The following is a 70,631-nucleotide window of genomic DNA, read 5'->3' on the forward strand; positions in this document are numbered from 1 at the left end:
TGCCCAGTGTGGAGCCCAACACAGGGCTTGAACTCACGACCTTGAGATGAAGACCTGAGCTGAGATCAAGAGTTAGATGCTTAACTGACTGAGCCCCACAGGCACCCCTGAATTTTAATTTTAAAACAAGAAGGTACTGCATACCTGGCTGGCTCAGTCCATAGAGCATATGACTCTTGATCTCTGGGTTATGAGTTCAAGCCCCACATTGGGCATGGAGCCTACTTAAAAAAAAAAAAATGAAACAAGAAGGTGCTAAATTTCTCCTTTTGAATTAGGAAAAAATTAAAAGATGGCTAAATGCCACATCGTTCTTTTGGACACAAAGAGAGCCAGAGAGGCTTAGTTGGGCAACTGCCCACTGAAGCAAACAACTCAAGATGCAAACACCTATTTCCAATTTTCCTTTTTTTTTTTTTAACCATTATGTGTATTACTTTTATAATCGGGAAAAAATAAGTCTGTAATGGACAAAAAAATCATTGAAAAAAATCATTGCTCCTCAGTGTCTGAAGTGTGTGAAGAAGGATGTGGTCTCATACTCTATTGGCAGGAGTGTAAACTTGTATAACCTTTTCAGAAGACAATTTGGTAGTTTCCATCAATGTTTCAAATGTTCTTGCTTGATCAAACAATTCTGCTTTAAGAAAATTATCATATAGATACACTCACACATGCACACAAAAGCACATATATAAAGTTTTATTAATTGCAGCAATGTTCACATAAGTAAAAAATTGGAAATGACCCAAGAGTCCATCAATAGAATATAGTTTAATTTATAATGTATCCCAACTATGAAAAACTATGCTTGGGTTTTTAAAATTATATGAACTGATTTGGAAAGACGTCCAAGAATATTATTAAGAGAATATGGCATGTTCCAGAACAGTTGTAAAAACATATGTTATAATTCCATTTTTATAAAGTAATATAAAAATGGTAGAAAAATCGGAAAGAATACACATCATACTGTTAACAATAGCCATCTCTGATTCAGGTCTGTGTGAGATTGCAGGAGATGTTTGCTTTCTAAAATACACATTTTTGTACTCTTGAGGTTTTGTTTTGTTTTGTTTTTTTTATTGATTTTTGAAACCAGGGGGTGAGGGTGGGGGTGCAAATCTTAAGGGTGGGTTTCCTCATAGTATAAAAAATTGAGTATCTCTAGTACCTGGTTTAGCCTCCTGCCCCCCTCCCCCGTCAAAGTCAAGGCAGACTGCACTTCCCTACGAATTTCTTAAGAGCTTCAGTTTATTCACATGGCTTTCCTTCCTGATCTCTGGGCTCCTTGGACCCTGAATCAGGACCAAAACCCTTTGATTACAGGCTCTTGATCGTTTATCAGCTGACTGTGCCAACAAGGTGTGAACGTCCTGGCCTCAGTGCTGAATGCTCAGAAGGAAATGCAGCCGACCCTGACACTGTGAAGGGAAACGATGCCCGCTTTAGATTCCTGATCAGGGCAAGAGAAACTGGCACCCTGTCCCCACCCATGGAGGGAGACTCAGAGAAGGAGCTCATGACCTGGGCACCAGCTCTTAGCTGCCTTGGCCAGTGAGGACTGACAGCACTCTGTCCCTGCTGGACAGCTCCCACCTTATCCGCTGCCTGGCATGCCCCACCTTCTCTGAGGGCTTTTGCAGGGGACCTAAAAGGCTCAGAGAAGCTTCCCATTAAGCCTGGAGTTTAGACTTCGCATTACTCAGGTCAATTGTCAAAAGGTAAGTACAGCTCACGATGGCTACAGTGTCCCTTCCCCACAGGGGACAATCCCAAATCCTCATGTAAAGCCTTCCCTAACCTATCCTCTGGTTTCTGTCACTCCTTATCCACATTTCTGTTAATCCTCAGTTCCCGAGGAAGACAAACGTGCCCCAGGCCATTGTGCCAGGACAACAAAACCATGTAGAACTCCCATGCGGTGTCCCCAGAGTGGATGCAGTTGTGCCTGTCTGGACAGCTAAAAGCTGAAGGGAAATGCCATTCATACCTGGAAAAGAAATCCCACATGCCCTGCTTACCTGCTGCCCCCCCTCCCAAGCTCCTTAGTCTTGGGCTGAGTCAGGGGTGGGGGTGGGGTGTTCCCAGGACACCTTAAGCAGGTATTCGATGCATGCTTCTTCCGGTGAAGGATAGGTATCCTGGGCACCCCTGGAGTTTCTGATTCCACCCATCTGAGGTGGAGCATGAGAATGTGCATTTCTAACAGGTCACCAGGTCATGCTGGTGCTGCCTTCCGGTCAGGCAGGGGACCACACTTGGGAATCGCTGGGTTTGAAGATGGGGGAGAGTCAGGAAGGCCAGTTAGGAAGCTGTGTTAGGACCAGAGCCTGAAGCAGAGCGGGCTAGCTGGGGCGAAAGGGAAGCTGCAGAGCTGAGGGGCATCGGGGAGGGTAGGGCCACCGGGAAGGGAGCCCAGCTGGCTGCAGAGCAGGAGGGAGAGGGAGGGGTCTAGACTGACTTGGGGTTTCTAGCCTGAAGGAACAAAGGAAAAACTCTGAGGTAGGGAACCCAGGAGGCACAGTAGTGTTGAGGGGAGGAAACCAGGGTTCAGGTTGGGAGGGTCATCAGGGTGGGAATGTCCAAAAGGCCCTTGGAAATTTCAATCTGGATCAGGCATCAGGTGTAAGGACTGTGGGAATGAGCTGAGAGTGTTTGCCACAGAGCTGGTGGTTGATAGTGTGGGAAATGAAACAGCTGCCCAGAGAGAGTAGATGAATTATGAAGAGAAGAGCAAGAACCACAGGACTGTGGAACATTCTACAAGCTTGTGAGTCTTGTTAGGTGTGTTAAGGCAGCTCCATTGGTCTGTAATTCCCCAAATTTAGGAACTGACAGAGGGAATCCAGTAAGGAGGGGAAAATGGTAGGGGACAGTGAAGTTCCAGAGGTGGCTTAAGGTGTCCAGGTTGACTTGGCCCAGCATTTAGAAGCTTGTCTGAGGGGCAGCAGGTGAGTAGGGCACATGGGATTTCTTTCCCAGCTTTGGATGGCATTTCCCTTCAGCTTTTAGCTGTCCTGGGCTGGTATCAGACAAGGCACAACTGCACCCACTTTGGGGCACAGCATAGTTGTCCCAGACCGACCCTAGGGCGGGGGGGCTGCAGGCAGCAGGGCCTGAGGAGGGAGGTGTGGAGGGAGGAGGCCCACTGCCATTCTTGGTATGGTTCTGTCTCCAGGAGCAGAGCTGCATCTGGCCTCACTCTGGGCAGCTTATAAGGCCTGGTGTGAGTTTTGTTGATGCAAGTGCAGCAAAAAAGGAACAAATCCGCCAGCACCAGGGCTGTTGCCACTGGAGTCCTTTTGCATACATTTTTCAAATGATAATTCACTCTACCCAGCCCCCTTCCCCACCCCCCCCCAGGCCGATTTATTGAAAAAACCACCTTATATGGTAATATTGTTAACACACCGTCAGCTGGCCTTTTTAGGGACTCTGTTTAAAGAAGATCCGCCTCTGGGGTTTTATATTGCTCTGGTATTTATGCGAAAGACACAGCAGCCCTCAGTCACTGGGAGAAGGACCTCTCGTACACTCGGTGAGTACTACACAGCTTCTGCCAGCCCTTCCTTTCTGAGCCTGCCTGGCCCCCTGGGTGCGGGAGGCGCCTCCAGATTGGCCTGGCTTCCGTGACGCCGGCCCAGATCACACGCGAAGGCACTCGGTGGGCAGCGGTGCCTCCAAGCATGCTGCTGCCTTCCAGGAAAAGGCATTTCTGGCCATGGGGCCTCCTGGACAGCCCTTTGATCAGGTGGCAGGCGGGATATAACACCTGTGGTCTCTACTCACCCTGCTCACCTGGGCCAGTGCAGATCAAGACGCTCAGGTCCTTTGTCATGACTCGAATGTCTGAGAGGCTGTTATAGGGGGCAGATACTTTTCGGGGAAAACAGCTTCTTTGCGGGGTTTTTGAATCAAAGCCAACAATGGTCCCAGTGTCTGTGACATGTCTATGTTGGGAATAGGAGTATATTTTCTTCTGTCCCCTTGTGGGTCTCACTGTCCTCTGCTCCATGCTTGGCTGAGATGAATGGAGAATTTTCTCAATCCCTGAAGGCTCCAGGGTCATTGGGGGATGTGGAAATTCAGAACTGGGGGCAGGGCAAGTGTCCTGTGGCATCAAGCAGTTTTTTGAACTGGCATGAACAAATGAAAGAATTTTAGAGCCATCTAATTCATTCTGAAGACACTGAAGCCTAGAGAAGTTAAGTGCTGCCCAAAAGGCTCACAGGCCAACACACACACACACACACACACACACACACACACACACATAATTAAGAGGGAAATGAGACCAAGGGGCTGTTTCCAGGGTCTGCTAACATCTGTTCATGGCTGAGGCAGCTTGGTGTAGTGGTGGAGGCCTTGGAGTCAGACTGCCCAGCTGCCAGAGTTACTGAGTGACCTCAGTTTTCTCACTTGTAAAATGGGAGTACTAGTAATAACATCTACTCAGCAGTGCTGTTATGGGGATTAAATGAGATAATACATTTACAGGGTGCTCAGCTCATCACCGTCAGGGCCCAGCCCTGAGTGCTCAAACTTTAAGAATCACCTGGAGGACTTGTTAAAACATAGATTGTCCTACTCCCCACACCAGACTCTGATTCAGTAGGCCGGAGTGGGGCTGGATAATTTACATTGCTAATAAGTTCCCAGGTAAGGCTGAGGCTGCAGGTCTGGGACCACCCTTTGCGCAAGGAGGCTCTAAGCACTTGCTTTTACTATTTGAACAAGTTTAGATTTTGAGGTTAGCCCTTAGGGTGGAAAAGAGACGGAGCTTCCTCTGGAGGAAATGCATGGGTACGGGAGAAATTGCAATGAGCAGTGGACAGGTCTGGAACAGGTCTGGGACACCAAATGGGCAGTTTGACATCATGACCTTGAGACTAGAGTTCTTTCCTCCTTCCCTTTGCTCGTCCCACCAACAGTTATTGAGTACTTCTATGTGCCAGGCACTGTTCCTGCTCCTCAGGGACAGCGGAGGGGCTTCTGCAATCACTGGGAAAGATGAACAAACAGATAAAGCCCAGGAGGAGCCCTCCAGTTTAGAAGTTATCAGGGAACGCTTCCTGAAGGAACCGTTACCTGAGCTGGATCCTGAAGTAGGACTAGTCTCGGTGTCAGGGAAGCATGGTCTTTGCACTGTTTAAGTGTCTCAATTCCACTGAATTTAGATTTCAAGGTAGGAAGCAGGGAGAGCTAAGGTCAGAGGGGCAGGCAGGGCCGGATTACGAGAACTTCATACACTAAAGGATTAGGCAATGGGGGACCACAGAAGGATGACTCCGAGAGATCCGCCTTGGAAGGGACTGTCCAGGCAGCTACGAGGAGAGTGGCCTGGAACCCGGCGAGAGCGCTGCCGCAGTGCCCTGGGGTTCTGAGCTACCGCCCTGCGGTGGCGCCGAGGTAGAAATAAGAGAGCCTGAGGATTGGTTTGGAGAGGGGTGGGAGGAGTCGGGTGTTGGGCGTGGCCTCCAGGGTGGGCGGTGCGATTCTCTGAGGCGCGATTCCAGGTGGAGGCTGTTGTGGAGGGACGAAATACCGGAAGTGGAGTGAGGTGCCACGGGGTCTGGGGTGCAGACGCCCCGCAGGCAGTTGGTTTTGAGGGTCTGGAGCTTAGGAGATGGGGCCTGGACTGGAGAGGAGCCAGGAGAGCGAGTGAGAGGCCCAGGTAAAAGAGCAGGCCCAGATTCCTAAGGATCAGAAACACTACTAAACAGAAGTCGTTTTTAATTTAATTAATTGTATATCCACCAAGTCAAGATAACATAAAGTTGATAGAGATGCTCCTAGAATTTTCTACCGCAGGAGTGTTTTTCGTTAAATTATTTTCTCTATGAGAAGCTCTCTAATTGCGTGAATATCTGTGTGTATGCGGATTATTATAGGCGGCTGCTTAATGTCATTTGAAGCCCTCACTCCAAAATATTTCTCCAGCTATTGCTGAAGTCTCACCATCTGAGAGGCCTTCCTTTTAGGGCTTAAACTTTGCACTGAGATGAAAATGTCTTTGGAAACTGGCATAAATTCAATAATCCCTTCAATAATCATTGATTGTGAAGTGGATGGTTCAGCTCCTTCCAATATGACAGACTTCATCCTGCGAGCAAGTTCTGATGGAGAAGGGTAAGAGAAATCATAAGGACCATTATTTTTGCAGTCCTTTACAGGAGGGGTTGGCAAACTTTTTCTGAGGAGGGCCAGATAGTAAATATTTTAGGCTCTGCTAGTCTAAAGGTTTCTGTGGCAGGGGCACCTGGGTGGCACAGCAGTTAAGCGTCTGCCTTTGGCTCAGGGCATGATCCCAGCGTTATGGGATCGAGCCCCACATCAGGCTCCTCTGCTATGAGCCTGCTTCTTCCTCTCCCACTCCCCCTGCTTGTGTTCCCTCTCTCGCTGGCTGTCTCTATCTCTGTCGAATAAATAAATAAAATCTTAAAAAAAAATAAATAAAGGTTTCTGTGGCAACTACTCAGGGCTGCCATCATAGGGATAGACGGTATGTACATGAAGGTGTGACTGTGTTCCAATTAAACTTTATTTATAGGCATTGAAATTTGAATTTCATGTAGTTTTCTTGGGCCACAGAATATTATTCTTTGGCTTTTTTTTTTTGCGACCGTTGAAAAATGTCAAGGGGCACCTGACTGGCTCAGTCAGTGGAGCACACGACTCTCGATCTTGGGGTCATGAGTGCGAGCCCCATATTGGGGATAGAGATTACTTAAAAAAATAATAAAAAATTAAGAAAGAAAAAATATCAAAATCGTTCTTAGCTGGTGGGGCACACAAAAACCAGTGTTAGTTTGCCAGCCCCGATTTACAATTTCTAGAGTATTTCCATTTCATTTCCATTATTTCTTTTGCTCCATCATCCCAGGAGATAGATGTTACCCCTTCCATTTTAGAGTTGAGGAAACTGAAGTCCAGAGGCGGAGACAGGGAACTGGGCCATGGGAAGGGGGTGCCCTGAGAGAAGAGACAGGCAAAGAAAGGGGAGCTGGCGGGAACTCTGAAGTCAAATCTTATCTCCGTCAGAGTGGCAGATTGGGGGAGTAACATCTCTGCCCTCATATTTGCCTGAGGGAGGCCAGGGAGATGAGCGAGTGAACAATTTCTTTGCACTCATTATGTCTTTGGGTTTTGGCCACCTAGAGGGGTGGGGGTGGAGTTGTGTCTGTAACTCTATGAAGTCCTCAGTGAAGACCAGATGTAGTACGTGCGGAAAGAGCCGGAACAATTTGATTGACTTTCTCAGAGCAGAAAGTGGTTGTGACCCCAGGAAACCACAGTGACTTTGGCTCTGGTTCAGCCGACACGCTTGATCCTAGCCACAGATTACCCCCAAGCAGCTGAGGAAGGTCTAGAATTTCTCCTGTGGCAGAGACATTCCAGGAGATCCTGGCTCCACGGTAAAGGCCTTCTTCCCAGGCAGTGTGGGGCCCCATGGAGACCCCACTCCAGGCCAGCAGCCCCACCCCTGCCTTCACCTCTGTCACTTCTCATTTGGTCCTGGCTTCAAAAAAGCAGATTTAAATCTACCTAAAGTGCTGCAGAACGGCATTGTTGACTTGACAGCTTTAAGTTGCTTTGTGGTTTGTCTCAGCCGCTGCTCTGCTTGAGAAACAAAGTTCGACACTCTCTTTCTGTGTGTGGGGAACTCAGGGGAAGACAAAAGGGTTCATTGAAAAGCCAGGCAGGCTTGAACTATAAATCACATCAGAGAGAGATGCTGAGGAGACCCTCGAGGGAGATAGTCACAGAGGTGCAGCTTTGCCTCTTGGCCACTTTCTACCATTTGAGGGTGTTTTCCCCTCACGGAGGACCACCTGCTAGAACAGGGAAGCAGAACTGTTTGCCGAGCAGCTTGTGAAGAGAAAGGAAACTGCCCCCGTGTGATTCTCAATCAGGTCCGTGTGAGCGAGCTGTCATGAGACTGGACTGTGCGGACACAAGGATCCCAGGGGCAGAGCAGACCAAGTCTGGGAGGGGGCCACTCAGGTGGTGGGATTGTCACGCAGCATTTATTGAGCACCGACTGTGTGCTAAACACCAAGTTAGGTTCGGGGGCTATAAACATAAATCGCAGACTATACACATAAAACACAGACTTAGTCCTGGCACAGGAGGGGTGCAGAGGCTCAGAGAGAGAAATGAACACAGACCCTTTTGTTTAGGGCTTTTGCTGCCAACAGCTCTAGAGAGACAGAGAGGCAGAAGCAAAAACACCAAACATGGAGAAGTTATGACCGCTTCACTAAGGTGGTGAGGAAGGTGTAAGCTTCAGGCTTTGGAACCTGTCCTGGTTGATGCCAGCCCTGCCTCTTCCTGGCGAAGAGAACTTGGGCCAAGTTCTTCCACTTTTCTGAGACTGGGTTTCCAAATCTGCAAAATAGAAATAAAAATATATTCCCCTGGGGTTTGTGTGTGTGTGTGTGTGTGTGTGTGTGTGTGTGCACGTGTGTGTGTATGAGGATTTAATAATCTATGTGAAGAGCCCCACATTTTTCAAAATTAAAAATCGTTTTTTACCAAAAATGGAAACATGGAATATTCTGTGTTTCACCTAGCAATGCACCTTGCACCTTTTCCATTGCATTAAATATTCTGCTCTCTCCATTGTATGAGGGTTTCTGGCAGTTAGTTTACAAACCAGTTTATTATGCAACAACTTCTTTTGACATGAGATTGTTTCTAATTTTGGTTATTTTAGGCTGTGATAAACCAACTCTTAGCCAAATCTCTGCACTCACCCAGGAATGTTTCCCAAGGATCATTAGGATCCTGGAAGGGCCTTTGTGCAGTCAAAAGATATGCACATTTTTAAGACTTTTGATAAGTTTTTTCGAGTTCCACTTCTGAAGAGTAGTACGGTTTGACACTCGTCAGCCAGGAATGCAAACCCACCTCCCCACACCTTTGCCAGCAAGGGTGGCCCCAAGCACCGGACACAGTATTCCAGCCAGAGGTGAGGTTAGCTTTTATCCTGGTCAACAGAGTACTGCTAACGGTCCACAAGACCCCAGGTTCTGCTCGCAGAGGCTGAGCGAGAGCTATCTCAGTTTGCTTATTTAGACTCACGTGCGGAACCTTGTATTTACCCTCTTCAATTTACTATTATTAGATTCGGTTCATTGTGTCTGTTTCTTGAGGTCTTGGGTTTTGCTTCTTCATGCGGCCTATTTAGTACCACACTCTCTTCCAGCTCTGGAGATTTGATGGGTATGTGCTTCATATTCTCATCCAACGCATTTATAAAAATGTGTGACCAAGGACAAAGAGTGGAGCCCTGAGGCATGTCCTCCAGGTTGATGTTGACCCATTAATTAACACCTTTCAGTGACAGTAACTCAGGCAGCTGTAAATCTGCCTCACTGACTGATTGTTCAGAGCACATGGCTTTGTCAGTAGGGGTACCACAGGAGACCTTGTCCGCTGCCATGATCAAGTTAAGCTCAATGCCTCCCACCTTCTCCTGCATTCCCAGCCCGCAGCGGTGCTGGGAAGAAAAGGGAAGGCTGTCACTCTGCCAACATTTGTTCTTGGTAAACCCTTACTGATTATAAGAAACCACTGCTTCTTTAATAATGCTTTCTTTAACAGGGCCTCCTGGAAACTTGCCTAACTTGCATATCAAGAGTATCCGAGGTTTTAGAAATCTGCTTTCTTTCCCTTTTTGAACATTGGAACAAACTTTGCCCATCTTCAGTCTTCTGACATCCCTTCATCTTCCACCCTTCTGACATGGTAGGAAGTTAGGGATCTTCTCTGCGGTCCAGAAACTGCTACGACCTGCAACAGTACTGTTTTAAGCAGCTAGGTAAAGGTGTTTTCCTTCAATATCCACCTCATCGCAGATCTTGCTTTCCCCTTCCCAATGTTTGTTCTGTTTTTGTTTTTCTGCAAGTCCTTCTCCTCCACATCCATTGATTAATTCACTCATTCATTTTGATGACAATGATTTAAAAGCCCGCCGTGCCAGACATTGTGTTCCCCATCACTGGGAAACAGGACAGACCTAGCTCCAGCCTTTGCAGAGCTGCAAACGAGCCAGGATATGCAGAGTTGAACATTGCTTGTCTGAGTCCAGGGTGCTGTGGGGCAAAGAAGAGGGGCTGCTGACAGACCGGTGGGCCAGAGGTGCCTCATGAAAATGCAGTGTCCATGCAGAGGCGGGGCGGGTAATAGGAGTTAGAGCGGCAAGCAGATGGGGAGAGGGTGCTCCAGACCCTGTGTCTAAAGGTTCAGCAGGCAGAGAAGAGGACACAGTTCAGAGAATGGAAAGGTAAGTCCACATAGGCAGAGTGAGAAGGCCAAGAGGGGGCAAGAGGCAAGATAGCCTGGAGACACAGGCTGGGCCAGACCCTGAGGGGCACTTTGGCCGGAGTCAGAGAGCTGGGACTTGATCCACTTGATATGTTTTTATATTGATGCCATGGGGCATCAACAGGGACAGAGGCAGAGCTGGATTCAGGAATCACAGCAGCCTCTTCCCTAGTGCACCATCTGCTTTGAACATAACAGGGAGCGCTCCCTTTTAGCCTTGAAGTTGTGTTACGAAGCTTCTGCTCAGCCTCAACTTAGGTTTCCTGACCTCGTATTCACAGGCCTGTGGCTCTGTCTCCTCTTTGCTTTGTCCACCTTCAACGTGAGGCCACGGAGGGGCCAGGGTCATAGGTATCTGTAGTACTTGTCTCCTTCCCACCTGTGGTCGAATATTCTGAAGGAAGCTTCCACATGCCTTCCTCCTCAGCAGCCCCCACCTTCTTTCTCTGGATTGCTGAAAGTTGGCCTCCCTGAGCCTTCGGCCAGCACCTTTCCCACGCCCCCCCCCCCGGGGATCCCCAGGCTAGGAGGCTTCTGTTTTCTCTGTGGGGAGAGGCAGGGGCAGTGCTTCCCGGAATCCTCTCTCCTCTCAGGCTGCCTTTCCTCCCTGAGGTGCTTCTACCCTTAAGATTGAACATTTCCCCTGTAACTTCTGTGTCATTTGTCCCTTAATGACATATTATATTGTTGATTTTTATTATAAACTATACATGAATACAGTGTCCTTGGAAAAATATGAAAAACCTCACAGCCATAACCCAGCACCTCCTCTCCCAGGCCCCTGCCTCCTCCAGAGGTAATCAGGGTGATCAGTCGGAGACTTTCTTTTTCAGAACTTTTTGCTATGAGTTTGTGTCCACAAAAAAGAAAATGAGGAAAAATATACAATATTATTTTGTGCTTTAAGAAGAACTCAACGTAGGGGTGTCTGGGTGGCTCAGTGGGTTAAGCGTCTGCCTTCGGCTCAGGTCAGGATCCCAGGGTCGAGTTCCCTGCTCAGTGGGGAGCCTGCCTCTCCCTCTGTCTGCTGCTCCCCACCCACAGCTTGTGCTCTCTCTCTGACAAATAAATAAATACAATCTTAAAAGAAAAAAATAAAAAGAACTCACATAAATTGTTTTATGTTATGCATTCTACTCTGCAACTTGTTTTGTTCACTCAGTAGAGGGGTTTAGAAACCTATCCACCTTAATCCCTATAGATCGGCCTGGCTCTTCTCTTGACTTCAGTGCAGAATCCCATAATTTGGACCTTTGAATAGTTCCAAAGTGTAAGTTTGTGTGTTTTTTGAGTCAGAGTGTCAGTTTCTCTCACCTTTGCCAACACCTATTGAATCTTAACACTACGGTGGGTGAAAATGGTCTTATTTCTCTTGTACTTCCCTGATGACTAGTGAGGCTAACCATCTTGTCATAGAGTTGTGGGGTATTTCTATTTCCTTTTCTGTCAATTAGCTGTTCATACCCCTTGTTTTTCTTTTGAGCTTGTTTACTTCTTTCTTATTGATTTGTAAGTGTTCATGTATATTGTAAATATACAATATATATTGCAGATTTTTTCAACTCCTTTCCTAAATCTCATATCTTTAGAGATTCTCTGTGTTGGATTCAAGCTTCGTAGCCATTTCAGGCCCTTAAGAGACAGGTAGATTCGTTTGCTAGGACTTTCATAACAAAGGACCATAGAGTGGGTGCCTTAAACAACACACATTTATTTTTTCAGAGTTCTGAAGGTTAGAAGTTCAAGTTCAAGGTGTTAGCAGGGTTGGTTTCCTCTGAGGCTTCTCCTTGGCCTGAAGACGGCTGCCCTCTTGCTGTGTTGTCACGTGGTCTCCCTCTGTCCGTGTCTGTGTCCTAATTTCCTGATCCTATAAAGATATCCATCCTGTTAGATTAGTCATATTGAACACCAGTCATGGTAGATGAATGACTTCATTTTACCTTAATTACCTCTCTAAAGACCCTATCACCAAATACAGTCACACTCTGACATACTGGGGGTTAAGACGTCAAAATACGAATTTGGGGAGCGGAGTGTGGGGAACACAATTCAGCCCATGACAACAGGGTAGAGGGAAGAAGTTCACCTGCCAGGGAGTGGGAGTCCGGGTCCATGCCTGTTCCTCGTGGAACTGGGTTCTGGCTGGAGGTGAACTCCAGCTCCCAAACCAAGAATCCTGTCTCCAGCATGATTTTGACAAGTGGCTGACTACTTCTCTCCTCCCCCTGCTCCCAAGGTGCTCCAGCCCCTGGTTCACTTGGCCACACTCACCATGTGTGAAGAGGAGACCACCGCGCTCGTGTGTGACAATGGCTCTGGCCTGTGCAAGGCTGGCTTCGCAGGAGATGATGCTCCCCGGGCTGTCTTCCCCTCTATCGTGGGCCGCCCTCGCCACCAGGTATGTGCTCATCCGGACCCAAGGCTTTCAGCCACTAGGAGAAAGCGCCGCATAGTGGACACTGGACTGAGCTCTGTGTGTGTGTGAGTGTGTGTGTGTGTGTGTGTGCCTGTATTTATGTGTGTGTGAGTTGTATGAGTGTGTGTGTGTTGCAGGTGCGAGACTCTCTTCTGATTAACAGAGGAAGACCTTTGAAACAGCAATATCCAGGACCAAACCCCACACACACCAGGCATGCAGGGATGGTAGTATGTCTGGCTTAAGTCTGTGGGATTGCTAGGTTTGGAAGAAACTTTTTAAAAAATACATGCAAGTAAACAAGACCCTTGCATTTAAGAAATGTATACTCTGTGAGCTAACTTGAGATCATGGGCTAGGATAGAGACAAAAGACTTCACCAGGGGGAGCGCAAAAGGTGGGAGAGATTAAATCTGAGTGGAGGGACCGGGGAAGGAGAGGCTTTGTAGAAAAGGGATAACTGAGGATGCGGAGCTCTGCATATGGGCTGGAGAACAAGAGCCAAGATTGGGAGACAAAAAATGCAAGCAGAGGGTATTTGAGGAGGACAAGCACAAGTGCTGTGTGTGAAGTAAGGGAAGAAGTGTATGAAAGGCCCTGCTCCCTCAGAAAATGATGTCGGAGAGAAAAGAGAGCCAAGCCCACAGGAAAGTCTCCACCATCTCTCCCCGCTGCCCCCACAGTCATGGGTGTCTGCCTCACCCTTATCTCTGTGTCCTGTCTTCGGGGAAGACGGATATCTGTCCTATCTGTATCCTTCTTTAGAGACCCTCCAATTCCTGGATCCCCCTAAGTGGAGCCATCAGCCAACTCACTTCTCCTTCCTTGTCTTTTGCATTGCAGGGTGTCATGGTGGGAATGGGCCAGAAAGACAGCTACGTCGGGGATGAGGCTCAGAGCAAGCGAGGGATCCTAACTCTCAAGTACCCCATTGAGCACGGCATCATCACCAACTGGGACGACATGGAGAAGGTATCAGTGGACCCCCCTTGTAGTAGAATAATGCATCCTCATGACCGTCATCTTCCCTAGGCCTCTGCCCTGCCAACTGCCTCTAAAATGTTTCTTCTGTCCTTCTTTCTTTCCTGTCCATCTGCATGGCTACTCTCCATGGGGCCAACAGCTCTCACTGGATGGTTGCAATGGCTTCCTGATTTCTTTGTCTCCTGCCTCACCATCCAGTGAATTCTCTACACTGCCACAAAGCTTGTCTTTCTGAAAACAGATCATGTCACTCACCTCCTTGGGAATCTTCAGTAGCTCCTCATTAACTGACAGTAGGTCCCTAACTCCCTGTCTGGCATCAGAGGGCCTGTCCCACCCAATGCCCAGCTTCATCCTCTCAGGCAGCTCCCCCCAGCGAAGGGCTCGATGCCACCGCCGCCTCTGCAGGCGCGCGAACGGCTTCTCTCCCTTTCATTTGCCCTGTTGTGACCTCAGGTAGGTGCATTGATGCCAGCTTCTTATGCTGATTCTCTAATGAAAATTCCAAGTAGGACTCTCTAGGGGTTTCTGGAATCTTGTGTGTGTGTGTGTGTGTGTGTGTGTGTGTGTGTGTGTGTGTGTACCCGCGCTCAAGAAAATGCAGAGGTGGGGGACATTTTTTATATAGTAGTTTGTGATCAACAAAATCATGTCTGTGAAATGCTTATAAAGCCCTTCTAATATTCTTTTGATAAATTCTGCTGACATTTGTCTGAGAATCCTTGTTTCTGCAAGGAGTGCCTTTTGAAGTGTAATAGAGTGCTTATCGAACAGACTGAGACCAGAAAAAAAGAATGTTGCTGTGAAATCTGTAATGCACCCTGCTTTTCTCTAAATCCCAGATTCAGTCACTCCGGGTGTGAGATAAATAGACACACCACCATAGCTTTCGTTTCACACTATGGAGTGGCTAAGAGGGCAGACCCCAGAGACAGTGGCAGGGAGATCTGGGAGTGAGTCCTACCTTCTGAGCCTCAGTTTCCTCATTTGTGCAGATAAAAATACTTTTTCATCAGGTTGCTTTGGAAATTGAATTAGGTACCCAGTATAATTCCAAGGCATGCAACATACTACATGCTCAATAAATAGCATATATTATTCATATGGCTCTAACAGTATCTAATTCAAAAACATAATAGACAAAATATTTTAGTATATATGTTAGCAAAGTAATAACAATGTGTGAGCTCTTTATTTTTTAAAATATATTTTATTTATTTATTAGAGAGAGAGAGCATGAGCTGGGGGAGGGTTAAAGGGAGAAGCAGACCACCCACCCCACCAGCATAGCAGAGAGCCAGATGTGGGGCTCCATCCTAAGACCCTGGGATCATGACTAGAGCCGAAGGCAGACACCTGGAATGGGCCACCCAGGTGCCGCATGTGTGAATTCTTTAAAGAAATTCCTAAAAATATATTATGTGCCCGCGGCACCTGGGTGGCTCAGGCAGTTAAGCCTCTCACTCTTGATCTCTACTCAGGTCAGGATCTCAGGTCAGGATCTCAGGGTCATGAGATCGAGCCCCACCTGGGGCTCCAATGTCTCTCTCTCCCCATATGTATATTTATGTATACTCTCTCTAAAAAATGTACATGTATATAGTTATGTATACTACGTGCTTTAAAGAAAAACACAATAGATGAAAGCTGTCAAATCTTCCCAAATTAATTTATAGGCTCATTGCCATTCCAGTAAAAAAACCTCACAGTTTTTAAAATTTTATGTATCTAAGGTGTGACCTGATGACTTGATATACATTTATATGTGTAAGAGCCACAACATTCAAGCTCATTAATGTACCTATCACCTCACATAGTTACTTTTTTTCTTGTACTGAGAACACTTAAGATTTGCCCTCTTAGCAAATTTCAGATACACCATGCTATACATTAAATCGCCAGAATATATTCATCCTGTATAACTGAGACTTTGTACCCCTTGACCAATATCTCCCTAGCTCCCCTTCCCCTTCCCCCATTTTTTAATTCTGCAAAATAATCATAAGGTATGTCTGGAGAAATAAATAAGGCAAAATTTATGAGAGCAAAATGAGTGAGAAAAACTATGAAAGGAGACTTGCCATACCCACATATTAAAATATAGTATAGTTATAAAAATTAAAACAGTTTGGCACCAGCACAAAAGTAAAGAGGAAATACATGATAAACTTTGAACACCAAAGGGAGAAAAGGATTATTCAGTGAATTATTCCAGGACAACTAATGAATTGTTTTAGGGTTGGGGAGTCTTCATTGCCTTTACCTCATACTATTTCACCAAACCCATATCAATTGAATATAAAAGTAAAATATAAAAATTCAAATGGTAAAAAAAAATGCCATATAGTAAGCATGAGCATTCATCAAATTTCTGGTGAAAGAAGTCTTAGAGGAAAAGATGACAAATGTGATTTCTTAAAAATCATAACTTCTAGTATTTGGAAAAAATATCCAAATTTAAAAGACAAAAAACAGGGGCGCCTGGGTGGCACAGCGGTTGAGCGTCTGCCTTCAGCTCAGGGCGTGATCCCGGCGTTATGGGATCGAGCCCCACATCAGGGCTCTTCCACTACAAGCCTGCTTCTTCCTCTCCCACTCCCCCTGCTTGTGTTCCCTCTCTCGGGCTGTCTCTATCTCTGTCGAATAAATGAATAAAATCTTTAAAAAAAAAAAAAAAGACAAAAAACAAATTGCAAAAGAATTCATGGGTGCAATGAAGATTAACGTAAACAGCTAGTGTAAATTGATCGTTAAAAATTTAAAGTCTTCACCAGACAAATAAACAAAGGATATGATTAGATAATTTGCCAAACAGAAATTATAAGAAGTTGCAAATCTGAAAAAACTTAAACTCATTTGCAAGAAATGTAAATTTTCAAAGTTAAACAATGTTTTCCTATCAAATTATTTCGTATATTAAGAGTGAGAGCCCTGAATGCAGGTACAGGTAAAACGGGCTTTCTTATTCTGGAGTAAAGAGTAGCTTAACCTCTTTGTCGATAATGGAAATCAGGAAGTCTTCCAATCGCCATGCTCTTTAGCCTAGTAATTCCACTTTAAAAATTCTTTTCTTTGGAAACGTCCTGAATAGAAAAAAGAAAATGTAACATGCACAAAGATAACTATGACAGGATTATCTATAAAAAAAATCGAAGATACTATCAATAGTAATATGATTAAATACATGATGGTATATGATGAAATGTGTAGGCATTAAAAATAAATGTTCAATTTATTAAACATAAATATTTACTATGGAAAAGGAAAAATTTTAAAAGATTTTATTTATTTGAGAGAGCAAGTGAGAGAGCACGAGCAGGGATGAGGGGGAGAGGAAGAGAGAGAAGCAGACTCCCCACTGAGCAGGGAGCCCAGGACTAGATCCCAGGACCCTGGGATCATGACCTGAGCCGAAGGCAGACACTTAACCCACTGAGCCACCCAGGCACCCTGAAAAAGGAAATTATTTATGTTACACTAACTGAAAAGTGGGAAGAAACAATGAATGTAAAAGTATAAAAATAGCATAATAAGTAAATACAAGCATATGAAATAATAAATGGTGATAGAAATATATTTGAGAATACTTAAAGGTGAAAGATTACTAAGAAGAAAAAGCGAAAATGTCAACTATATATTACCAGGTGATAGAAATGTGGGAGATTTTTACTCCTCTTAAAAATATTTTTCTAATTTTAAAATTATCAATATCTTTAATTTTTAAAGTACTTTATAAGAGTTCTAAAAAGTGAAATGAATGAAGGGCAGGTGTTTGGGCCCAACGTCCAAGATTCTGATTCGTGGGTCTGGCTAGAGCCTGCACTGATGACAGTTGCCCCAGGTGACTCTGGTACAAAGCATCTAGGGCCCACATTTGAACAAATACTGACATCACCCAATGAAGACTAATTGCCATTCACGTCTGCTGTGAAGCTCTCACAGACAGGGCCTCTGCTGGCGCCATCTTCTCTGCCTCCGATGCCCTTCGCAGCTGCCGGACACCTTCCTCTGCCTGCAGGGCCTGCTCAAGTCCCCCACATAATGAACTGCCTCTTCTTGTACTCAAAATGTGGATATGTCTTTGTATGTTTTCTTCTTGGGTGTTTTTCTCCCCTCCAGACTTTGAAACCAAGATGAAGGGGCTGAATCTGATTCATATCTGCCCCCACCACAGTTAGCACCATCCTAGCCCAAAGCCAGGAGCCCCCAAATATATGGGTACAACGGAAACAGATGATTCTCTGCCCCGCCTCTGAGGCAATCAGAGCCGTAGGTCCCTGCCACTTTGCTGAATCCCTCTGAAATAAACTCCTGTTGGGTCGTCTTGGATCACTGGCCACAGTGGGAAGAAATTACTTCCTCTAAAGCAGTGATTCTCAACAGGAGCGATTTTGCCTCCCGGGGGGTGTTTGGCAACGTCTGGAGACATTTTTGCTTGTCGTTGCTGGAGAGGTGCTACTGGTGTCTAGTGGGTGGAGGCCAGGAACGCCAAACATCCTAGAACGCACAGGTCAGCCCCCCTCGTCGAGGAATTATCCAACTGAAAATGTTAAAGTGCTGAGGTTGGGAAACCCTGCTGTAAGGCCCAGCCTGGTCAGTAATGAACAGCGACAGTTCAACCTTCCCTGTCAGGGTCCCAGCAGGACATAGTATACACTCAGCAGGTGTTCTGAAATTAAGAAAGGACTACTTGGAGAGGCGTGAGCAGGGTTATGGGATGTCGAGGCACCCAAGTACTGGAACAGCGGAACAGTCTGACATCCGGAAGCCTGAAGGATGGGGGTGGGGCAGCATCGCTAGAGCTGGAAGAGGGGCCCGACAGGAGCGGGGCTCACAGAGGGCCACGCCATTGCTTGGAGAAACACCCTGACCTCTCTCCCTCTTCCCACTCTCCAGCCTCTTGCTGGTGTCTTCCATCAGCCAAACATAGCCAGAAACCAGGAAGCAAGGAATACTAAGGGAAGCAATTGGCCTGACCCCCCAGGGCAGAAAGTGGGGAGAGATGGAAGAAGAGAAAAGATGGGGGAAGTTCAAAGGGAAATAATCAATATGTTAAGTATATAGGCCCCAGGTCTGAGTCCTGTCTGGGGCCCTGTTGAAAAGGAACATGATCTCTAAAGGTCAAGCAGAACTTCCCAGGACTCCTCTCCAGAACCCAGCCGGTGCTATGGACATTGTGTCATACTCCCCCATCATAAGCATGCCAACTGGAATTTTCTGGGACTCTCCTTGGCTCATTTGACTTTTTCTCAACCAGATCTGGCACCACTCCTTCTACAATGAGCTGCGGGTAGCACCTGAGGAACACCCCACCCTTCTGACAGAGGCCCCCCTAAATCCCAAGGCCAACAGGGAGAAAATGACCCAGGTAAGAGGCCAGAAAGTCTTAAATGTGAGCACAAGAATACAGCATGGATCCCCTTCTCCCTTTCATGAATCAGTACAACAAAAATGTTTGTGGACATGCTATGTGCGTAGTCTATGCCAGGCACTGTGGAAGGTGGGAGTGGGGTAAAAAGGCACAACCCTTTCCCTTAATAAGCTTACAAACCATCCTGTGAGCCAAGAGGTGCTATGATTTCTGCCAGATCATCCTTTATCTTGCATTGTCCTTTCAGATCATGTTTGAGACCTTCAATGTCCCTGCCATGTACGTCGCCATTCAAGCTGTGCTCTCTCTCTATGCTTCTGGCCGAACAACAGGTGAGCAGCATATAATCTGATCCCTTCCTGACTTTAGGGGGCAGAAGGGAAAGGGGGATTCCTGCAGTGGTTTCTGCTCAGGAGAATCAAAGGGACAGCCAAAATCCAGGGAAAATGCTGCATAGGGGTTACAGAAGGGAAGCCCGTGTAGAATGCATTCAGGTCTACCCAGCAGAGCTGGCAAGAATTTATATGAACAAAGCAGGCCTAGTACATCCAGCAGGGGCCGTTTTCCTCACAGCAGTCAGTCCCCGAGCTTACACACACTTTCCAACAATCCTGGAATGTTTCTGCTCACGAACCTGTGTTGGTGGCTGTGTATGCGCCCTTGGTATAGAAAGGTGCTCAGGGAAACAGAGGGAACTTCAAGATAAAGCAGTTTGTAATGGGGACTTGACAGCTTCCGTGAACATAGTTTAGTTCATTCATTCAAGTAGTCCTTATTTGTTCATTCATTTATTCATTCATCAGATATTTTTCCATTACTCCCTAGCATTTGCCAAAGACTGCACCAGGCCATGGGCATACACCGACAGACAAGACAGCCCTGCCACCAGGGAGCGAACAGTCTAGTGGTGGGGGGGAGGCAAACACGAAAGATAATGTCACTGCTGATGACAAGGACAGTGATGGGGAATGTATGATGGCTCTGTAATTTACTTGTTTTAACATTTCTCTACTGGTGGACTTTATGGTTGTCTCCAATTTTTATTTTTTATTATAAAATATGCTGTGGTGATCAGCATCCTTGTACAAGTATAAGCTACTGGTCCCTGGATATTTATTTTGCATCTGGCCCTTTCTAAACAATTAGCACTAATCATGTCTCAGTTGATTGTCTAGGGTCTTCTAGGTATCCAGCCTCATCATCTGCAAACAATGACAATTCTGTTTCCTTTTGTTAATACCTCTTATTTCTATTTTCTGTCATATTGCATTGGCTAGAACATCTAGGACAATAGTAAACAATAATGCAATAATAATATTACACTGTTTCTCCATCAATTATGATATGACTGTTGGATTGAGAGAGATTTATTATCATGTTGAAAAGCTCATTTCCCTCCATGATTTATTAAGTTTCATCAGTAGAGAATGTTAATTTTTTTTTTCAAATTGGCTGGTTTTTGTAGTCCCTTCCAGATCTAGCATTCTCCATGCATGTGCGTATGTGTTAGTTTAATGCCAGAAGGATGTGCAAATTATCCATCTCCCTTAAAGAATGGGCAATTGAGATGCACATTGACAAATATGCAGTACTGTGAAAGTGTTTGAAGGAATACAAGAAGGGAAGATGTTTTACTTGCCTTCCAGAAGGCTACAGCCTCATTTGGAAGAATAAATGATGTACACAAAAATTATTATTGATGATCGTTATGGTGGGTGAATTTTTTCAGCTGCTAGAGAAAAATATGGTAGTTGAAGACCATTTGGCAACTGGTCCCAGAAAGATAAATGACAAGAAGTTTTCATAGGTCCTATCCCCTCTCTCCATAGGCATCGTGCTGGATTCAGGGGACGGCGTCACCCACAATGTCCCCATCTATGAGGGCTACGCACTGCCCCATGCCATCATGCGCCTTGACCTGGCTGGCCGTGACCTCACTGACTACCTCATGAAGATCCTCACAGAGAGAGGCTACTCCTTTGTGACCACAGGTATCCAGCCCCTTTCCTGATTCTGACTTGAGCTCAAACCAAATCTGATCTAGGACCAGACATTCTCTGATGAAAAGTCTGTGGCGCCCTGTCCTCAAACTCTCTTGAGATAGACGGGGAGGATTCTGGGCTGCGGCTGGGACTTTGGACAAGACCAGATAGTCAAGGCAGCCTTATTTATAGAGGAAGATTCCCAACTAAGATGCTCCCGGGATGGGAACAAGGCCTCCTTAAGTGCACACTTTCACAGCATTCCCGCCTTCCCCAGGGACCTGCTGTCTCTGTCTATGTCTACACCAGAATCTGAGCTGGTTTTTACAGGGTTAAATGGTAGTAAAAATCTGATGATGCATTTTGTTACATAAGGGCATTTATGGTTTGTCTGAGGACACATGGAATAAATAAGGCCTGAATTTCTAAGGAGAAATTGTCATGCCTCAGTGCCCACCCCAGGCTAGAGGGAATTTTAGGCAGGGGCTTTCCTAGATTTTGTAAGATCGCAACAAATCCTCCTACGTCTGTACTGGAAATGTGTCCTGTAAGGCCCTCAGGGAGGCCCGTAGCTTTGTCAGGGAAGAGTAAAGACAGCAAGGAGAAAAGCCATGCCAAGTTTTGCCTGGGAATCAAGATTTTGAACCTGCACTTTAGGAAGAGGAAAGAAAAATTCACATTTGTCCTAAAAATGAATCCAAAGTAGAGGAAGAGGTTTTCATGGAGATCAAAATAGGACAAACTAACAGAACAGAGTATCTATTTTCTGTCATTTCTACTCTTTCTAGCCGAGCGAGAAATTGTGCGAGACATCAAGGAGAAACTGTGCTATGTGGCCCTGGACTTTGAGAATGAGATGGCCACGGCAGCGTCCTCTTCCTCCCTGGAGAAGAGCTATGAGCTGCCAGATGGGCAGGTCATCACCATTGGCAACGAGCGCTTCCGCTGCCCCGAGACCCTCTTCCAGCCTTCTTTCATCGGTGAGGTGCTACCCCCTGTCCCTGCTAATTGGGAGGGGAGGAGGTGGAGGAGTGGGGAAGGGATGGAGGGAGAAACACCAGGAGTCACCCACACTTTGTTTAGAGTTTATACTTAGCCCATATTTTTCCAGGAAGGGCCAAAAACACATCAACAATACAATTGGATAAAATCTAATTTTTATTTATTTATTTTTAAGATTTTATTTTTTTAAGTAATCTCTACATCCAACGTGGGGCTCGAACTCACAAACCCAAGATCAACTGTCACATGCTTTACCGACTAAGCCCAGCCAGGCACCCCGATAAAATCTAATTTTATTTTATTTATTTTTTTTAAGATTTTATTTATTTATTCGATAGAGATAGAGACAGCCAGCGAGAGAGGGAACACAAGCAGGGGTAGTGGGAGAGGAAGAAGCAGGCTCACAGCAGAGGAGCCTGATGTGGGGCTCGATCCCAGAACGCTGGGATCACGCCCTGAGCGTGAAGGCAGACGCTTAACCGCTGTGCCACCCAGGCGCCCAAAATCTAATTTTAAATAAAAGGATAGAGATATCAGAATAAAAGAAAAGCAGAATAGGGAATATAACGTAAAACTAAGAATAAGGTTAATACACAAAACACTTCTTTTTTTTTTTTTAAGATTTTATTTATTTATTTGATAGAGATAGACAGCCAGCGAGAGAGGGAACACAAGCAGGGGGAGTGGGAGAGGAAGAAGCAGGCTCATAGTGGAGGAGCCTGATGTGGGGCTCGATCCCAGAACGCTGGGATCACGCCCTGAGCCAAAGGCAGATGCCTAACCGCTGTGCCACCCAGGCGCCCCAATACACAAAACACTTCTTGGATCGCTCAACATTTAGGTCACTGGGGTCAAAACCCACAGGAGTAAGAAGGATGGGTTTGGGGTCAGACCTGGTCTCAGGTCTGCCCCTTTAGAGCAGCCACCTTGGACGTGTTACCTTCTTTAAAACTCAGTTTTCTCATCTATAAAGTGGAAATAATGATTAGTGCCAACTAGGTAGGGTTGCAACAAGGATTAAATAAGAGAATATTTAGTACAAGGACAACTACTTTCTTGAGTGTATAGGAAGAGTTGGGTCTGTAAGCAAATGTTAATGGACAGTGTAGTATTACATAGCAGCTGAACAAAGTCATATAAACCTATAATAAATCAGTAAAGTCTTCGTAGGGAAGGCAAATGTTTGAACACAGTCGTGAAGAATGAGTAGCATTTGATGGTATCTGGGAACGGAAGGAGTGCAGGATGGAGAATGGCATACAAGGCAGTTGGAAGGGTACATGTAAAGACATGGAGGTGTGAAAGGTCATGTTCTACTTTGGACACAATGAGAGAAGTGTGTGTGTGTGTGTGTGTGTGTCTGTGTGTGTTTGCACACAGGGGAAACTGGGGAGAGTTGCTGGGCCGCACCAAGAGCGTAGGGTTAATCTCATCAGCAATGAGATCCCTGAAAGTTTTTAGGCAGCAGTGTAACAAGGTCGGGTTTGTAGTTTAGGAAGATTCTTCTAACCTCAGTGTGAAATTATGTCACATGGAGAAAAGACTAGGGGTGGGGGAGGCCAGGAAGGAAGGCATGAGCTGGTTTGGCCTGCAGGACTTTCACTGTGGAAGGCTCTGTTGGCAGACTAACATAGCTAGATGTAACCTGTAGATAAGGGGGGGGGGCTGTCAAAGATGATGTGATGGGTATATCCAGGCAACGGAATATTTTTTGATAATAAAAGAGATTAAAGCACCGACACACGCTGTGACATGGATGGACCTTGAAAACATTAGGTGAAGTGTGAACATTAACATACCATTAAGTGAAAGGCACCAGACACAAAAAGTACATATTGTAGGATTCCGTTGATCTGAAATGTCCAGAACACGCCAAACTATAGAGACAGAAAATAAATTAGTGGTCACCTAGGGCTGGGGAAGGGGAAGATCGCAGTATCTGCTCATGGGTACAGAGTTTCTTTTTGGGGTGTTACAAATGTGCTAAAATTAGATTTGGGCAGTGGTTGCACAATCCATGAATCTACTAAAAACTACTGGACTTTGAAAGGGTGAATATTATATGTGAATTATAACTCTATAAAGCTTGAAAAAAGATGACTCAGTGAAAGTGTTCCCTTAGAAATAGACCTCAGCTGATCAATGTGAAAGATCATCAGAACAGGAGGAACCAAAGGCCAGTTAGAGGTCTGGTCCTGTCATCCGTTTGGGAGGTGATTAAGGGCTAAACTAAGGTAGCGGCAACAACAGAGGATCACTTGAGGAGCTGGAGGTGTGGGTGTTTATGAACTGACGGGTGTTAATGGACACTATGACCTGTGCTAGGCATGGAGTCCGCTGGGATTCATGAAACCACCTACAATTCCATCATGAAGTGTGACATCGACATCCGCAAGGACTTATATGCCAACAATGTCCTCTCGGGGGGTACCACCATGTACCCCGGCATTGCTGACAGGATGCAGAAGGAGATCACAGCCCTGGCCCCCAGCACCATGAAAATCAAGGTGAGTCCTGCTCCAGTTCCCTCCATCCTGTTCTTTGGACAAAGACCTCCTACTTGGGACCTGCTCCCAGTCAGTCTGCGGGGCCCATAGACTGGTGGTCTCCTGGGCTCACGGTGTCCTGGGCCGGGACAGATTTCATCCCGGGGGATTATGTTCCTCGGGCACTGATGAACTGGAGACATGTTTATCATGGTATCTCAAATGTGATCATATAACATCCTATAAGAAGGGGGTGAAAGAATTGGGGATGAAGAGAATACGGAGGGGGTCGAGGGTACAATCAGGAGGAGGGAAATAGGAAGAAAAGAAAGAAGCATCTTTAGACTTTAAAAGGGATGTGGGTGTTACCTCAGAGGAGGATGAAAGTTCCAGAGAGAAAGTTTGGCGTGGGGCAGGCTGCTGGTTCAAACTCACAGGGACATCACTTGATTCCTGGACAGCCTGTGATCTGTTGTCCTCCCCACGCAGCGGCTCACCAAGGCAGCTCACCTCGCAGGCCTCGAGAGAAAGGCGGCCCACTTGTCTTCTGCTTCTCCCCAGCCTCTGGGCCCCAAGCAACCATACAGAGCGTTGAGGGCTTCGAGGAACTTTGCTGCTAGCAGGTTTAGAAAAGGAGTTGGGAATTGAGCAGAGATAACAAATAGGTTGAAAGTTACAAAGTCTCACAATAAAGTTGGTCTCTGGGAGTTGGCTACATCTGAGGGAGTGTATTCTAAGAAACTTTTTCACAAAGGAAGGCTGCCCCAGGGCTTCCCCCTGCCAGGCAGATGGTGCTCAGCATAGGCGAGCGGAGCAGGTTACCGGAAAACAGGTGGGAGCCTGTGGGCCCTTCTCACCGGGAGCCACTGGAGCAGCCATGCTTACTGAGGCCTGCCACACGGGGGCCTCGCGCCAGGCCCGAGGCAAGGGCTTTTCACCAGGACCATGTATCAGGATACCACACCTCGCCTCACCCCTAGATTCTGGCTCACCAGGTCCGGGGTGCCCCCAGCACCCACAGTGATAAATTAACACCAGCGCTTTGATGCATATCCCAATTTAGGAGCCACTGCCCTGAGTTTCACAGCACATGGCAGCCTTCAGGTTTAGAAGCTAATCGGTAGACATGATCACTGAAAGGCACCGTAAATCAGACAAGAGGGGGAAGCGCACTTGAGGCGGGGGAGACAGACCGAGCCCCAGGGTGTGTGTGCAGGTACAAACAGCCCAGCCAAACGTGACAGCAGGATTTGTGTAGAGGAACTGGGGAGATGGGACAAGTGTCGAGGATATAGAAGAAGGGGGTGGGGTGGGGTGGGGTGGCACTGAGACAGAGGACTGCAGCCCAGGACAGCCCAGACTCTTCTTAAAACCAGAGCCGCACAGCAATAACACGGCTGTGCTGGGCCTTGAGGTATCAGTCCAGAGTGACCGAGTGCCTTTGTCTGACTGAATAATAAGAAAACTTCTCAAGATCCTTCTTCTTCTGCAATTCCATGATCTCTACAATTTAGGAAAGATGGAGAGAGGGTCTAAGGAGACAAAAACAATCAGTTTGGTGTCTGGTTTATTCTGGCCCTGACTTCTTAGACCCTTTAGTAGCTGTCCCTCTGGATTCACTTGTGGGTGGAGTTCAAAGTTGTTTGACAGGCAACCAACTTCTAGAGGCTAAGCTCAGGACTCCCGGTGGCAAGGATGCACCGTGTGTCTATGAACTTGAGAACTTGTCAGATACCAGTGGCTACTGACAGATGAAGCTCAAGACAGGGTCTGAGTGCTTGTGGCCCTTTCCCTACAGAGGTTTGGTCAGCACTGCTAAGGAACGAGCAACTGTGCGATCTCAGGGACGTAACCATCGGTATTTACGGTGCGTGCATCTGCAGGTCAGCTGGGAGTCAGCTGATCGAAGTCAGGTGGGGCCGGCAGCTCTGTCGCTCTCGCTAGCTCAGGTCAGGTCCGTGGCTCTCACGACGGGGTCCAGGCTGAAGGCCAGCAGCTTCTCAAGGGAAGCCCCTCTCATCAAGAGCGCAGAGGCACGGCTGCGTGCCTGAGGCACATTTCGGGCTCCTGTTTGTGTCATGTCTGCTAACGTCCCATCGGTCAAAGCAAATACAGGGCCCGGCCCAGAGTCACAGGGTGAAATAGCGCATCCTTCCCATGGGGGGAGGCCGAGGGCGGGAGTAAAGATTTGAGCAACAGTCTCATCTACCACAAGGTCTACCCCGTTTGGTTCTGCCCGTGGAGGCCGTCCTTCTCTGGGGCAGCCCGGCACTGTGATGAGATGACCTCCTGGACCACCTCCTATTCCCTCGGGCACTAATCATGATTCACCACATTTATTCTTTGCAGATTATTGCTCCCCCAGAGCGGAAGTACTCGGTCTGGATTGGAGGCTCCATCCTGGCTTCTCTCTCCACCTTTCAGCAGATGTGGATCAGCAAGCCTGAGTATGATGAGGCAGGGCCCTCCATTGTCCACAGGAAGTGCTTCTAAAGTCAGAACAGATTCTCTGGGGATCCCCTGGAGACTGCTGTGTTACCAATCATGAAACATTAAAACCTGCAAGCCTTAACTTCTCTGTGTGGGGGGTTTTTCCACCCTGGGCTTTTACACAGTGCTAAGGGCTTTTCACACCTCATCTCTCATCCACACAATGATCCTGTGAGATGCGTATATTCCCATATTACAGATGAGGAAACTGAGGCTCAGAGAAGTTAAGAACTTGCTGAAGACCACAGAACCGAGGTTGAAATCCAAGTGTGTCTAACTCTACAGCTAGTACTCCTATTGTACTCCCTTGTTTCCCTTTTCTTGAACATGAGTAAGAATGAGAACTAGATGACTCTTGGTGGGGGCGGCAGGTTAAGAAACAAGGGCTTTCAGAGATGTAAGTCCTTGTACTCAAGGGCAATACCCAGAGAACATGACCAGAAAGAGAAACACAGGGTTTATAGGCTGTGACATACGACAGGTTCAAACACGATGTTTGAATTCGGGTAGCGGAAGGTCATAGTGGGCTTAAGATCTCTAGGAGGTCCTTTGTTATTGAGGATTAGGCTATATCTTGCCCCAAAACTAACCAAGAAAAGAGAAGAACCCGTAAGAAAATTTTTTTTCTTTCCCTCCTCTCCTCCTCCTCCTTCCTCTTCTTCTTCTCCACCTCTTGTTCTTGTTCTTCCTCTTCTCCTTCTCCTCCCCCTCCTCTTCCCCTTCCTCCTTTTCCTTCTCCTGCTGCTTCTCCTCCTCCTGCTCCGCCTTCTCCTTCTCTTTCCCTTTCAGTCTCTTTCTCTCTTGTTATTTGCTCCCCACTCCCTGCCCTTGGTCAATTCTGTTAAATTTCATAAGTATTTACTGAATTTTTGGCATCTATCATTACCAGGTAAGGCCACACAAGATTTACATATCCATAAAGATGATTCCTGCCATCAAAGTCTCACTGCATAAAGCTGGGGGCGCGGGGGAGATACATGCAAGACAATGATTTGAAGTGAAACAGAAGCACCCACAAAGTATGATGAGAAAACAAATGGCAATAATAATAGCTAGCATTGGTTGAGTGCTTACAATATATGAGGACTTAGGTTAAGAGCTTTCTATGGATTTCCTTACTTAATCCTCAGCATAACCCTATTAGCAAGTACTATCATTGACATTTTATAGCTAGTTTACAAGTTAACTCGTTCATCCAGCTAGTTAATAGCAGAAGATTCCTACTTTTGCCTGGCATACCCTTTACCTACTCAAGTCCCAACCTTGATGCTTCCAAGCAGATCCCACTTGGCTGTGAGCCTTCCCAGACATACCTATTTAGAGACAGTGGACCCCAGTAGAAGTGCACAAACCTCAATGTCAGACATACTTCCTCGGGCATCCCTGCACCTGCCCTCGGGGTAGGGTGGAGAAGCATGTTTTACAAAAATCCCTAGTGGACTTATGTCTTAGGATGGGTTTCCTAGAAGCAGACCCTGAAGTGAGGATACAGACAAGTGATTTAAGAAAGTGCTTGCAGGGGAAACCAGTGAGCAGAATAAGAAAAGCAGAACAAGAAAGGGGAGGAAGCCCAGCAGGGGACCTCTCAGACAGAGTCCCACAGTGGGTGGCTTCACCAGGGTTCCCAGGCAGCTCTGGCCTAAAAGCCTGACCGGATGCAACTGGGCTTTCATGCTGACCTGTCAGTGATTGGGGAAGTCACGCTCTGGGGGGAGATAAAGTCCCAGGCTTTCCACAGGTGCTGGGAAAGCGCTCCAGTATGCTGAGGGCAGTCTTGCAAAGAAGAGCTGCTGGCACGGGCTGTTGGGAGAGAGATCATGGGGAGGCCGCCAGAGGGCAGACACGCAGACACACACACACACACACACACACACAGATCGGAGGAAATGTGGAGCACTGACAAATCCCTGCTGTAGAGGGGTGCATCAGAGTCTCCATGTGGGGGACGATGGAGAGGCTGACCCGTTTTTCCTCACCCTGCCCCCACCCAGTCTTGCCCCACTTCAAAAAGTGCTGTCCTTTAAGTCTTCAGTGGAAGTCAGGTCATATGCTGATAGTGAGGGGGACATGGGTGGGTTACAGTGGCTTGAGGAGAGAGGAAATACACCAGGAAGTCAACTGAGGATAAATAGCAATAATGTCCTGGGCACTGAGGGTCAAACTGAAGGCAGCCATTACTGATTCTGGAAAGTGTACTAGGTGATAGCTGTGTGACAGGCATAAGTGCTGCTTGTGGGTTATCTTTCTCAACTCTCACCCCCAGCTCTCAGGAGTCCATACCCTTAACGACTCCTTAAATGCCTCCCTTCATAATTAGGTGTATCAGTCAGACTAAATTCAGGGAACCTCTTTAAAGCAGAGGTTACTGAAATAGCCAGTAAACATAAGAAAAAGTGTTCTGCTTCATTAATCATCAGGAAAATGCAGATTAAAACTGTATATGGCAGACTGGACAAAATGAAAAAGCTGACAATAACAACTGTTGTTAAGAATGTGGGACAACCACAGCGCCCACTCAGGATGGTGGCAGTGTCGATTGGTACAAACACTGTAAAACTATCTACTGTTTGGGAATGTTTACTAAAGCTAAACATACAAACAACCTATCACATAGCAATTCCACTCACAGGTATTACCCAAGAGAACTGCATGCTTAACTTTACCAAAAGACATATTTAAGAACATTCATGGCAACCCTATTTGTAATAGTCCCCATCTAGAAACTCTTACGTGTCCAGCAATAGTAAAACGGATAAAATACATTGTGGTATAGTGACCTATTGGAACAATATACAGCAATGATGATGAACTACAGCTACCCATATAGCATGGATAAGTTTCATAGATATTACATTGAAAGAAGCACTTACTATATGATTCCGTTCATATACAGAACAGGCAAAACGATTGTCTGCTGTTAGAAGTCAGGCTATCGATTACTTCTGATGTATAGTAACTGGCAGGACAAATGGATGCTGGAGATGCTAGCAAAGCCTTTTTCTTTATCTGAATCCAAGTAACATGCACAGTTTGTGAAAATTTCATTAAACTGTACACTTATGATACATGCTCTTTTCTTCATTACATATTACACTTTACTATAAAGTCTAAAAAAATAATAACTTTTAGTAGCCCCAACTTCTAGGAGAAGGTGAGTTGCCGGTCTGCACCTAACCTTGCCGACAACTTCCTCATTTAACCTTCACAACGACCCTGATGGCAGCAGAGGCAGAGAGACCTTCCGGGTGCCGACAGCCTCTCTCAAACTTTTTTTTTTTTTAAAGATTTTATTTATTTATTCGACAGAGATAGAGACAGACAGCGAGAGAGGGAACACAAGCAGGGGGAGTGGGAGAGGAAGAAGCAGGCTCATAGCGGAGGAGCCTGATGTGGGGCTCGATCCGGTAACGCCGGGATCACGCCCTGAGCCGAAGGCAGACGCTCAACCGCTGTGCCACCCAGGCGCCCCTCAAACTTTTTTGAATGAGTATTTTCCAACTCTGAGTTCACACAGATGAGGAAATGTAGGCAGTATTTTGGCACGGAGGAGGCTGTGAGTGGGAGCAGAGGATGGGACAGACTTTAGCTGTTCCAATATCCATTGGTGCTCCATCCAGGTTATCCTAAATAAATTTATAACCTATATCTTAAAAAAATGTTCTTAATATACGAATATCACTTCAACCATCCCATATAACCATCAGTGTAAGAAAAAGGTCTTGTGCTTTTTATGCAAGACAGATATCCCAGCCACCGATCTCTCCCCAACCCTTCGCTATCAGGTCCTTGTTTCCTAAAACCGGCCCGTTTAACTGTTGGGACTCCTGGTTTGACTCTTGTGGTTTCAACGGTGGAAGGTGGAAATACCCTCTGACAACATTTTATAAAGCGTTAGTTCTGAGGTCGTTATGACAGTGGGGTGTGGCAGGACAGTTAGGGCCTCACCCGGGGACAGCAGCTCAGAACTGCCCGTGCCCCTCCGCGGAGCTCAGCTTTCCACCGACAGCGGGACTCCGGTTTTAAACACCAGCAAGTCTCTACCCGCGTTCTACTTATCCTTTGACAAATTCCATTCAGAATCCCCACCGCCCCAAGCTGGCCCGCTCCTCGCCCCCGCGGTTCTTCACGCCCACGGAATCCAATCTATCTGGTTTAAACGAGTTCCACTCATACCCTGAGCCTCCACCCACTTTAGCCTAATGGGATTTTTGGCTACTATGCAAATCGACTGAGCGAACGTTTATTTATTCATTCAAAAGACAGACGGGGTGTAATGGGATGTAATGAACAAATTTGTTGATTTATTCAATAATGTGCCAGCATCGTGCTGCGCGTCACAGTGAATGGGAAAAAGTTAATTTGTGTACATCATCAGATTGTGTCATTTTCCTACTTAAAATAGTCCGGTTGCTACTCATATTAGAATAAAAAGCCGACACAAACACCCGGAAAAGTCTCGTTTACAATTACTTTGTCTTTAGTTATCACTTATTTTAAAGTTACACAAAAATACAAAGGTGATGAGATTGGTGAGTTTATGTCTCTTTTTTACCATGTTGCCTGCTTGACGAACAAAAACCGAGAGGCTAAGCCGCCGTGACAACTGCAGTTACTAACTGTCCCGCACCCCCGCACTAGAAGTCCTTTCCATTGAGCTTAGCTCCTCCACAAACTTCGCGAGAACAGAGCCGTCCTTTTGGCCCCACCCCCAGCCAGCCCCTCCCCACCCACTTCTTGCCCGGCGATCTCCTGACGTCAGAGGCGCGCCCGAGCGGTGGAACGGCTGTACCGAGGGCGGAAATGCTCTCGGCGGAAGTGGTAGCTGCGCAAGTCGTGGGCGGAATGACCGCGGGCCGGCTCCTTCGAAGGCTGTTGCGAACCCCTCCCAGCTCCGTGGCTCGGAGCACAGTCGGTGGCGTGTGTCCCTCCAGGGGCTTGCACGCGGAGCGCAGGCCTCGAAGGCTCTCCATCGAAGGAAATATTGGTAAGGGCCGGAAAGTGGCTGCCAGCCTGAGAGGCTGAGAAAGGGAGCTGGGCCCAGACCCCCCCCCTTCCCCGCGGTCTGTTACCGTGGGGCATTTCCCCTCCCAAAGAGGCCTTTGCTTCTTTGATTTTTAGGATGTCAGGCCTCAGTACTCTTCCACAGCCACGAAGTCTGTAGCTAGGGCAAGAGTTCTGCCAGCTTGTTCTAATCGAAATGGATGCGACAAAGAGCAGGATATCATTTCTTACTTCTCCTAAGATAGGGTTGCCAGATTTGGGGGAGGGGGAAAGGTGCTCATTTAAAACAGGATTTCAGATAACGAATACTATTGTAGTGTGTGTCCTATGCAGTATTTGGGACATACACTGGAAAAAAATTATTTGCCTACAATTAAAATTTAACTGTCCTGTATTTTCTCTGGCAGCCCTACCCTAAGAGTTCCTAAAATTCAGTCATTCAGATACCACTTACACTAATTTTATCATCTCTCTTCTAGTCCCATATAATTTCTTAACGTTTTTCTTAGAAGAAACTCACTTTTTAAACTTAAAACATGTATTACTTATAAGAGTAGAGACCCAGTATCTTAAATAAAGAGTAATCATAAAGCGAAATGAAAGCAAAACACTTCAGTTTAATGTTAACTAAATTCTGACTTGATGCTTTTACTAGCTAAGGTGCTGAGCTCTAAAGAGATTAGCAAGTGTTGAGTATTGAAGACATTCTAGCAGCAGATTGAGAATTTCTCATTTTATTCATTCAACAAATAACCCTTTGTGCAACTTCTGTATGCCAGCACTGTCCTGGCCCTGAGGATACAGCACCGAACAGAACAAATAAAAATCTCTGCTCTCATGGAACTCTAGTAGCGATAAATAATAAAACAATATAAATTAAGTAAACAGAGTATTAGATAGTAATGAGTGTGATGGAGAAAATTCAGGGATGAGCGATTGAGGGAAATAGCAGTTTTAAATAGGGTAGTCAAGACAGGCCTCACTGAGAAAGTGACATTGGAACAAAAACCAGAAGAGAATGAGGAAATGAAACCATGTAGGTAACTGGGAAAAGACTCTTCAGGCAGAGAGAGACCAAGTGCCAAGGCCCTGAGGTGGATAGTGTGTTCAGGGAACAGGAGGAAAGCTGTTGTGCTGGAACAGAGTGAGCAAGGTAGAGAACGGAAGGAGATGAGGTGCGAAGGTAAGGAATGGCTGGATTATGTAGGCCTTTCGTCCGTGGTGGATTTTTACTTACCATTGGAAAAGGTTTGAGCTGTCAAGGAACAGGATTTGACTTAAATGATGAAAAGGTGACTCCAGCTGATACTTTGACTGTATAAGGTGTCAGGAGGTTATTGCAATGGTGAGCTGCCATGAGTTGGAGCAGGGTGGTAACAGTCGTGGTGGGTAAGAGGCATTTGGATTCCAGTTACATTTAAGGCAGGCCAAACTAGATTTGGTAACACGTGTGGAATGTGAGATAAAAAGGTCAATCATTTTGGCCTGAGCAACTTGAAAAATGGGAGTTCCGAATTTTCTTAGATGGAGAAGAATGGGAAGAACAGACCGGGGGCAGGGCCTGGTTTCAAGATTCTATCTTTAGGCATGTTAGGTTTTTATGTGTGTATTAGATATCTAAATGGAGATGTTGAAGAGGTAGTTAGTTATATAAGCCTGGAGTTCAGAGTCTCCCTGGACTGGAGGTTTAAATGTAGATGGTCTTTGAAGCCAGGAGACCTTGTGTGTTGATGGAAAGGACTAAGCTGTGGGGCACCCACATGTTAAAGAGATTGGGGAAGGAACCAGGCAAAAGAGACTGAGAGGGAATGACCACTGAGGTTGGAGCAAAACCAAAAGAGAATGATATCTTGGATGCTAAATGAAGAAGGTGTTCAGGGGTTGAGAATGTTCAACAGTGTAATGCTGTTTAACAGAGCTTTTTGGTGAACTTGAGAAGGACAGTTTTTAGGGGCAGTAGGGGTGAACGTCTGATTGGCATAGGCTCAAGGAAAATGGGAGGTGAGGAACTGGAGTCAGTGGATTAAGACAACTGTTTGGAAGTTTTCCTAGAAAGGGGACACGTGGGGTGGCAGCTGAAATGGGGAGGGTTTGAGGGGGTGGTTTCCAGTTTTTTCTTTTTGTGAGAGGAATAGATCATGTTTGTAAGCTGGTGGAAATGTTCAGTAGAGAGGGGAAAAAGTTGGTGAAGCAGGAGACAGGATATAATTACTGGAGCGATTTTAGTAAGCAAGGAGGAGTGGAATCTATTGCCGAAGTGGAGAAAGGTTAGCCGAAGTTAGGAGCACAGTCTATCCCTAGTAACAGTGTGAATGGCAACAGAAATGAGTACTGACTCGAGTAGGCATGGTGGGAACCTGGGGAAGGTCTTTTGGTTGTTTTCTCAGTGAAGGAGAACGAAGGCTCAGCTAAGCAGAGTGAGCGTGAAAAGAGAGGAAAGACATGAATTAGCCTAGTGAGTGAGCAAGAGAAATGTAGAGCTGCCAGTTAGCATTAAGGACCCATTTGGACTCAGTGGTCATGAATTTAAAGTGAGACCAGTCACCACATCTTTTTTTTTGTGTTTCTCCAGCCAAATCAGAAACATCAAAAAGATTGAGAAGGGAGGGTCCTGCTCCCTGCCTCATGGTATTAAAGATGTTCTTTGGGAAACATGCCTCTAAAGGAAGCTCTGTTCTCAGGGCCCGGAGAGGTGCCAAAGTACTTCACACAATAAGTACTTGGACAGGCCATCAGGCGAAGTTTCGGCCCTCTCTCCCAATTTTCCTGATCTTTGCTTCTTAATCTTTCTAGGTGGATATACTTCTTCCTTACTTTCGCTTGAATCAAGACTTAGTACCTACCAGGAGGGTAGACTCCCATGTGGTACAGTTCCTGTCCTTTAAGGAGCTCGTACCCAGGTGGAGGAGCAGACTTGTAAACATAATTCCTGTACCATGTGATGAGTGCCGTATTTGTTGGGGCATGGGAACTCAGAATCTCTGGGGTAGGAATTCCCAAGGGGGAGACGAGGAAGGAATGTTCCAGGTACAGTAAGTCATATTTGCTAAGGAAAAGCCTGAAGAAATGTGTAGTTTTAAGAACAGGGATGTGCCTGGACAGCAGAACGAGAGTCTGGAAGGGTATACCAGACGGTGAACAGCGTGTGCAGCATGCTAGGAGTTTGGTGTAGGTGGTGAGAGGCTACTGAAGACTTGAGGCCGGCATGTGCCATGACCAGATGCATTTTTTTAAAAATTGGCCTAAGGAATGAACAGAAAGCAGGCACTTTCTTTGTCATTTGCTGCATTACCCATAGTGCCATTCATCCGTTGTGTGGAGTGAAGGAGCAGGAACAGAATTTGGAGTAGATGGACTAGTTTTGAGGCTGTCGTTGTAATAGTTGGAGTGTGGGAAGATGCAGGCCCGAACAGAGGGAATGGAGAGACAGAACAGAATGGAGGTTGGAGAGGGATTTTGAAAGTGGGATTGACGGGACTAGGTGGCCACTTGGAGGTGACAGATAGAGCATAGAGAATGACAGTGAGGTTTATAGTTCACTGACTGAAAACTGAGGAAGGGAATGAAGGAAGAAATAGTCTGGGGAGGTCAGAGTGGTAGATTTGGTTATCAGGTGCCTCTGAGACATACAGAGATGTTCTGAGCTAGGTTAGGACACGTGCCTGAAATCGAGAGAGATGGGACCGAGATTTCAGATATGGAAGTTGTTGATTGTGGGGGTGGTTGTTGAAGCCTTGGAAGTGAATGCACTTGCCCAAGGAAAATGTGACTAATGGCAAGTGGACTGGGGGCCCCTAATCTGGCTGCTTCTAGTTTTGCCTCCTACTGCTCTCCATCACCCCACACACCGTGATGACTGTCCTCAGGCAGAATTAGTCACTGCCTCCTCTGTGTGCTCTCATAACATTTTGTACCCACAACTGCTGCAGCACTTGGGGTCTGTGGGGATTGTTTGCACATTCAGCACCTTCCCTGGGTTGGCCACTTAGTGTCTTGCTCATCTTTGCATCAGCAGCACCTAACTCCCTGCCTGACCCCTTGTATTCTTTGGGTGTTTACCAGATGCTTGACTCCTGTGCTGTGATACCGTGTGGAAGTTAGTCATTGGTGCCCACGGAGGGAATATTTTCAACTGCTTTACAATCAACTCAGGAGTGAGCTTGTTCTCTAATCACAGGTGACGTCCCCAAACAAGTCAGTACCCCTCCAGGACACCTGAAGAGGGGAAGGGAAACCCCTGTCCTGAGTGAAGTTAGATATGTTTAGAGGGGCTTTTCCTGTAGTCGTGCTGCTCTGAGTCCTGTTGATCGGATCCTGTAAGTGCAGACCGCAGCATGCAAGGAAAGTGAGTCAGTCAGGATAATGGCGCCCAGTATGAGTTACGAACCATATGCCATGTGTGATTGAAAATCAAAAGCTTGCTGCCTAGAATCCCTTAAGAGCTAAGAAATAAAATACTTAGTCTATCTTCTAAGTGTATTCATGGCTACAGAGTATTATTGCCTCCCCAAACCAGTTATTTTATAATTACAGACCTCAGTTGAAGAAAGGATTGCTGTGTGAGATACTGGCAGTGAGTCATCTCAGACCATTCTCACTTTGATTTTCTAAGACCCAACCAAAAAAGAAGAAACTTGGTCACTTTTACAGTCTAGAGACTTGTACATAAAGTGGAGGAGAGAGCTTCCCTAATAGCATGTTCCTTACGTTCTAACGTCACTAATGTGCATCTATTGCTTTTATTGCATATAAACAATTGGGCAAAGAATCCTGGGGAAAAAAGGCCTGTTTATTCTAAACGTTGTATGTTGGAGTCTTTGTGTCGGTAATTCCCCTCATTCCATCCATCTCCATTCCTGATATCTGGCTAGATACTCAGGATGCAAAGGGAACAAGGTCAGTCTGTGCCTTCAAACAGCAAGTGGAGAGAGTGACGGGTTAGCAAATAATTATAACTTGATACCTTGGTAAGTCTGAGCAGGCAGTGGTTAGCCCCCCCCTCTGAAGTGGAGCAGAGAGAGCTGAGAAGACGACAGTGAAAGGATGAATCAGGTAGGTGCGCAAAGTAGTGCGGGGAGGGGTTCCAGATCAGTGAGGGTCTCAACGCTGAACAAGAGGGGTTTGGATCCTATGCTGGGAGCTGAGAGCAACTTTTTTTGTTGTTAAGCATAGTTTCCCATGGGAAAAACAGTAAGAGGGCTTAGGGCAAAACGGTATTAAGTTTCTTTTAAGCCTGCTGAGTGATTTTTGTTAAGTTCGCCCAGAATACTTGTGGGCTCAGATTCTTTCTGATCCTGGGTTCTTTGTTTCATGGGTGGAGTATAAGCTCCTTGAGGGCAGAGCCTCAGCCTAGTTCATCACTTTAGTCACAGTACCTAGCACTTGGTAGCTCTTCCATAAACATTCGGTAAGTGAGTGAATGAGTAGATGGATCCGACATCAAACCTAGCGCCTGAAATACATGCTTTGAATATTCTTTGGAAGACTTTATTTTGTTTAAGGTAGTTTTATATTTATTGCCTTAGTTTGCTTTTTGGTACAAGGTTTCAGAATTGGATTTTTGCTGTGTTTTAAATTTTGTTCAGGAGAGGAAAATGCCTGGAGGTGATGTTATGTTTAAGAGGCTTGCTTGAAATACAGCTGTATTACGTTGAAAGTAATACATTATTTCAGGTGTTACATCAGATACTATCTAATTGCTAGATTTTAGCAGAATGTAGCAATAGCAGGCATCATGGTTTATAGAAAAATTTGTGGAAAGAAAAAAAAAATCATGACTTAGGAAAGGATGGAAATTAGCAACAGAACTCTTTGATGTAGCTTGTGGAATGACAATCCTGGTGCTAATAAAAATCAGCATGTTGAACTAATATACCCTAAGAAAGTACCTCCTCTCCTTTTCCGAGTCATGGCACTTATAATAAAGTTCAGTAATAGCTAAGGTCTGGAAGGAGGGTTTGATTCTGAGATCTGATACCTCCCAAATCCATGATATTAAAAAGTATATTGAGAGATAACAGTGAACCTGGGATCTGACTAAATTGTGCTGGTGAGATCATAAGAGGCTGGTGCTCTGCAGAGAGACCAGACAAAGGGAGGACTTTGTCTTGTTTGCCCAGTGCTGCATGGAGAGGAGCGGCTTTTGGTGGACATGAGTGTTTTGCTCCCTAGGTGGAGGCCACTGTAGCAGGAAAGAAGCAGACAACACCACTCTTATGAAGCTCCCGGGAACACTTTAAAATGTATGTCTTAAAAAACAAAACAAAACAAAAAAACAGAGGCAGGTGGGTGGCTTGAGTAGTTAAGCGTCTGACTTGATTTCGGCTGGGGTCGTGATCTCAAGGTTGTGAGACTGAGCCCTGCATTGGGCTCTGTGCTCAGTAGGGAGTCAGCTTGAGATTCTCTCTCCCTCTCCCTCTCCTCCTCCCCCCATAAATAAATAAATAAATCTTAACAACAGCAACAGTCAAAACCCAAGCAGGAAGAAAAAACTTAAGCTTAGGTATTATAGCACTAAAAAACCTTAGGCTATGTGTGGTTTCAGTATGAACATGTAACTTTGAATTTCTTTTAAAATTATTCCATATTTGTGGCTGGTGCCTGGCACAACTGAGTTCCATTGGAATATAGCTTAAGAAATGCTGCCCTATGGCCAATGCCCCAGGCTCTCCGAGTGCTAGAGCAACCTGGATGGCACAGCTCTTAGGACCTGCTGCCACTATTTACTGTCATTCTTTGCTGAAGCTGGCTTTTGATTACTAAACTGGCTTTCCAGAAGCTTTTGAATGGGCAGTGGGGTACAGGGTAGGAGTATTGCCCTGGTGTAATTGTTCCAGTAATTGGAACTGTATATTTCCCATTACATCAAATTTGTTGGCATTCCGGGTTTTGTGTGTTTAAAAGGCATGAGTCGGTTTCTCAGAGTCCTGACTACTTTAGATGAACTAATAGTGTCTGATCTCAGAGGTGAAGCTGGCACTCCCTAACCCTCAGGGCCCTTCCTTTCTACCTGCAGTAGTTTCTTAGATTGTTTTTAACTTTTAAAAAATGTAGTTCTAACAGTCATTCAATCCCAGCAATCTCAATTGCCTTAATTTTTCCCTATTAATTAAAATAACTTTTTGGCTGGTAGGCAGGGACCATATTTTAGATTTAATCAACAACCTGCAATCTAAATTTTGCCCATCTATGCCGAATATTTTAAAGTAGGGGCTACTCAGAGCAGGCGGGCATATGATAATACATAAACTCAGCTAATTTGTAACTCCTGTCAGTCTGTTAAGTACTTCATGACAAGCCTATAGGCTTTTTCAGTAGTCTGGCATGTGGTTTTAGAACCTATATATATATTTTTTAAAACCACCTCTGTTGATTTTGATCAGATTGTTCTGGATTGCAACCTCAAATATAAGTAAGCATTAGGATCACTTGGGGAATACTCATAAATGTGGATTCCTAGGTCCCAACCCCAGAGAGTCAGATCCTGTTAAGAAACCAAAATTAAGACCCATGAAGCAATCAAACCACTTAAATGCTAAACATGTCATAAGCAGTTAATAAATAGTGTGATTCAATTGCCCAGTGTGATAGGAATTCCATGTGAGCTAGAGACTTTCTAAACTTCATGAAGAGGTGGGACCTTAGGCTTGGTAGGGGGAAAAGGGTTTAGACACAGGCCAGGAAGAGCAGGGGAAGGCATTTATTCACTGAAGTGTGGGAAGAGCAGAGGCTGGGTGGATGTGCAAAGGCGCACACGGGCTGGGTGGAGGTGGAACTGAGAGATGAGCATGACTGTACAGAACACACAGATTCGTGGTGTTTGTTCTTACCCTGTGTTGTTCAGACGCGAGCTGGAGTGCTGTGTAATCAATGGCACATATTGGATGTGTGGGCTCTTCTGAGCCCCCTTCATTCCTGACCAGTAACCGTGAGTGGCTCATAGAATTGACTTGAAGGGTGCCTCCATTCCTTCTTTTGGTTCTATTTGGGTTCCTCCTTAGGGTAGAACTTGGTTGAGAAAGATCGTCTCCTAACTTGTTTTTTGATTTTTAACAAATGTCAGTGTCAGAGGGAACCAAAATTAGTAATGTATGAAGTGTTTTATTCATTCAGGTCATTGTGCTAGGCTCTGAGTCCACCCTTTTGCCTTAGAGGAGCCCCATCTTCTACCTGGAGAAACAGAGTAATTACAATTGTAGTGATGAATTCTTACCCGGAAAGCCAGGCCAAGTATAAAGGATGATCAGCTGATCCAGCTCAAAGGCATCAGGGTCTGGAAAAGCTTTATACAGGAAGGACATCTGAGCAGAATCTTGAAGATTGAGTAGGACTTGACCAAGTGAGGAGAGGAGGTGCTCCAGGAAACGGGAACAAAGAGGCAAAATCACATTTGCAGAAGAGAGCATGGCACGATTGGAGTTGCAAGGAGTTTGGTCAGCAGGAGCTCAGGGTGCCTAAAAGAAGCTGAGGCCAGAGAGGTACATGGGGGCCAGATCTTGCTAAAGGGTTGGATTTTATGTGAAGGCAATAGGAAAACTGTCAAGAGTTTTAAGCAGTGTTACTTTGTGTACACTGTGGCTGCAGCTTGAGTGATGGAGTAAAGAAGGCAAAGCCAGTGTCAGAGAGGCAAGAGATAAGAGCCTGATCTTGAGCTTGGAGGTGGGAATGGAGAGAAAAGGACAGGTGGGGGAAGTTTAGAAGGCAGGTGCAAAAGGACTTGGTAGTTACTTGAGGTTTGGCAGAGGAGGGAGAAATTCTGGCAGTGAGCGATGCTGCTGCCATCCCCTGAGGTCTGGGATATGGGAGGACATTCAGTTTGCTGGGGACGATGATGGCTTCATTCATGTAGGGAGCAGAGTGACTGAGGTGTTTGTGGGACATCCAAGTGGAGATGTCTGGAGAGCCCTTGGAGTGAGTCTGGAGCTCAGGAAGGTAATGGGCCAGACACTGGCATAAATGGGAAGAGATAATTTGTTATACTAGGTTGGTTTCATCTCCAAAATATTTCTCAAAGCAGCCACTACTTTCCGCCTCCTCTGCCATCCCTTGGTTCAGGCTGCTGTTATCTGCTGATTGGTTTGCCTACCTCTGTGTCAGTTCTATTCTTACACAGATGGCAGAGTGATCTTTTAAAAATGAGACGGAGGGGCGCCTGGGTGGCACAGCGGTTAAGCATCTGCCTTCGGCTCAGGGCGTGATCCCGGCGTTATGGGATCGAGCCCCACATCGGGCTCCTTGGCTAGGAGCTTGCTTCTTCCCCTCCCACTCCCCCTGCTTGTGTTCCCTCTCTCGCTGGCTGTCTCTATCTCTGTCGAATAAATAAATAAAATCTTTAAAAAAAAAATAAATAAAAATAAAAATGAGACGGAATCTTATCATTTCCCTGCTTAAAATCCGTTGCCACTGACTTCCCATTGCCCTTAGAATAGATGCAAACTTCTTACCGTGCTGGGAGGTCGGGCCTGATGTGGCCTGACCTGCCTACCTGCCTCTCTTCACGTCTTGAGCCACTCTTCTCCCTCACTTGACTGTGCCTCTTCTACGCCCAGGCTTCTCTTCTGGCTCGTCCTATACCAGGTTCTTTCTCTTTTCCCTGCCTTTGTTTCTGCGGCTCCCTCTGCCTGGTTCACCCTTCCCCCACACCTGGCCTGGCTAACTCCTCGCCTTTCAGATCTTACCTCAGATAGCATTTTCTTCAGAGGAACCTTCCCGGTCTCCTGAGCTGGATTAGAGCCATCCTGCATTTTTCTGTCCTAGCACTTAACAATTTGTTATTAGTTACTCCGTGTTTGTTTAGTGTCTCCCATACAAGCTCCGTGGGGGCAAAATCCATCCTGTGTTTTGTTTACCATTGTACCCCCGGTGCCGGACAGTCCTGAGCCCACAGTAAGCACTCCAGTAAGTTTTCGTTGGGTTTGTTGAATGAATGAGGGTCATAATCTCAGTTTTTCTTTCCTCAAAAACTTGCAGTTTTCACACTGTCACAGAATAAATATGATTCAAGCCTTACAACTTAAGTAGATGATTTCCTCTTCCTTTGGTAGTCCTGTTACATTTTCACCTGTTAAGAAAAACTTTGCCTCTGAGAGGTTAGGGCATTAACATTGCAATCAGATCTTAAGGGTATTTTTCCTCCCAGTTGCCTGTATTCATTACGGTGAATACAGATTAGCATGGCCTGATCCATCATCAGTCGGACGCTGGTATGGTGCTGAGTTTTGAAATTGGGAAAACTGGGACTTGTTGCCTTCAGTTGGGCCTCTGTGCCAGAGTTGAGTAGCAGCCTTCTACAGCCGATGTGGGAAGTGTCCCAATACATGCTGTTTGCATTGCAGCTGTGGGAAAGTCCACCTTTGTGAAGTTACTCACGAAAACTTACCCAGAATGGCACATAGCTACAGAACCTGTAGCAACATGGCAGAATGTCCAGGCTGCTGGCTCCCAAAAAGTAAGTTTTCAGTCGTGGTGGGTAGTTGGCAGGCATGGGTGAATAAACTAATTGTAATAATCTAATTTGCTCTGAGTAGGTTAAACAGCCCAGTTTGAGTCTCTTTTTTAAAATCCTTTCATTCCAGAAAGCAGACCACATATGCCAGAGAGGATATGACTTGTTTGAATATGTTGAGTTTTGATTTTTGTGGTTTGCACATCTCTACATAAGTGGCTGCCTCTGTTCTTTGTGGTTTCCCAAAGTATGTCCAGCCGTCCTGGCTTTGTCATTCCTGCCCTTGAGTATATTACTGAAGCTGACCTTCAGCATTAAGAGCTAATTGTAGTGATTTTAACTTATTTATGAAGTGTGAGAAATTGGAAGGGACTTAGCGAACATCTTGTCACACTCTGAGACAATGCGGAAATAATAGCTAGCATTTATAAAGCACGCACTTGGCCACATACTGTGCCAAGCAGTATACATTTCACTTCTGCCTCACGGCATAGGACCTAGTGTCAGGTCTCCTGCTTTGGGAAGGGCGATAGGGTTGGTTTCAACACCAGCCGGATCCATGTGAGTAGGGAAGGACCAGTTTGGATGTGAACCTTAGGGGTAGCTGAGGGAATGGCACTATGTTGCCTCAGTCTCCACACATTCCTCCTGCAGCCACCAAGAATATTTCACTGAGTGGCTCGTTCCGGTTTTTAACAAAACTCTAATTGTTAGAAAGTACTTGTATGAGCCGCTTTGCATCCCTGTGACTCTGAGTCATTGGTTCAAATTCTGCTTCTTAAGTTTTTAATTTCTCTACATGATAGCCCTTTGTATAATTGAAGGTAATTCATGATTTGTTTGCTCTTTCTCTTTCTTTTTTCAAGCCAAACACCCATTTTCTTCCAGACTGTTCTCATTCTGAAGTAACTTTGTCTAGGTGATAAGCTCCAGTTTGTTAGTTTCTCACTTAGAATTTACTCAGAGTGGTACTCTAAATGGTAAAGAATATCATAGAACTTGTTCTAGGTGGCATTTTTCTGTTATTCCAACTCAAAATTGTGTTACCTCTTTTGGCAGGCACATCATGCTTATTGTGGATATATGTTTTTTTAAATTGTCTCTTTGTGTATATGTGTATGTTTGTGAAGTTAATTTTCCATATCTTTCTCTGAGTATGCCACAGGTCATGTGTTGTGGGAATTTAAAAATATGTCCACAAATTATTTGTTGAGCTTTCCTTTAAGAGGTAGACCCTAATTCTCTCCTTGAGTGTGGGCTGGACTTAGCAACTTGCTTCTGATGAATAGAATGTAGCAGGAATAACGGTGGGACTTGCTAGGGTAGGCCAAAAAAGGCATTGTATCCTCTACCTTGTTTGTCTTGATCACTTTGGCTCTGGGGATGCCAGCTGCCATGTCATGAAGCGTCCTTGTCTGTGAAGAGGCCCATGAAGCAAAGAGATCGAGTCCTCCTGCCTGCAGCAGTGTGAGTGAGTCTTCTTGGAAGTGGATCGTTTGGCTCCAGTCTTCAGATGACTGGTCAGCCAACATCGCCACTGAAACTTCGTGAGAAACCCTGAGGCAGAGCCAGCCAGCTAGGCTGTGTCCACATCCGCGCCAATAGAAACTGAGATAATGAACATTTTTTGTTTAAGCCACCAAACTTTGGCACAATTTGTTTTGCAGCAGTAGATACCTAATACTCATGTAGTCCTGCTATCCAGAGGTAAATAGTTAACGTTTTTGTTCTTTTAGATTTCTTTCTGCTTAGGAGAAAATGTATATATTTACATACACCTATATGAATGTATAAAACATACATACATTTACTTTTTTTAAACAAAAATTGTAATTGTTACCTGCATGTCCTTTGATATACAAGGTCTTCCTTTCATAGTAATTTTAATGATTGCAGTATATTGTATAATATGATCCTTTAATTTAACGTAATTGATATATTTAATTTAATTAATATATAATGTTATGTGTACTATATGAATTTCGTCCTGTTATAAAAAATGTTACAAGGATGAATATCCTTGTGGCTGCATCTTTTTTCTTGTTAACAGCTACATTTTGTATATTTTTGTATTTTCTTAGGGTAATCTACAATCGGAATTTTAATGTCCAATAATTGCACATCTTGTTGATTATTGACACCTGTTATGGTTTACAAAATTTTCCTTCAAAAAGTTGTACCACTTTCCCCATACTTTTAGCAACACTGGGTATTACTTTTTTTCATTTTTGCTAATATGAGGGGCAAGAAAATGTATTTTGTTTTACATTTCTTTGGTTACCAATGAATTCAACATCTTTTTATATTTTATCAGCCATTTATTAGTATTCTTTAGTGAATTGCCTATTCAGACCTCTTGCTTTTCCCCCCCCATTGAGATCTTCAAATTTTTGTAATGGCTTTATAAGAACTCATTGTATGTTAAGTATTTTAATTCTTTGTCACATATGGCTGATCCTTTCCCCAGTTTGTCATTTTTATCTCTATATATGATGTATTTTGCAGTATAATACATTTAAGTTTTTATGTAGTCAAATCTGTCCTTTTTTTCATAATTACTGCCTTTGATGTTAAAGTTTTAAAAAGACTCTCACAATCCAAAATTATAAAAACATGTACCTACATTTCTTTCTCTTGCTTTTATGGTTTTATTTTGTTCTTTATGTGACTTTAAAAGTTATAGGAGGCTAATTTTTCCCAAGTCATTATTTACATTTCGTAGTAGTATTCTTGTTTAGCTTAGTCCTGAGTGGTTATTTAATTCTTATTATTGTGACTGGGATCTGTTTTCCCATCATCTTTTTCAAACTGGTCATTATTGTTTTAAAGGAAAGCAGTTAATTGTTGTGTTTGTCTTGTAATATTTTTTTTTTTTGCTTTATTTGCCTGAGGTTTCAGAAAATAATAGTTTTCCCTAAATACTTACATTTTTTGAGAGTTTTCCAACATCCATACTTCACTTCTATTTTCTTGTTTAACTTTATTGGGTAGAAGTTCCAGAGCGTACTAACTATAATAGCACTGATGGTAGTCAGCGTTATCTTGTTCGGTCTTTAATGAAACTACCTCTAATGTGTCAGTGTTAAGTTTTGTGATTGTTAATCGTTTCACAAATCATGTGGAGGAAGTATCCTTCTAATTACTAGGATAGGAACTGTTTTCCGCAGGATCAGATGTTGAATTTTCATCAAAAGCCTTTTTAGTATCTAGTGAGATAACCATGGGGTTTTTCTTTTTTAATCTCTTAGTATTAGTCAGTAGATTTGAAAATGGTACCATCTGTACATTCTAGAAGAACCCTCTTGATCGTGGTATACTATTCAATTAATTTGCTAATAGGTTGTTTGAAATTTTGCATGTATATTTATATATTTAATTGGTATTACTATTTTTTGACAGGTTTTACTATCAGGGTTGTAAAATGAATTGAGAAGTTTTACACTGTTTTAGTGTAGGAATTATCTGTTCTTTGAAGGTAGGATAGAAATCATTTTTTAAATAATATGGATCAGTGCTATTTGAGTGGAATAGTTACTGGACAACTATGTCTTCCTCAGCTGTTATTCAGGCTTTGTGGGTTTTGTTTTGTTTTGTTTTAATTTATTTGACAGAGAGAGACAGCCAGCGAGAGAGGGAACACAAGCAGGGGGAGTGGGAGAGGAAGAAGCAGGCTCACAGCAAAGGTGCCTGATGTGGGGCTCGAACCCAGAACGCCGGGATCACGCCCTGAGCTGAAGGCAGACGCTTAACCACTGCACTACCCAGGCGCCCCCTTTTTTTTTACCTTCTTGAATCAATTTTGATAACCTTGTTTTCTTAGAAAATTGCCCTTTTATTGAGATTTTTAAATTTAATAGTATAAAAATAGGACCTGTGGGTTTTTTTATACTTTAATCCAGAATTACTGTGTATTTTGTGTGATGTTGCTTGCTTGTTTGTGTTAATATTTGGGGAGGGATAGATTTGCTAGATGATTGTCTCTGTTCTTTCTTTAAAGACCCAGTTAATGGATTTTATTAATTCTGTGGGGACTTGCATTCTAATTCATTAATTTTGGCCTTTAAATTTACTAATTTCTTTCTAAGAATCTCTTTGTATTTTTATTTATTTTTTTTAAAGATTTTATTTATTTATTCGACAGAGATAGAGACAGCCAGTGAGAGAGGGAACACAAGCAGGGGGAGTGGGAGAGGAAGAAGCAGGCTCATAGTGGAGGAGCCTGATGTGGGGCTCGATCCCACAATGCCAGGATCACGCCCTGAGCCGAAGGCAGACGCTTAACTGCTGTGCTACCCAGGCGCCCCCCTCTTTGTATTTTTAAAGCTCTTTTAGGTTGAATGATTAGTTTGCGTATTTTTCTTTTTTTCTTTCCTTAATAATAAAGCATTTGCAACTGAAAATTTTCTTCATGTGATAAGCTTTGGCCTTGTCTTTTAGAGTTTGACATACAAGATTTTAACTGAAATATCTAAAGGGTTTGTAATTGTAGTTTTTGATTTATTCTTTGCCCTAGAATTATTTTTAAGGTATTTTACATTTTCTGAGTAGATTTTGTGTGTGCATTTTTTTTTTTACTCTAATTTTATTTTGTTATGGTCAGACAACTTGGCTTATACAGTTTCTAATTGGGGGAACTTACTGAGGTCTTGTTCATGGCTTATGTATGATCGATTTTTATGTATGATCAATTTTGGTAAGTGTGCCATGGACTTTTAAGAAAAATATATATTGGGGCTCATGGGTGGCTCAGCTGTTAAGTGTCTGCCTTCAGCTCGGGTCATGATCCCAGGGTTCTGGGATCAAGCCCCGCATCGGGCTCCCTGCTCAGCAGGAAGCCTGCTTCTCCCTCTCACAACTCCCCTTGCTTGTGTTCCCTCTCTCCCTGTCTCTCTCTGTCAAATAAATAAATAAAAATCTTAAAATATATATATATATTATCTCTAAAGTATGGAGTTTGATGTGACATATAATATAAATTCTAAGATGCCATTGATTCTAAGACACATAATCACTTTTTTTTTTTAAAGATTTTATTTATTTATTTGATAGAGATAGAGACAGCCAGCGAGAGGGAGCACAAGCGGGGGGAGTGGGAGAGGAAGAAGCAGGCTCATAGCAGAAGAGCCTGACGTGGGGCTCGATCCCATAATGCCGGGACCACGCCCTGAGGTGAAGGTAGACGCTTAACCGCTGTGCCACCCAGGCGCCCCGACACATAATCACTTAAATAATACTTCTAAGGAATAATTAAAATGTCTATTAAAGTTTAACTTAAACATTGTAAGATATACCTCAATTTCAGATATGTGAAAAATAATAATTTAAAATAGGCGCTCATTTTTGGGGTGTACTTTTTATATTAAGTTCTGAGAAAAGTGTATTAAAGGTTGTGCTTTTATTTTGTCTGTTTCCTTGTATTTTTAATCAGCTCTGTTCTTATGTTTCTATATTTCAGGGCTTTATTATTGCACGTAAAAAGGTTCACGACTCCTTTGTATAGTCTTTATTGATTTATTAGTAAAATAAAAACCCTCTTGTATCATTTAATACTTTTTTTAAAATACAATTTTGCCACATCTGCGTTCTTTTTATTTGCATCTATTTGGTGGATTTTGCTGTCCCTTTGTCCTTAACCAATATACATCATGTTGTTAGGTATTTTTCTTGCAGGATTTTTAGTTTTTACTCAATGTTAGGGTTTGCCTTTCCTGGGAATTTTTCTCTTTTATTATAATTATGTTTAACTTATTTCTATCACCTTATTTTGTGTTTTCATCTCCTTTTTCTACCTTTTTTCTATATTTAATATTTTCTTTCATTTTTCTCCCCTTTATTCATATGGGAAACTTCACTATTTTTATCCTAACGGGAAACATGTACATGTTTAAACCTATCTTTCAATGTTAATGGAGTCTCTGTAAAAGAGAAAAAGAAGCCAAAACAGAACTCTACTACTTTTTTATTACCTTCCTTGCCAGGTATATTGAAATAATCTAAAATTTTGTAGATCCAGAATGTTTTTACATTGTGAAATTTCCTTTTTAACAATAGAAATGTGGCACTGAGTTTCGTAGCCACATAAATAGTAGTTCCTTAGTTACACCTTTAGTTATACTTAACTCTGTTCAACTGGTTGATCACTGACCACTGTTTTCTCATTACCACATCTTCCCATTTCTTAATTTTTCAGTTGGTTGAAATATATTTTAGAGAATTTTTTCAGAAAGGGCATGTGGGTGGTATAATTTGAGTGATTGCTTGTCTAAAAATGTCCTCCTTTTGCTCTGGAATATAAAAGGTAGTTTCTGTTGTAGAGAAGTATTATATGGTTCTGATCTTTTTTTTTTTTCCTTTTAATAAGTAATTCATGTGATTTCCCCACCATTAGGTTGTTTTGTTTTTATGAATTGCCAGTGTTTGACAGGATAGGTCCAGTTTTGGGTTCTTGTACGGGTGTGTGTGTGTGTGTGTGTGTGTGTGTTTATAAAGCTGTATATGTAAATATATATGAAATCTTTTCTGGTACTCTGTGAATTTTTTTGGTGGAAAGTCACGTCTCAAATTTTCTTTAATTTTTTTCTTTTAGCTTTTCTATCAGATCAGTTCCTTCTTACTATAACTTCTAGTTTTAAACTTTGTTCTTAAATACCTAGAGATACTACATGGTTCTATTAGTGATTCTCAGTGATGATGAGATTTGATGAGAAGGAGACACACACCTTATGAGTAACGGTCTTCCTCTGCTCGTGTCTTTGTTGGGGGTGGCATTTCCTCTCTCTCTATTGGACTCTTGTCTCAGAAGGAAAATCGCTTCCTTAGGTAGCTTTGTCTCAGCTACAGGTGCTGTGGAGTTGTGGATCATTTTAGCTCTTGTTTGGAAAGTTGTTTGATACAGAATTATATTAATTACTGTGAGGTGGAACACAAGTGACACTACATCTTGATACATCTTTCCAGAGGAAAAAATGGAAAGGCAAAAACACCTTAGCACGGTACTACAGTGTACATTGGATCTCCTCCTCCTAACCTGTATGTCTCCATTTCTGTCACAGTTTTTTTTCTCTTAGTTTAAGGAAAATTTCTTGAGCTGATGTTCTGTATGACATTCACTAATGAGGTTTACTGCCGTATACAGTCTGCTGGTGACTGTCTTCATAAGGTGCTTTGTTTTGGCAATTGCGTTTTTCTCCTCTAAGAATGTTCTTTCATATTATTCCTGTTTTTATGACAGCATGTTCTTATCAATGTGGCAAAATCTTGTATCTCATTGAGATTTTTCTGTTTTCTTTTGTTTCTGGCAACAGCTCTGTCTCCTAAGGGGCTGCTTGTCCTGAGCAGACACACTGGTTTTCTCCCTTTGAATTGCTGCATATTATTATAGCCAGTCATTGTCCCTCTCTTTCCTTATATGTTTGAAGGGATGTTTGTATTTGTTCTGTAGCTGAGATGGGTTCTTTCAGAAATTGTGTAGGCCCTGTACAGTATTTTGTTTCAGAACATTCTCCCTTCGGTAGCCCAAAGACTGCTGATAGAAGAGCTCCCCCCCCCCAGTCAAGCTAGTACATCTGTACACATAGCACCTCACTCCGTTCAGTGGGCTTCCATGCAGTCTCATAACTGCTACACCCCAAGGGCTCTCTGCTGTCTCTGGTGACCCCATTGGAGACTCAAGTGGATTCAGATGTGTACCCCTGCCTCTACTGCCAACTCTTAACCGGGGGGTTATTTGTGAGACTGCTATGTGTTTGCGAGTTGGAGGATTGGAAGGAGGGAAAACATGTGATCCATTCCGCTCTACCTGCATTGCTCCCAGTGAAGCCTTTCAGAGGGCTGGGATCCTTCTTTGGAATCTGTGGTTGATACTTAGCCAAACTGGACCACTTGTGTTTATCTAACCTGTTCCCCCTCCTCTATCTTTTTCTCCACCCAAATGTGCTCTTAGTCCCCATTTCTATCTGTGGAAATTCCATGTATCATTTACTTCCCAGCTTGTGTTTTCATGGAGAAGCATTAGATTGACGTTAGAGGAAGCCAGGTTTGAGTCCCTGTTCTGCACTTACTCACCTTGAAACCTTGGCCAAGTAAGTTGGTTAACCTTTCTGAGTGTATTTGTCCCTCAGGAAAATGAGCATAACAATAGTGCCCTCTTCATGAAGCTGTTTTTGAAGATTAAATGACATAACAGCGCAGTGAACACTGAAAATAAATCTTAGTTTTGTTTCCTGTACCCCTTACAGCATCAAGCCTATGTAGCGCCTCATCCATGTAGGCCTTCAGTTAATGGAGATTGAATGAATTCACTTTTGTGCTGAGTCAGTGGCAGAGCCCAGGAAAGAGTCCAGGGCTCCCGAGTATCTCCCATGTGTTCCCACCTGCACATGCTGAGTAAGTGGGTCTTCAGATACATTTCAGAAAGTCTCCAGAATGGAGGAGGAAGGTTTTGTTTGTTTGTTTTAATCCCTTCTGTGAGAGAGAGAGAATTCTGTTTGGTTGTTTAGTTGGATTTTCAAATAACCCGTTGGCTTTCTTGTCTGGGTTGAAGTTTTGTAAAGAAATAGCCACGGATGGCAGTTCAGAAGAGAGGCGGCGTTGTGTGAACATGGGAGGTTTGATTGCAGGGAGTCTTAGATGGCTGTTGGGTAGCTCCGGGTTAGACGGACTCCGCAAACCAGTCAGTGAGCGTCTTGAGTGTATGTACGGTTCTTCCTCTGCTCTTCGCTGCCGTGGTCAAAGGGCCATGTCCTCTCCCTCTCAGATTCTCATGTTATCGGTAGGAAAAGCTCTTCCTTGATCATATAGCTTTGACTAAACTGGGGGATATGATTATATCTTTTTAGTAGAAGGAAACTTTTGTAATTGCTTCCCTCATTGATTATCAAACCATGGTGGTGGGTAGTAAACACCGTGAGGTAAATATACCTTCTAGGAAATTCCCCTCTTTTGTAATTTCCCTCTAGGCCTTCACTGCCCAAAGTCTTGGAAACTTGCTGGATATGATGTACCAGGAACCAGCACGATGGTCCTACACATTCCAGACGTTTTCTTTTATGAGCCGCCTGAAAGTACAGCTGGAGCCCTTCCCTGAGAAACTGTTACAGGCCGAGAAGGCGGTACAGATCTTCGAGAGGTCCGTGTACAGTGACAGGTAAGACCCCGAGCCCTTCGCTGGCACTGCATGTTTTCCCTTCTTGCTCCGCTGTGGTTATTGATAATTGTACTTTTTCATCATCCGTTTACTTCTGAAGATGCTAGTTGGTTACCCATTTACTTCCAAATGAGACAGACTAATTCTACTTCTTAGTGTTTCCATAAAACCTCCTAGAGGGAAAAAAGAAGGGTGCACTTGTAAGTGTCATGTAAGTTTTTTAAACATTATCTCAAAACCATGTAAGATATGTAGAACAAATCCTATGGGCTACATAATCCTTCTCTACCCCAAGAGAGAGTTTACTCTTTATAAAAGCTAAATATGTGAATTACAAGTGGTTGAGCTGTAGATTTTGGTTCTTCTACAGATGTTGGGTATACTCCTGCATATTTTTCCCTCCCCTTTCCCAGGCCATGCCCCCTGGTCTAGGAAGGTGAATTACATATAACCATCCTCATTGCTTGGAAACATATTCACCATGGGTTTTTTGATTTCCAGCCCTTTAGTGAAGTAGTCATGTGAGAGACCCTTCAGAAAAAGAACTACTTTGTTTAGAAGTTACAAGATCTTAACATTTTCTCGTAAAGGAAGAGGTGAGAATTGATTTTGCTATAGGAAGCTACACATTCTAGGTGTTTTCTTCAGAGGGGGCATTTTTGAGATAGAAAGGATAATTCATTATATATTCTAATAGCGATGGTTATTTAGACCCTTTCCCGTCTTTAAAAAATTCATTCATTCATTTCTTTGCTCAGTGCAGATTATTAAATCCCCATACATTCAGGCACCAGGCTAGACCCTGGGGCTGCAGCAGTGAGCAAGGCAGACCCAGTTCCTGCCTTCAGGGCAACCCTTGTGTAACGGGGACTCTGAGATCGCACATATGCTCGTGCGTGTGATATTGTCCCAGAGGAGGAACACAAGTTGTTTGGGAGAGTGGATGACTGGGAGGAAGAAATCCAGATCTTTTCTGTTTGAGTTAAAAGAAACAATAGTATGTGGTTTTAGAACAGGGACCCTGGTGCCGGGGTCCTTAGGCTCATTCTCTGTGGCATCTGCACGCAGACTGCAGTAGTTCCCTCCCCTTAGTCCTCTGCACCCCAACTTTCTCCCTCCCCATCACCACTGACTGCAGAGAAATAAGAGGTGCTCATTCTCAAGAAAGGGGAGTACCCCTCTTAAAGGGCTTATTAACAGATATGTCCTTTCTAAGATTTTAATTTCTAAGTTGCCTGTGAAGAAGCTGAAAATATTTTTCAGAAATTGATTTACAAAAGTCATCTTTCTATGTTGCCTTCAGCTAGACTATTATAGCTAAACCATTCCAGACCGAGAAAGTTGACTTTGGGAGCTCCTAGATTAATTTCTTCACAGCCTAGCAAAGAAGTAGGTATAGTAACAAAGATGTCTTGAATGCTTTGCACCAGTCACTCTTCCAAGCACCTTGTGAGTACTACATACAGTCATCTCAACAGCGCCATGAGTCAGGTTCTACTGTTGTCTCTTTGTACAGAGGAAGAAATGGGCTGAGGGAGTTTGATGACTTGCCCATGGCAACACAGCTTGTGAATTTGGGGGCCAGGCTCACACTCAGGAGTGTGACGCTGCCACCCATTCTCTTAATCGCAACTCTCGCAGCCTTGTGGTGTATACTTCCCTGGGCCATTCGTATACAAGGATTCTGAATTTCATTTTCCCAGAAGTGGCCAGTTGCTAAGCGTTGCCTTAGAAACTGGAGTTCATTGTTTAGGATGTAAATTGTGTTTTGTATCAAGATGCCTGAGGTTTGAAAGCAGAATTGACCCTTCTGAGGCAGTGGTTTCTTGTTAGCTCTGATTTCCTATTTACCAGATGCTCCTTTAGTTGTGGAAGTAAGCAAGGGGCAAGCCAGTTTGATTTTTAGATTGAGCTTTCTTGTACCTGGATTAGAAGCTCAGCAGCAGAGGAAGCAAGTGAGTAAGGGCTCCTGTGTTCGTTGGGGGACGGTCCGCTTTCTTCTTAACACTGCAGTTAATAAGAAATGCATGTCCCGCTCTATAGGTGACACCACTTCCGTACATTTCCTTCTCCACTTACTAACCACACGAGAGGATGGCTCAGCAGCCTGGAGACCCGGAAGCCCTCATGAGCCCCAGATTGTTTTTTGGTTTGGGGGCTGGTTGCAGTAGTAAAGAAATCTCAGAAGTGTGAGTTTTCATGCACCGTATGCTGTATGTTCCGACTGGCCTCCAGCAGGGAGAATCACTGGCGACCGATGATAGTCTTTTCCACTACCCTTGTTCTTCCAGTGGATTAATCCAGTTGGAGAGCTGTGATTTTGGCTTCTAAAGTCGACATGCTATTTCCCATCTTACTGTTGAACAAGGAAGGAGACATAGGTTAAGAATTCAGATTTCTTAAAGATTGATGAGGAGCTGGAAAGGTTAAGTGGCTTGAACAGACATGGAACAAGTTGGTTATTGATTTTTTTGCTTCTCTCCCTTTTGCCTTTCATTCCATTTCCCATTCTGATCCCCTCCCCCAATCCCACCTATATTTCCAACCAGGTATATCTTTGCGAAGAATCTTTTTGAAAATGGTTCCCTCAGTGACATCGAATGGCATATCTATCAAGACTGGCATTCTTTTCTCCTGCAGAAGTTTGCCAGCCAGCTCAGATTACATGGCTTCATCTACCTCCAGGCTACCCCCCAGGTGATGCGGAATGTCAAACCTTTTTTTTTTTTAAAGATTTTTTTTATTTATTTATTCGACAGAGATAGAGACAGCCAGCGAAAGAGAGAGAGAGAGAGAGAGAGAGAGAGGGAACACAAGCAGGGGGAGTGGGAGAGGAAGAAGCAGGCTCATAGCGGAGGAGCCTGATGTGGGGCTCGATCCCAGAACGCCGGGATCACGCCCTGAGCTGAAGGCAGACGCTTAACCGCTGTGCCACCCAGGTGCCCCCGGAATGTCAAACCTTAATCTTCAGGGCTGTCTGAAACCTAAGAGGTGACGTTCTCCAGCATCTGATTTTCTGGTTGGAGAATTAGATTGCGGGTATTATGTGGAGCATGGAGAACAGTGTGGGTCACACCCTCCCCTTCTGGTATCGAGCACCCTGTTGCCCACAGGCTTTCTGTGGCAGAGGGCCAAAGCAGATGACTGATAGAAAGGGTCCCTCTCCGTGCAACAACAACATAGAGAAAATCAGACATTGTTGTTTTCAGCCAGGGCTTGCAGATTGCTCCTCTGGCCAGGTCACCTGTAGCCAACTGCCTTGGCTTTCCCTTTCCTCCAGCTGGCCCTCGGAGTCTGATGGTCTTGATGGTTTCCTGAATAGGGTGCTTGGAGGAAGTGGAGAGTCTCCTCACCTCACCCTGATACTAGCATAATTAATAGCTGCCTTTTCAATCTTGAGGGTGCCACTGTTAAGTCAGGCTGGACCACAGAAGTTACATTCCCTGACTCTCTGACTTGGACCTTGGAACCAGCCTGTTTTGGAGCCCCCACAACAGGGGGATGTCATGGAAGGAGCACCAAAATCTCTGACTGGCAGTGATCGTGGACAGCCCCTAGAAACCTTTCCCCTGGAAGGGTCCTTGTCTGTCAAATCCGGTGGCTCAGACTAGTGGTCTCTAAGGGCTCTTCTGGAGTGGGATTCTGAGTCAAGGCTGGAGGTATTTTTTGAGAGGTGTGTTGCTCTCAGCTTTTGAGACCGATGTAATAGGTGGTCAGATGTCAGGTATCCTTCATAATCTTAGGAGGAGGGCTCCCTTCTGACGAGAGGCCACACTTTTTAGAGACAGGACTGAACCTTGTGGACAGAGCAGGCCTGAGAGCAGATTGAGCAGGGTCAGAAGATAGTGGGAAGCCCATCACACGGGCTTGCAGGAGCTGGAGGGGAGAAGGCCAGCAAGAAAGTCTTCCTCACTTTGTGCACTTGCAATGACTGAGAAGGGTACGGTGATGATGACAAGGTTGTGGCAATTTTGATGATGATGAGAGTGTGACTGATAGGTCTTTATGGAGAGACTAACCGAGGTCTTTCAGCTGGGGCAGAATGACAGGGTTTGAAGGGCTCTTGCAACTTAATGGTAGAAAAAGCAAAAAAAAGCTTTAAGATTGGATGGGGATTTTGGTGCTCTTTTGATGGTTTTAGAAACAGAGACCCAGGAATGCTGATACCCTTCCCCAGAGTCACCCCTGACCCCTTCTGTGAGATTTAGACGTGACTATATCCAAGGGAAGAGCAGAACGGAAGCGAACCACATCTGTGTGAAAAGCCGTGCAATTGCCCCATACTCTAGTACAGAGCCCTGGGAAATACTGAGTTTAGAGATTGTGAGATGGACCTATGGAGCGCATTTTGCTCCTATCTACCTGCTCTTCCCTAAGTTCTAAAAAGCAAACAAACCAACATAAATCAGTCAAAAGAGAAATGTCTGGGCCTCAGTGTCCCCACCCAGCCCCGTGGAATCAGGAAGAGGGCGCAGCCAGCCAGGCCTTGCTGGCACTGTTGGCAGCATGGAGATGGTGTGCTGGGAATGCCTGGCACAAATGGCACCTGGGTTTGGGCTTGGGAAGCATGGTGGCCAGACCCACCAGCAGTGTCACAGTCCAGTTGCCATCCCAGCAGCCACTCTTCCTGGGGTGGTTGGTGAAGGGGGCAGGCCAGCAGGAGGGTCCCCCCTTGCCATTCTTGGCCCCACTCTTTCTTAGTCATATTCAGGTGTGTCCTCCCCATGACAACTGATAGCAGGAGACACAGGACTAGAGCACTGCTTGCGCAGGACTTGTTAAAAAAGAATTTGTTGTGACCATACCAGTAAAACAAGAGTTTTGCCAAATGCTTAAAATAGGAGCTTACCTATTAATCATGCTCCTTGGAATTTACTCCATAAATGTGCTCCCACACGGGCAAAGTGGCTCCTGTGCAAGCCAGCACTGTTTGTAATAGCAGCTCGTTGAAAACAACCCAGGTGGTCATCCGTAGGGACCAGTTGATTGCATTCTGCTCTGTCCGTACACTGGAAAACTCTGAAGCAGTAAAAATGGGAAAACACTATACTAACGTAATAGTCTCTAAGACGTCGTTAAGTGAAGAAAAGCTGGCACAGAGTGTGTGCTGGGATACCTTTTATAAGTATGGTGTTTTTTTAAAAGGTGGGGGGTAAGGTGTATTTGCATGAAATATTTCCGAAGGCATACAAAAAGTTACCATCGGTTGCGGGTGGGATGGAAAACTGGACCGCTAGAAGTTGGGGCTGTAGGGCTGTGTGATGGGAGAGGGAGGCAAACAACAAGAAATGTTTTGAAGCCATCAGCAGTAAGGGTGGGGTGTGGAGGCAGAAAGAGAGGGAAGAAAAAGCAGGTTCATGGTGAAGGAAAGTAGAAAAGAAAGAGATGAAACCAGGAGACAAAGGTAAATGGAGCTGGAGGACGAGGTCAGCACTGCCAACCACGAATGAAGGCAGGTGACGGATGTGTACTGACCACCTGTCTGCCAGCCTAGCACTCAGCCCTAAACAAGACAGACTGTGGCTCCCGGCCACTGTGTTCCCTGTGCATGCCTCCCTCTGTCTCCTGCTACAGTGGAAATGCCTCTGGTGGCCTGGGTTTCCCCAGGGCCTACCAAGGTGCTCGGGAGCTGGTAGCAAAGATAAAGGGGGAGCTCCTGCCCCTTCTGGGGAATGTCTCTGACTGCTGGGGCCCAGTGGCTCCCTCCCTTACCTGCACTGCTGCCCTGAAGGTCCAGACCTCACAGTTTAGCACTTGATTCACTGTTTTCCATATTGTTATATTTATTATCTATCTAAATTATAAAATCCCAAGGACAAGGACTTCATCTAAGTTTGGGATGATAATTGATTAGGGGAAGAGATCGATGAGAAGGAGTAAGTGCTAAAAGTATTAACCTGTTAGATCTGTCTCCATTAATCAATCTGAAAAGTTGGACATAAGCTCATAAATGAAATTTATTTACATGATTTTGTCTCCTTAGAGGAAAGGTGTGCACAGCAGGGATTCTGCATCTTTGGGAATATTGTGCACTTCATTTGGGGCTAAAGTTTACATTGGGAATAAAGTTTTTTTAAGTGTTTGAAAGAGGGACTACCCTCTTTGAGTGGGTTAATCCACCTGTTCTTCCCAGGACAGATGACATTGAATGATGAAATGTTTGCCAGGTGGCGAGAGGAAGGGAAGCGATCAGGCAAAACAAACATGTGGAGCAGAAGTCTCAAGGTGGGAAAGAGCTTGGCCTGTCCCGTGGGTCTGATCTGGCTACTGCCCTGAGTCCAGGGAGGTGCTGAGGAAGTTGAGGGAGGGGTAGGAGAGGTGGCCAGAATCCGGGATGGCCTTGTGTGGCAGGTAAAGGAGAAGACGACATTCTCTGAGCCATTGTGCTTCCAACCTTTCTACCAGGTGAAGGCAGAGTGGAATGATGCACTCTGGAAAGGGGGAGGAAAGGAGAGTTAGTCTTAAGCCTCACTTTTTTTTACTTCTTTGTTTTATTTTTTGACCTATTCAGAGTTTGCCTTCTGCTCCAGAGTCAGTGACAGGATATGAAAGACATTTTCAGATTACTTACATTTTGTAAATGTGATGCTCCTCATACTTCCTTGAACCTGGGGCTTTACGGCTACAGGCAGTAGGGAGCCTGGGAGGTGTTCGCAGCAACGAGGGTGCTGCCCTTCTCTTGCATCACTCTGGAAGTGTGGGTGGAGGCAGCTCACTGGGAGGAGAGAGCCGCTGTGGCCAGGAACTTGACACACCTTAACCTTGGTGAATCCTCACAGCTTCCCATGGTGTGAGTGGAAGGGAGGAAAGGAAAGCCCATAAAGATCGCACCATTCGTACATGGTGAAGACAGGAAGTGAATGGTGGGTTTTCTGACCTTAAGGTCTGTGCTAATCCCATGCACTTCACCGCCTCCAGAAAGCAGAGAGCCAGAGGACTCTTGCCCTGGTCTAGGTGAGGGGTGATAAGGACCTGACAAAGGCAGAGGTGAGAGAGATTAAAGGGGATTTAGTGACTTCCTGGATCGGATTGGGAGGAGGAAGAAGCAGGGTAATTACAGCTTCCCAGGGTGGATGAAGTTTGCCATTAACCTGTGACTGAAGAAGGAAACAAGAAGTAGAAGCAAGGTCACGGCTTATTGTACCAGGTTAGATGTCATGAGTGGGTCCAGGAGCCCCTGAGGACTGCACCATCGCAGCCAGGATAACACATGAGCTCTGCATGGTCTGGGGATTGTCTTTTAGGTTTCTTTGAAGAGACTCCACCAGAGGGCCAGGGAAGAGGAGAAAGGTGTTGAGCTGGCATATCTCGAGCAGCTTCACGGTCAGCACGAAGCCTGGCTTGTTCACAAGACAACAGAGTAAGTGGAGAAGAGGACAGCACCGCACAGACACCTGCCTCCCTACGGCCAGATGTTCAGACTGGAGCTCCACAGGCAGCCCCTTAAGAAGGTTCAGAATGTATCAAGTGGTTAGAAACCCAACTGAGAGGGCACCTGGGTGGCTCAGTTAGTTAAGCGACTGCCTTCTGCTCAGGTCATGATCCTCGAATCCCAGGATCAAGCCCCACATGGGGCTCCTTGCTCGGCAGGGAGTCTGCTTCTCCCTCTGACCTCCCCCTCCTCTTGTGCTCTCTCTCTCTTTCTCAAATAAAGTCTTTTAAAAAAAAAATCCAACTGAGAAACTCAATATTAGGTATAATCTGTATATTCTAAGAGGTGTTTTATTTGATTCTGTTTCTCCAGCTTTTTTGTTTTTTAACATTTCCCTAGATTGAACATTGTGATTGATGATGGTGATAGAGTTGACTCAGGGTGAAGGGCTGAAAAATGTTAGAGAAATTGTCCATTTTACTAAGTTGACAGTCCTAGTATTGGCATTTCCTCCCTTCAGGCTTGGTATGCAGTCCACTTAAAATGTTTGGGGTTCTGACTTTCAGTATCCATCTCAAGACTGAGGAGGAATTTTAGCTTTCCTCTTTGCAGCCAACTTTATTAAATTCTTTTTCTTTAACTGTTATTTACATGCAATTTCATTGAGAAGCCATGTGACTTTAGAACTGTTCTATAGATTATTAAGACGTGGTGAGTATGTGAAGGTTGTTTCAGCTTTCTTTTTTCTCTCCCCTAAACATTCATGCTTCTTACAGGCTCCATTTTGAGGCTCTGCTGAACATTCCCGTGCTGGTATTGGATGTCAATGATGATTTTTCTGAAGAAGTAACCAAACAAGAAGAACTCATAAAAAAGGTGGAGGAGGACCTTAACTCCTGCTTCTAGTGATTTCCCTTTATTGCATTTCACACTCCAAAGCCTACGGGACCTTGTACAAGTTACAAATGTAATCCCTATTCTCTAAAGCAGTTGGGGCTAATAATTGTTAAATAATTGACTTCCCAGCTAACTTCCTCAAAGGTATTTTTGAACCGGGGAAATGCAATTTCTGGATTCTCTTCCCAGCTCAGCCACTTCCACTGTATGACCCTGCACAGGTCCCATTTCCTCCCCTTGCCAATTTTTCCTGACTCTCAACACCCCGTGAGCGTGGTTGTGTACAAATGTGGGTGGACTATTGTAGAGTCTGCTGAAAATATGAAATTTAACTTTTGTTTTTTCTCTTTCCCACAGGTAAACACCTTTGTAAAGAATCTATAACCAGTACTGGGATGTTCTGGCTGTGATCTGGGCTCTCTGAGTTTCTAAAACTGGAAAAATCCTGAGTCATGCACCTGCCTTGTCCTTCTACCCCTAGAGTCCTCTGACACTCAGGTCCATGATTTGTGTTAGCCTTCGACTTTGCAGTTATCATCTTTTATATCTCAAAGTCTTCTAAAATAAAGTGGAAGTTTTGCTTCTTTTGCTAATCCAGTTGTTGGTTTATTTCTTGGTCCCTGCTCTGAATTGCCCTCTAGACGAGCCATTTTCAACTGAGGACAGCCATAGCTTTTCTTCTTGAACCCTTCCCTGCCCAGACTTCCTGTGTGCTCACTTGTTCTCTCTGATGTGCCGGGGCAGGGATTGGTCCCAGATCCCAGCCAAGCCCTGCCCTGGGCATGAAAGGGAAGTACAGTGGCTCAGGAGAGGGTGGACACTCGGTGCGAGCCCCCAGAGCTAGGGAATGGAACCCGAACTCTAGGATGTTCCTTTCTCTCTTCCCATCCAGCACTCTTCTATGGGGCATGGGGTGCTCAGACCTTTGTGCTAGAGCTGAAGAACCTGGACCAAAGGGAGAAAGAAAGGGAGAAAACAAATCAGGAGCCCCATAGTCCAGCATCTCGCATTGAGGGTTCGGTCATCCTGGCACTCTGGCCTGCCCTAAATACCGTACCCAATGAGTGTCAGGTGATCTCAATGGAGTGATGTGCTGGAAAGAGAATTTTTCATGCTGCACTTCAAGCTCCAAGGGCAATTCATTGTTAAGAGAGAAAAATGCATGGCTCTATAGTATTGAAGTGCTCCATTGCAGGAAGCCTGCAGATCCATGATGCCCCGGGAGCGGAATTCCTGCACTGGGCCCTTGACAGTTGTGGAAGCACACAGGAAAAGGATTACACTCGGGCATCAGTGTCCTGGAAGACAAAAACCTGTGTATTTCTTTATGCTTGGGAAAACAAGTGTAAGATTGGCTTCTGACAAATGCGCACTGTTGTGAAATAGAAGCACAACATTTCTTAAATGTTTAACAGCTTTATTGATATATAATTCACGTACCATACAATTCACCTAATTAAAGTATACAGTTCAGTGGTTTTTAGTATGGTCCATAGGGTTGTGCAACCATGACCACAATTAATTCCACAGTGTCTTTAGCACCCCAAGAAAAATTGCCAACTAGCGGTCACTCCCTATTCCCTGTCACCTCAACTTCTCCCACCCCAGTCCAGCTCTAGGCAGCCACCAGTCTACTTTCTGGTCTCTAGCCTCTTCTGGATATTATAAATGGAGTCATGTAAGATATGGCCTCTTGTGAATGGTTTCTTTCACTTTTAAAGGTTTCAAGTTTCAGCCATGTTGTACCATGCGTCAGTACAGCATTCTGTTTTATGACTTTCGTTGTATGGATATACCACATTTTGTTAGTCCATTCATCTACTGATAGACATGTAGATTCTACTTTTTGGCTATAATGAATAATGCTATGAAAATTCATATACAAGTTTTTAGATTTTAATTTTTCTTGGGCATATACCAAGGAATGAAATTACTGGGTTGAATGGTAACTCTATGTTTAACTTTCGGAGGAACTGCTAAACTTTTCCAAAGTGGCTGCACCATTTTACATTCTCTGGAGCAGTATATGAGGGCTCCATTCTCCCCAGGTCCTTGCCAACACTTGCTGTCATTTTGATTATAGCCATCCTAGTATCCTGTCATGGTTTTGATTTACATTCCCTAATGGCTAATGATGTCGAGCATCTTTTCATGTTCTTACTGGTCATTTGTATTCCTCCTTTGGAAAAATACCTCTTTAAATCCTTTGTCCTTTTTTCAGTTAAGTTCTTTGGCTTTTTACTGTTGAGTTGTAAGAGACTTCAGGTATTCTAGATACAAGTTTTTTTTTGTTTTTGTTTTTTTTTTTCAAATGAGAACCAGTAGGTGGTCCTTGTTCTAGCATCAACGTTTTTTGTTTTTGTTTTTTAAAGATTTTATTTATTAGAGAGAGAGACAGCCAGCAAGAGAGGGAACACAAGCAGGGGGAGTGGGAGAGGAAGAAGCAGGCTCCCAGCAGAAGAGCCTGACATGGGGCTCGATCCCAGAACGCTGGAATCACGCCCTGAGCCGAAGGCAGACGCTTAACTACTGAGCCACCCAGGCGCCCCTAGATACAAGTTTTTATCAGAGACATGATTTATAAAAATATCCTCCCATTCTGTAGGGTGTATTTTGATAGTGTGCTTTGAAGCACAAAAGTTTGTAATTTGACAAGGTCTAGTTTAGTCACTTGTGCTTTCGGTATCATGTCTTAGAAAGTTTAGAACAACCCAAGGTGACAAACATTTGCTCCTGTGTTTTCTTCTAAGAGTTACATAGTTTTGGCTCTTACAGTAGGTCTGTGATTGATATTGAGTTAATTTTGGTGTGCGGTGTAAGGAAGGGTTCAGTTTCATTCTTTTTTTATGTGCATATCCAGTTGTCCCACCATTACTTGGAAAAGATTATTCTCTTCTCCCACTGAATTGTCTTGTTACTCTTGTTGAAAATCTGACCCACTTGTTCTTGGGTCGGTTGGCTGCTTCAGGCTTTGGACAAGACCACGGATGAACATAGGGTATTACGTATGTTTTAGAAACTCAGTGGTTTTGGTTCTTTAGCTTTGAGGGGCCCAAATGTTTAATTTCCATTTGCATTTCCAAGAATCACTAATGTAGAAATCACCCGTAGACCCAGAATAAGAGCACTAGGCCCCCATGCTTCACTCCGTTACTCAGTCATCAAACACTTGTATCTGCTCTCTGCTAGAGACGGAGGAGGTAACAGTGAGCACAACAGAAGGCCGACCTTGTCCTTACCCTGCAGAATTCCTCATCTAATGGTAAAGGTGAAAGACACGGAACGAGTAATTGCAGGCATGGTGGGTGGTCCAAAAAGAAAAGTACAGGTGTTTTGGAGGGCCTAGGACAGAAAGAGCCAACATCACCTGGGACAGCCCCCTAAGAAAGTGACAGCTGTTCTGAGGAATGAATGGGGCAGGGTATTCAGGCAGAGAAGAAGGTGATGTGCCAAGGCCTTCGTGAGAAAATGAGGCATTAGGCCCAGGTTGTCAGAACCAGATGAGGCTAGGGGGTTTATAATTTAGGAATACACTCCTATCCTTCACACTCTCCACTTAGCCTGAAAACCTGGAAATCCAGCATTTCTTTCCCAGCACTTAGCCTTTTAGAAAGTGAATGTTCTGTAAGATAGTGCCACCAACAGTCTCACCTGGGTGAAATATTTTGCCATTTTCCAGGTTGGTAGCTGAGATGGTCTAGAGAGAAAGTGGTTTAGCGAGGAGCAGTTCTGGACCTTAAGCACCCGAGGAGGGGTAGGTCTGGGAGGGGCGTTTAAACATGGAGACCAGCTCTGCATGGTCAGGCTGGTCTGGTGGCCTCCCACTCCTCGTTTAGGCTGTCCTCCAATGTCACAGAACTTGGATTAACTCTTAAAGATAGCTAGATTTCATTCTCGTTTATGATGTGGTAAAACCTGCTCTCTGGAACCAGAATATTACCTTGATGGATTTATAATGTGAATCGAGATTGCAAAAGTTCTCAAACTCTCAGGGTTTGAACATGAAGGGAGAAGGTGATAGTTTCAGGTGAAAAAGGCTGTTACATGCAAACACTAGAATCACAGGGACACCGAAGCAAGGGAAGAACAGGCACTTTAAACTGAAAGATGGCTCAGCCTTCACCCTTCACTTTAAGGAGTGGGCAGCTGACATCTGGACCACTTTCTCCTTTGTGGGTCTCTTCTGGCTCTTCCATTATTGGTGTCTCCCTTGTTTCATTTCTGTCTTTACCCCTGTTCTGAGTGATCTGTTCGTTTTTTCGTTTGTTTGTTTTTTTGGGGGGGGGGTTGTGGTGTTTTGGTTTTGGTTTTTGCTGCCATATCAAGTTGATACAATGTAGCTTAAAGTAGCACAAATTTAACTTCTAGTTCTATAGGTCAGAACTCTGGCGTGAGCCTCACTGAGCTAGAATCAGATTATCAGCAGGGCTGCGTTCCTTCCTGAAGGTTCTGGAGGAGAATCGGTTTCCTTGCCTTTTCTGTCTTCTCGAGGCTGCCCACATTCCCTGGCTTGTGGCCCCTTCTTCTGTCTTCAAGACCAGCAAAGTCTCTGACCCTTCTTCTGTGGTCACCTTTCTCTCTGACCACAGCCAGGAAAGGTTCTCTGCTTTTAAGGACCCACGTGATTATACTGGGGCAGAATATTCTCCCCATCTCAAGATCTTTAGCCTTAATTACATCTGCAAAGTCCCTTTTGCTATTAAGATAACATAATTACAAGTGCTGGGGATCAGGATGTGGATGTCTTTGGAGGGCTGTTATTCACCCTTGCAGAGATCTCAAACAACGTCACGGCCCCTACTATTATCATGGTGTGAAGACCTCTCAAGAATTTGCAAACATGGGAAATACGAGTCACCTGTAATAGCGGAGGGACTCGTACAAAGAACCCCTATATCCCCATTACCTGTACCCTGGCCCCATCAGCCTAAGATCACCAGAAACAAAGCTGCAGTTTGACAAAATTCAATTTACTAATTCATTGCAATGAAGGAGACCACACCAGAGGAACTAGGGGTGTCTGACCAAACAGGAAAAGAGAGAACTCTAGGATTTGGGGAAAGGACAGTGTTTAGGTCAAAATGTAACTGAAGCAGTGCTTTGACAGGTTCAAAGCAAAGCAGGTCTCTGTATACAGGAGTCAACACCTGGTCTGAACTGCACAGTACACCCAGGTTCATTTCCTGCAAAAACACAAAGTTAAGGTAAATGTGGACTGTTGTGTTCAGAAGCCCCTTATCTGAAGCTCTGAACCCGAATTGCAAATCAAGACTGCCTCTCTGTGTCAAAGTCACTTCAGATCCTGCTGGCGACAAGGGGGTTTCATTTTTACTGATAAAATTTTAAACAGTGAAGTTTCTGATGGTCCATCATTTTAGAGCACAAGATTTCTCAGTGAGTCAGAAAGCAGTAGTCACGCAAAGAAGGGGGTGGTTGGTTATGACGCTTTAGCTGCCCTTGGGAGGAATATTGTTCCACGGTACCTTTGTAGCTGGCCTTACCTATGGTTTGCCCTCCCATCGTTGGTTTTCTTAGTCTGAGCTAATTTTTACTCCCCTCCCCACTTCGGTTACCTATTCAGAGCCAATTTTGTGTCCAACAAAATTGAGGGCCAACTCACCACTCTCAGATTATTTTGAAGCAAATCCCAGACAGGAGGATGACTTTGAAAGCTAGCTCTGTCTGGACCTCTGGGCATCATTACCTTCATACTAGCCCTTCTGCTCAGCTGTGCAAAACAGTCCTCGCCCCCACCCACCCCCGGGGCAAGAAAGCCTGTTTCTCTGGCTTCTCCGTTCACGCAGGTGACCACGGGAGGAGCCATCCTCGCCCTATAGCTCTCTTCCTACACCCTTTCTCGCCAAATTCTGCTTGTTCCTCTCTGAAAGCTCTCGAATCTTCCCCGCACCTCAATGTCCGCTTCTCTAGCTGCAGGTGTGTAGTGGACATTGCAGTCCAGTCCCCCAAATTCCCCGGCTCCACCTCCTCTTTCCCAACACTCACACGGCTCCCTTCCTAGCATGGCCGTGCCGGGAGTGGCTACGACGCCCACTGCCTGCCCTGCCCACGACCTACTACTACCAGCAAGCCACCTCAACGCAACCATGTGCAGTCGTCCCCCCCCTTAGCCGCGGTTTCACTTCCCCGCAGTCTCAGTTACCAGCGGTCGGCCATGTTCCAGAAGCAGATGATCCTAGCGAGTCGTGGGAAAGTCCGCAGTAGCCTGACGCCCCGTCACAGCGCCTGCGTCATTCCCCTCAGCTCCTCTCACCACGTGGGCATTTTCTCGTCTCACAGCATCACCAGGAGAAAGGTGAGCACAGCACAATAAGGTATTTTGAGAGAGACCGCATATTGTTATCATTGCTCTATTGTGTTATTAATGATTAATTTGTTGTTAATCTCTTACTGTGCCTAATTTATAAACTAAACTTTATCGTAGGTATGTATGTGTGGGAGTAAAAATAGTATACTTAGGGTCTGGTACTACCTGTGGTTTCAGGTTTCCACTGGGGGTCTTGGAACATCTCCCCCTCAGATAAGGGGGAGACGACGGTACAAAGAAAACTGCTGTTACTACATAAAAGCACAGCTTCCAGTCAGGTTTTCGGCCAGCCCCCACCATCTGATGACTGCCCCTCAGTCCTTTCTGTGTAGAATATTAGAGCTGCCATGTTTATAGAAGCTCACCTGCCACCACTCCTACCATAAACCCCACAAGACTACCTATGCTTCCAGAAGACATCTTGTCTTTCCCACATAATGAAATGCTTCTCTCTCATCTTCTCCCACTCTTTTTTTACTGAAAGAACTACTGATTCTGCCAGTCCCCAGTCTACTCCTCGCTCTGTGAGGCTCTACCCTTGCCCCACACAGAGGGAGCCAGTGTTCGTGCTCTTGGACACACTGCTTATTAAACTGTGTCTGACTCTGTATCAGACCTGAATGAAAGTTGTATGGGGACCTCTTTCCCCTCTTGGGTTTTGCCATTTTTGACACAGACCATACCTTGGTGGCTTAGCACAGTGCCTGGCATTTATCTATTTACTACTATTTGGTGAGTCCCTAATATAGACTTGCTAAATAAATGAATGAGGTAACTGGAGACATGACCTGCCCTTTCTGGAGTCATTGGGTTTGTGAGCTCCATGTTATAACCACCAGATTATGAAGTGCCTTCTGTGTGCTAAGCACTACAAGGATATGCAAAAAAAATTACGAGGCCAGACCCCACCCTCAAGCTGTCAAGGGAGCCGATGATTATTGAATGCCTAATGTATGCCAGATACCCTGCTGAACACTTTTTAAATGTTATTTCATCCTCTCAGTAATCTTACAAAGGAGGTTTAAGATCCCAGTTTTTACCAGTGAGAAAATAGAAGCTCAGGGAAGGTCAGGAACTCATCCCGGGCTCCTGCACTAAGTGGTGGAGCTGGGGCTCAAACCCAGGTCCACTCTGGTTTTTTTTTTTTTTTAAAGATTTTATTTATTTGACAGAGATAGAGACAGCCAGCGAGAGAGGGAACACAAGCAGGGGGAGTGGGAGAGGAAGAAGCAGGCTCATAGCAGAGGAGCCTGATGTGGGGCTCGATCCCATAACACCGGGATCACGCCCTGAGCCGAAGGCAGACGCTTAACCGCTGTGCCACCCAGGCGCCCCCCAGGTCCACTCTGACTCCAGAGTTTGTTCTCTTCCCAAAACAAATTGCTTGTCAAGGGAGACAAGACTAGACTTTCAGAAAAGAAGGACAGCATGCATTTCTTTGGCTCCCTATTAGATTTATCAGTCCACTTGGGTTGCCCAGGCAGGAAGAACTTCAAGCTTGCTAGCACTGCCAGATGGAGGCCTCCAGGGGCATCCTGAATATGCCTTTGGCCCCATGGGCCCTGAGCAGGCACACATGCTTCCAGTGGCCCAGATCTCCTCTTCCTGGCAACCGCACCCTCAAGGTGCTGAGTCCCTTCAGGCACCAGGCATCGAGGTGCATTTGGAAATTTGGTGCAGATTCTGAATGCCTTTACAAATGCCTTTCTACCCAACTTCCTGGTCCAACCTGGATGTTGCTATCAGACAATTCTCCTAAAACAGCTTTAATCGTATTCAATTTTCTCCTTTAAAAAGATTGGCATCTAGGGGCGCCTGGGTGGCACAGCGGTTAAGCGTCTGCCTTCGGCTCAGGGCGTGATCCCGGCGTTATGGGTTTGAGCCCCACATCAGGCTCCTCTGCTATGAGCCTGCTTCTTCCTCTCCCACTCCCCCTGCTTGTGTTCCCTCTCTCGCTGGCTGTCTCTATCTCTGTCGAATAAATAAATAAAATCTTTAAAAAAAAAAAAAAAGATTGGCATCTAAATGGAAAGTGGTATCCTGGATTGGAACTGGAATAGAAAAAGGACATTAGTGGAAAAACTAGCGGAATCCAAATCAAGCCTGGAGTTTAGTAAATAATAATATCCCAGCGTTGGCATCTTAGTTTTGACAAATGTAGCATACAATGCAAGATGTTAGCATCAGGCGAAACTGGGTGAGCGGTGTACGGAAACTCTCTGTACTATCTTTGCAACTTTTCTGTCAATCTAAAATTATTCTAAAACTGGGGCGCCTGGCTGGCTCAGTCAGTAGAGCATGTGACTCTTGATCTCGGGGCTGTGGGGTCAAGCCCCACATTGGGCATAGGGCTTACTTAAAAAAAATCATTCCAAAATAAAAGTTTATTTAAAAAATGTTGGTGCCTCTTACAAGGTGATGACCAGGCTCCTGAACTGGGCTTTCAGGACCCTCCAACCTTAATCTTCCCCTACTTTGTGAAAGAATCCTCTGTTCCAGCTAAATGGTTTTACTCACTGTCCTCAGAACAAAGTTTGTGCTCCCCTCACCCCTGCGTTGACCCGAGCCATGCACCCTGCTGGACTGATAAACTGCCAAGGAGTCGTCATGGTCCTTACCTGCAAACAGAAGCCAGTTACAATGGACCTAATGAAGCTCACGCTTCAAGACTGTCACTTGCAAGGTCCCAGAGTGTCCAGCGTGGCTGTTATGAGAATGTGATCCCCCATAACTGCTTCTGCCACACAAAGTTCCTCACGGACCTGAGACTCTGGTAGGTATATCCTAGCTGCAGTCTTGGCCACATGCCCTTGACACACCAGGTAACTGCAAGGGAATTGGAGAAAGGCAGTATCTGACTTTCCACCTTCACCGTGCGAGGCCGCCTCTACCTCCAGCCACAGTGGGGAAGTCCCACTGTGGCTGGAGGTAGAGCGCAGGAAGGGGATTCATTCACTGGTTCTCCACCAAGTGGCAGATGTTCACTACAGGTGGGTTTTCTAGAGCCAAAGCTCACACTAGGGACAGCGAGCCCAGGTGACACTTGTAAAACCAGCTTAGTTGGGCCCAGAGGCTGCATGGTCCACACTACGCTCCTGCATTTGATTCACTAGGCCAGGCTCTAGAGGACGTCATCTCCCGAGAGCACTTGAATTACAAGCCTTACGGTGGAAAGGGCCCATGTGCACATCTCTGGGAGTGGCAGTGGAAAAGAGTAGTCCTGGAGAGGTGCAGCCTCCTCTGAAGCTGGGGGCACCCCCAAGGCAAGGGAACCCTGTGCTCTCTGTAGCCGTGGTGGCCCCGTCTCCCCACTGGGCTCCGCAGCTAGAAAGCTGGGGCTGTCTGACTCCTCCCTCTCACTCATGCCCAACAGCTGGCTCACCACCTGGGGCTAGCAATTGCCCCCTACTATTTCTCAGCTCTGTGTCACCAGCAAGCACTGTGTCTTCAGTGGCTGACCTCCTCCCCAGCTGGGCCAGGCACCTTTCGCTCCTGCCGAGTGCCCTTTGTGTGTGTCTTATGGTTGCCCTGCCACCGTAGCATCGAAATGGTTTATTCCTCTTCTCCTAGGTAGATCACTGAATCTGTCTTATGCATCTTTGTATCTCCAGTGCCTGGCACATAGGAATGCGCAGCTCAAGACTTCTTCAACGCAAGAAAGATACACACCTAAGTCACTGCGTTTGGGGTTTTATCACTGTAAACAGTTCAACTAATAATCCGGTGGCTCTAAGCTTGCTGTGACGTTCTCTCTTGCCTCCTCTGGGGCCCTGCTTGCAGGACCGGTGTGTGTCAGAAGCCTTGCAACTAGAAACCCCAGAGAATGTCACCTGGCACTGGAGACCCCCTGCAGTGGATAGATGGTTCCTGGGTCACCCATGCCACCACATGGGAACAACAAGGAAACGGGGGTGGAGAGAGGCTGTATCGCCCTGGGCAAGTCATCCGGCCTAGCTACTCCTTAGGTTCCTTGCTTTGAAAACAAGAAAGATGATCTTCAAAGTTCTTGTAGCCTCAAGTTCAAAATATTTACCTTACGAATGAAAAAGTAGTACAGAAGAGATGGAGGGCTTGGGTTTAAGCGTCACACCTGGGCTCCAATCCTGGTGGGACCGCTAACTGGCTGTGCAACTTCGACCAGTTTCAGAACCTCTCTGAGCCTCTGTTTTCCTCAAGTCTGAAAGTGAAACTATCTTTGCTCCCACTGTGCAGGGCCGTTCCGGGATTAGAAATACTGTAGACAAACTTCTGGGCACAGAGCAGCCACTCAGTAAGTGGAGCTGGGAGGTCTGCGAGGGTGGAAAGTCTCTCAGAGAGTCTAGCTGAGCTGAGCCCCCGGAGGTGAGGCGAGGAACGTGATGGAAGGCAGAATGGTAAGGACAGA

The 70,631-nt window shown here is 45.1% G+C and overlaps 2 protein-coding genes across 4 annotated transcripts; both read left to right on the top strand.

The window, feature by feature from the left end:
* The first annotated feature begins 3,405 nt into the window (after nt 1–3,405).
* On the top strand, nt 3,406–27,145 carry ACTG2 (actin gamma 2, smooth muscle). The gene is made up of 9 exons (XM_002921486.4): nt 3,406–3,541; nt 12,569–12,730; nt 13,592–13,720; nt 18,990–19,100; nt 19,351–19,435; nt 20,933–21,094; nt 21,874–22,065; nt 24,413–24,594; nt 26,923–27,145. Exons 2-9 carry the CDS (start codon nt 12,605–12,607, stop codon nt 27,064–27,066), a joined length of 1,131 nt encoding a protein of 376 aa, XP_002921532.1. The 5' UTR covers nt 3,406–3,541; nt 12,569–12,604; the 3' UTR covers nt 27,067–27,145.
* Nucleotides 27,146–31,819: 4,674 nt separating this feature from the next.
* On the top strand, nt 31,820–60,515 carry DGUOK (deoxyguanosine kinase). 3 transcript variants are annotated; one of them, XM_002921485.4, is made up of 7 exons: nt 31,831–32,047; nt 42,399–42,511; nt 51,466–51,653; nt 54,203–54,350; nt 58,898–59,013; nt 59,802–59,901; nt 60,280–60,515. In XM_002921485.4, the coding sequence occupies exons 1-7, from the start codon at nt 31,864–31,866 to the stop codon at nt 60,304–60,306; spliced, it is 876 nt and encodes a 291-aa protein (XP_002921531.2). In that variant the 5' UTR covers nt 31,831–31,863; the 3' UTR covers nt 60,307–60,515. The 3 variants fall into 3 exon arrangements, with proteins under 3 accessions (XP_034515264.1, XP_002921531.2, XP_034515265.1); XM_034659374.1 differs by lacking the exon at nt 42,399–42,511 and having other exon boundaries at nt 31,917–32,047; XM_034659373.1 differs by lacking the exons at nt 54,203–54,350; nt 58,898–59,013 and having other exon boundaries at nt 31,820–32,047.
* The last annotated feature ends 10,116 nt before the right edge of the window (nt 60,516–70,631 follow it).

Source organism: Ailuropoda melanoleuca, chromosome 4 (genome assembly GCF_002007445.2).
Source record: "Ailuropoda melanoleuca isolate Jingjing chromosome 4, ASM200744v2, whole genome shotgun sequence".
NCBI lineage: Eukaryota > Metazoa > Chordata > Mammalia > Carnivora > Ursidae > Ailuropoda > Ailuropoda melanoleuca.

What these genes read in the sequence shown, in the direction of transcription:
- ACTG2 (XM_002921486.4), top strand. Translation starts at nt 12,605, where the DNA reads ATGTGTGAAGAGGAGACCACCGCGCTCGTGTGTGACAATGGCTCTGGC. An exon ending in ACTGGGACGACATGGAGAAG is followed by an intron (nt 13,721 to 18,989) that starts GTATCAGTGGAC and finishes TTTCTCAACCAG; the next exon opens with ATCTGGCACCACTCCTTCTA. An exon ending in TGCTTCTGGCCGAACAACAG is followed by an intron (nt 19,436 to 20,932) that starts GTGAGCAGCATA and finishes CTCTCTCCATAG; the next exon opens with GCATCGTGCTGGATTCAGGG.
- DGUOK (XM_002921485.4), top strand. Translation starts at nt 31,864, where the DNA reads ATGCTCTCGGCGGAAGTGGTAGCTGCGCAAGTCGTGGGCGGAATGACC. An exon ending in AGGTCCGTGTACAGTGACAG is followed by an intron (nt 51,654 to 54,202) that starts GTAAGACCCCGA and finishes ATTTCCAACCAG; the next exon opens with GTATATCTTTGCGAAGAATC. An exon ending in CTTGTTCACAAGACAACAGA is followed by an intron (nt 59,014 to 59,801) that starts GTAAGTGGAGAA and finishes TGCTTCTTACAG; the next exon opens with GCTCCATTTTGAGGCTCTGC.